Here is a 68,555-nt window from a genome sequence, read left to right as displayed (position 1 = left end):
AAAGCTTTCAAGAAGTCATGCAGCTTCAGTGATTAATTTTGATTTAGAACTCCCCTTTCACTGGACATAAAGGGGAAAGTTCTTAATTATTGGCCTGATATTGGAAACACTTGACCCACACAGCAGCTTGTTGCCATCATTCTCTCTAACATACATGTCCTGGGGAAGGACAGACAGCAAAAGGGCCCACTCAAAGGATGGTTTAGTCCTTTGCTATCATACTTCCAGAACATACTATTTAGAAAGTAACTTCCCTGTCAGGTCAAACAGAGCCTGAAAAACCAGTTTCATCATCTCCTTGGTTACTAATCTATTTGAGTGGTTCATCAAGCCAGCTCTTAATGCTGCATATTTCAAAATGTATAACTACATTTGAGTTGCTACTGGCTATCTAGTTTACTCCTCTTTTTTTTTTTTTAGAAGAATTAAGTCAGATTAAATAGGTCTTATTAAAAATTAGTCACTCACTATGAACTACAGCTCAGCAATTTAAGTGGAAGAGCATCAGTGGTTTCTATTTCAGCAGTATCTGAAGTGACAGCTGAATGACTTAAATATAGGAAGAGCAAAATTTGTTAGCCAAGTCCTGTGTTCCAAATCCTTGATTTCAGTATGGTATTTACAGTGGAGGCACACCAGTAAAAACAAGCACAACGAGTCTTCATGCAAGGCAAGAATTATGAAAGCAAAACTCAAAGGCACAAAAGAAATTCATCACCACACACACAAAAAGCAAGAAGAACAGTAAGGCTGAGATGGTTTCTGAGCAAAGGCTTGGTGACTCTTACTTCGTGGTCCACTAGTTTCTTAACATCAGAACTACAGAATAGCAGAGGAAACCTTTTCTACATCTCACAATCCCTCCACCTCCACATCCTGGCTCCTCTGCGGTGCCAGGGTAACTGTTTACACAGCCTCATGATGAACCAGCAGCTGGTTTAAGATGGCTCGAAGTCCTTCTGCTGTGTTATTTTAACCCTGAGTCAATACCCCAGTCCAACCCAGCATGCAAAGGCAAAAGGTGTTGCAGCAGGACAAGTGAAAGTACTGTGAGACAAAGTAAGTAGCCAAGGATAAAAGAAATTAAGCTGTTGGCAGCAGAGTCAGCTTAATGCCATAGTTTCATGAGCAGTTGTGTCATCCATGCTAAAGACAGACCTGTCTTTAGGCAGATTTGGGAGATCTACAGCAAAGCTGAATAACTGTATAGCCAAACACTGTAATTTCAGCAACCAGTACATGATCTCACTACCCCTCTGAGAGAGATATAAAAAAGTTATGGTCATATATATGCAGCCATTTATATCATGCAGACAACACTTTTCCCTCAGTGCCTAGTTTTGCAGCTAGGCAACTCCCAGCACTGTGAAGATTCTGCCTCCAACACTGCTCACTGTTCATTGTTGCCATAACTCAATGAACAGCAGACAAGGCTAAACTAAAACAGCCTTGCTCACAACTGGCCAGAGTCATCGTCTCCCCCTTCCTTAGTTTTTGTTTTTAAAGGAGACTGGCTAGGATACTGTGCTACGTAAGATTTGAGGAAAGTCTGCAAAGGATTAGCCAGACCTCTCCCAGAGAGCTCAGCAGCCCCACAGAAAAAACTGCCTTCTGTTCGGGTTCTAAGGAGCACACACCAGGCAAAAGATTAGGTGTGAAAGGTGACAGCAACAAAGCTCATTTTTAATAAGCATTTCAAATATGCCAGTTTCTAAAAATAATGTGCAACAGTGCAGATACAGTAAGGGAGAAAACACCATGTACTGTTTGTCAGCAAAGAAATCATTCCTGCAGAACTGGAAGTCCTTGGATGGCAAAGGCAAAACTGCAAGGCTTTTTGACCATAAAACAGATGGGCTGCTAGCACAATTACATTAGGCAGGGGGAGATCTGGAGGTGCCCCAAGATCTTTCAGACCATCATGCCTAAAAATCAATTCAAGTTTGCCCTGCTCTAGAATACATTCCAGCAAGCACAGGCTGCCACCATGATGACTACTAGAGGCAGAAAAATGAAAGACCAGAAAAGGAAGTAAAAGGCAGGGCTATGTACAAGTCACAGTGTGTTTATTCTCAAGAAAGGATTTATTCTTTTACTTAGGGGGAAGTGCTGCAGCACATCAAATGAGAGGGTGACCTAACGGAAGCTGCAAGCTTTCTTACTGTTCTGCATTGGGTTTCCTTCCTAGGAGGGCTGCTGATACCAGGAAGCAGTTTACATCTTATACGCAGCTTGTGTTGTTGCCTGGGACTTGTGCAAGTATTCCCTTCATAATATTTTCTTTTTAAACTAGAAATACTGAGATTAGTTATAAACACAGTGCATAACTCAAGGCTTTTCCTAATTTTGTTAAGTGTTTTGTATAAGCCCACATAATATGACCAAACCAAGAGTAAGGTTTTTGAAGTAATTTCAAGTTCATCAGAATGAATCTGGAGCAACACATTTCAACCTGTATTTAACTAGCATTTTATCTGTTATATATCAGACATTCTTATAGTTCCACTATCTCCCTGTAATATTTTAGCAGCAACCCAAATCACAGTGGGTAAAATGTCCCCATAAACCTGTGTGTTATCTCTCCTTATTGGAGAATGTTAAGTAAACATACTGCATTTATAAATACATTACACTCCTAGAGACTAGTTTTCATCATCTAACATATTCTAAAGGACTTCCAGAAAGAGTTTTCCATGATGCTCTGAAGAAACACTGCAGCATTAATTACATTAACACTAATAATACGGTCTGGACCTTTATCATTACTAATACTACTACTAATACACGGCTGCTTCTCTTCACAGCCAAATCATCCGCAGTGTTTCTCTTTCTACAGCCTAGAAAGTTCTTAACCACAAAACTGGATGTGAAAGCTGGCTCTTCAGAATCAGTACAGGGCAGAAATAGGCTATTTTAATTCAAAGCTGTGGGGTGTTTCTGCTTCAAAGGCATACAATACAACCCTCAGCTAACAATTACAACTGCGATGTCATTCATGCACTACTACAAAGACACCCAACACAAATGACATTTGAGTGGTAAAAATCAAAGCATGTGCTTTAAGTCTCTCAAATTCTCAGACCTTGCTGCTTCGGTCTGTCCTTCACCTTTGGCCTTCCCAGCCGTCCAACTGCCTCATCTTGCCCACCTGTTATGCCTCCAACACCTCCTCTTCCAGAGGCTTCTACCTCCCCTCGCACAGCCCGCGCCCGGCCCACGCTCCCCTTCGAGCTCCGCGGGGCTCACAGGGACCGTTTTCAGGCAGCTCCAGACAATTTCCACACAATCGCAAGTCGACGTTAGAACACGGCGCCAGGTAAAACCCGAACCACGCGCCAACCCACATCCACCTCCGACCCACACCTCCCTCTCCCTCAGAGCCGCTCCCCGTCCCACCCCGCCGGGAGGGGGGACAACCCCACGCCCTGCCGGCCCCGCTCCGGCGCTGCCCAGCCCAGAACTTACCAGAAGACCCGCCGCTCCCGCCAGGCCTCCCGCAGGCCTAGCGGGGCCAAGCGGGCACCAGCGGGGCCTGCAGCAGCCCCGGGGCCTTCCCAAGAACAGCGGCTCCCCTCGCCGCGGCTCCCGGGGACCCCCGCCTCCCCCCGCCCCCAGGGACCCACCGGCCTTCCCGCCCCACGGCGCCGACACGACCCCGCGCCGCCCACCACCCCCGAGACTCCGTAACACCCCGCCGGGCCCTGCCCGCCAAACGCCCCCCGGCAGGCCCCGGCTTCCCGGGGCTCCCCCCGCCAGCCCCCGGGCACGCCCCGCGGGCGGGCGCGCTGCCCCATCCCGGGCCGGTTGCGGGGCCAGGGACACTCACCGCGCCGCGGCCCGCCCGCCGCCCCGGCCGCCCTCGCCTCCGTCACGTGCCCGCCGGCCCAGCGCCGCAGCCGCCCGCCTATCTACCGCGCGCCGGCCCCGCCCCCGGCCCACCTCGCTCCGCCTCTCCCATTGGCCGAGAGCGGGCGCGCCCGGCCCCCCCGCCGCCCGCCCGGCGTCCCGATTGGCTCTCAGCCCCGCCACTCAACCGCCTGCCCGCCCCAAAACCCGCCCCAACGGCGCTGCCCTTCGTGGAGGGCTGCTATTGGCTGCTGGGGTTGCAGGAAGTGTCGGGTGATTGGCCGGGGGCGGGAGGCGGTTGGGAAGGGGGCGGGGACGCAACGGTCCGGCCGCTGCGGCGGCGCTGGGGGCGGGACCCCCGGCCCTGGGGGCAGGGGCTGCGGGGCGGGCTGCGGGCAGCGCCGTCCTGCCCCGTCCTGCCCCGTCCTGCTGTCCCGTCCCGTCCTGCTGCCCCGTCCTGCTGCCCTGTCCTGCCCCGTCCTGCTGCCCCTTCCCGTCCTGCTGCCCCGTCCCGTCCTGCCCCGTCCCGCCCCGTCCCGCCGCGGCCGCAGACCCTGCGGCCGGACCCCAGCGGCCCCGGGCTGCCCCCCGGCCCAGGGGAGGGTCCCCGGCTCTGCCGGTGCAGCTGGAGCTGCCGGGGGGCTCACCCGGGCGGTCCGTCTGGGGGTCTGCGCACCTTGACTCTGAACAGCAAGCTCACCTTTGCTTCTGTCCTCTCTGCCCTTAGCTCCTTGGAACAGGGTTTTCAACTTTTCCTTCCTGTCTCTCTCCTATTCAGAAAGCTCAGCGTATCTATTTTTTGCTTAATTACAAGCTGAAGTTTTAAGCAAACGGTCAAACCCGACGCGCGGCGCGTTGGGGACGTCGCGGTGCTGCTGAGGCTGCTGCTCCAAGGCCTTGTTAGTGCCCGTGCTGCCTTTCCGAAGTTGGCATCGTGTCGAGGGGAAATCGTGTGTGAGTGCTCGGCGTTGACACATCCGAACAAGTGCAGAAGCAGCGGGAAATGCAGGAATAACGGTCCCTGCTGCACTCGCTGGGAGGCAGGGGAGGTAACGGGTTTGCATGGGAGCTCACCAGGATCTGTCAGAGCAAGATTCAACTCCAGGAGGCTGTGAGTGCATGCACAGCCGTGCGGGATGGCGAGGAAAGGGGCCGTGCCAGGAGGAAACCGGTCCTGTTGCCCTGTCAGTAACACTGCTCTAAGTTGTATCTGAGCTGCTCCAGCTGAGAAAACGGTATCTGAGCTGCTCGGTTTAAAGCAAGCTCCTGTGTGGTCTGTGGGCTGCAGCCTGTTCCAGCAGATAGGAGGCATCCTGCAGGGATACCGAATCCGCTATTGCTGGGAGGGGTGGGAAGAAGGAAGAAAGAACAGAGGGTTTTGGTGTTGGGTTTTTTTTTTTGTAAACATAAATCTGTTTGGAGTTGATGCCATGAGTCAGCAACACGTCTCCCCACAGAGAAAATTCCACCGTGTTAGGACAATGCAAGCAGGGCCCTGGCGTTCAGAAATAAGGCTCAGCATAAATTAAATCAGCAAATCCCTGTTTACACTGAAATTTGGAATCCAATGCTCATGTATTTCCAGAAAGACACCAAGCTGGCTTCTAAACCTGCCTCTTGACTGAGCTACACCCAGAGTCTGAACAGATGATGCAGACAGGCAGAGAAACAGCCACAAACAACAGGCAGCACGGGAGATACCAAGTGCTTTAAATAAGAAACTAAAAACAGCACAGAGGGATACTTTTAAGGGTAACAAAGCAGTATAATTTAGCAGGCTGCCTCCCCAGTCTAGGCAAAATCCAGTTTTTCACCAAAGATCTTTCAAGCTTCTCTTTTGAAACAGGTTATCAACTCCAACATAACTTGCAGGACAGTACGATACTATTGCTGCAATCACACAAGCACCAGGAAGTCACACACACACACACATATGCCTGTCACACATGCCTCCCTTTCTCTCCCACCCTTTCCCAAAAAAGAAGACCTTCTTTCCTTTTACAACCTGCTGAATCATGGCACAGGCAGGCAGCCCTGACACCCGCTCCTGCCTGTGCTGCTTTGTCATCGAGGGGAACAGAACAGCCTAAGTTAAAAGAAAAAATAATAAATAAAAAATGCTAAAAGCACATCTTACACTGTGATTTTTGAGAAATTTGAGTTTACATACAAGGAATATAAAATCAGCATGAGAGAGATAGATCGTCCAGAAAGAAAGAAAAAAGGGGGAAAAAAAAAAAGGGGGGGGGCTGGGGAATAAAGAGAACAGAAGAACCATGCATAGAGATTTAAGTGCTCTGGCAGCTAAGAAGGTGATATTTTTAGACCAAACTACAGACCATGGCAAGGGCAGAGGTGATGAAAGAAGGAGGGATGGCAGCTACCACATGGCAAACATGACACTGTCAAAGAAAACCGTTTAGGTGTGTTCAGGCTTTGCCACAAGAGATCTGCCTCGTTCCACACTACACTGATAAACAACTGGGGATCACGCTGTTCTCTCATTGTGGCCCCGAGATGAGAGGCAATTCTCTGTTTACAAGTGAACCACGGCTTTGAATAATTGTGTTTTTGGGAACTTTTCTTGCCTTGACTGTTACCAGACAGAGAAACCTCCCGCACTTTCAGCTGGTACCTTCTCAATTCCCTGAAGAATTCCTCCTTCCTTAATCCCTGCAGGGCATTGCCACATCGCTATTGCTGTCCTGGCATTTCGAGGAGACAGGAGTAGAGCCTTTCAGACTCCTCCTCTGGAGAACTGGCAAGAAGTGAGTGGAAAACCCAGCAGGTCAGGGTTGCAGGACACGGGTGACACCAGGCTGCCAGGGAGCAGGCAGGGCGGGTCACCAGCAGGAGGACGCCGCTGACTTTTGCTCTTTCAAACTTTGAACTGCAGGAGGGAAGACAAGCTCACATCTCTGAACGGGCCAGTGTCCATGTGCCCTGGTAGGCTTTTCATGGAAAACACGTTTCTTTACAATGACATCCCTGGAGAGCAATGCTTGGGAAAAGGATGGGGAAAGATACACTGATCTTAGATGATACAGTGATCTGAAAAGATACACTGATGTTAAAAGTTACGCTGATCACTGATCTTATCCCCAGTAATGGGGAGGGTGTCTGAAGGAAATAATAAAGTCCTGTCATTTCCAAAGCTAATAAAATGTCAATGTAAAGACTGTTTTAAATTAATTTTAATAGGAGGAGGCAGATAAGTAGAGAAAGGAAAACACAAAGATAACCAGAGCAGAGCACTAGCAGGTAGATGGGATGAGACAGGGAAACACAGCACTGAGGAGGAAGAAGGTAACACATCCACCTGGTACCATTCACACAGGCTAGGAAGTGTCCCTGGGAATGGGAACTTTACAGAAAACTTCTGGGACCAGAAGGTCAGAGTTACCCAAGACAAGACAATAGGTGCAAGTTTGGTCTGCACATAAGCTAAAGAAATCCTGATGGTTTCCATGGGTTGTACAAAGATTTTGTGGCTTCCTTCGGCATTGAGCCAGTTTGCTGGGCACTGTTTGACTTACACTGTGCCCCTTTCCACCAGTTCTTTCACAGACCAGATGTAGGTTTGCTTCACAGCGGCCCTCAAATATCCCCAGAATTGTCTTCCATGAGAGTGCTGCACTTGAAGCGTTTTTGTCTGAGCATGGCTGCAATGCATGCAACAGGAGTTATTCCTAGGGAAACACAGATTACCTGTTGGATGCAAACACAGCATCCACCTCCACCTTAGGGGCCTGAGACCATCAGCAATGCCCAAAACTTATTGCAAAGCACAAAATCCTAATTTCCCACAGTTCACTGGGAGCCAGGGCATAGAGAGGGGCTGTCCAGTTCAGGGCTTGTGGTTGGTTTGTTTGTAAGCAGTTGTTTTGCCAAGGAAGTGTTTGTTTGTTTGTTTGAAAGAATATAAAAAAAAAACATTTTCACTTCTCAATAGTCAAGTTTCCAAAAATTATAAGTTTTGACAGACTGATTGGGTGCAATTAACGGCCACTGAAATTATGCTAAAACATGGAATATCACAGGGAGAAAGGAAAGAGGTAAATGAGTTTATGATTTAGGAGAGAGAAGGGCAGGACAACATCTGGACTGACTGTGAAGGAAGAAAGGCAGGAAACTTCTTCTCCTCCCACACCAACATCCGATTGCTCCAGGGCACAGCAAGGCCCCATGGCCCGGGTTCCCCAGGAGCCCCCCACTGGCACCCCACGCACCCTTTGGCTTCAGGGGACACGAACACCCCCAGCCCTGCAGGAGAAGCCAGGGATCTGGCACCAAACACAGCCCTTGGATAACTGAGCTGGCTTCCGCACCGGGCTCCCCCTGCCTCCCGCACCGCCTCCTCTTCTCTAAACAACAGGCAGAGACCGTGGTAGAGGAGCCGCATTCCTGACATGCCATGTGAACAGCACAAGGCCACCTCGCACCCCTGGCCCGTCCTAATCCCGACTTGCTGAAGTCAATAAACAGGGAATTAGCAGCACTTAACTCAGTGACCTCTCTGGACGTGCCATTCTCCTGCTTGCAGCCATCAGCTCCTGGCACTGCAAAGGCTGGATCACAGGAGACAAGTATTTCAGTTATTTTGGTGGATCTTTGTCCAGGTCTGACCAAAATACCTTCATCACTCTCTTCTTTTAAGGAAGATAGAAACCCAGATGTGGTTGGTACTCTGCACACGGGCTTTTGAGCCTTATTTTCTTACACTTCTGTACTGTTTTCACTTAAATCTTGCCTGTGGGTTTACACTGAGCCCATTTCACTTTGCATTGAGCAGCGTGCTGCTCCTGTGTCACTTCCTCCTTTGGACTCACCTGGCTGTGCCATGGAGTGGGGGCACCTGTCCTGGCTGAGAACAAATGCAGCAAAAAGACACATGGTTTGATCTCAGCTGGATTAGCAGGATTGACCTTTCTGGGAGCAAGGCAGATGTAGATGTGCTTGAACAACTTGTGAAACTGAATCTCTGACGCCCAATGTAATTGCTGATGAAGGCAGGTTTGTGCTGAAATACTTCCCTACCAGTCAGAACAGCTGTGGTGGGACAGATGTCCTGTTCAGCCATCCTTGCTATTGAGCATCACCTCCATTGAGCATCCTGGGTGGATGGCCCAGGTGGAAAACAGCTTTGTAACATCTTAGATGGCCATCAAGAGCTCTGTAAGTCATTAATGTTCAGGAGATGCTCACTTCTGAGAAACGGCTGAGAAAACTCCTCCTATCAACTGCTCCTTCCCCACCAAGATGTGTGAGACGTGAGGGGAGCACATGCCTGCAGGGAGGTTCACAGCACAGCTGCACTGTGGACACGGTGGCTGCAACAAGCCCACAAGGGTTTCATGTGCACTCACTGCATCCCTGCTGCCCACTCAGTCACAGGTTGGAGCTGCACGGCAGTGACTTTGCACATTTAGCTCCCCCTCCAAAAACAATAACAGTGCTGGAGAATCCCTGCCCAAGGGGGTGGTCCATGCAGGGGTGGTCTGTGCCTGTGGTCACTCCCAAGGAGGTTTCAGCAGGTGGAGGGGCAAGGTGTGTGCTGGGGATTTATGTCCATTTCTCAGTTAGAACTTGAATTTGTTGTTAATCCAGTGAAAATATTTCCCAATAAATGGAAATTACACAAGAGCTCCTTCCTGACACCAGCTTCTAAGCTCACAAACCCACCCAAGTCCCTGCAGAAGCTGCAGGCACCAGCAGCTCCAGTCCTTGCACATCCCCTTGGCCTGCCCAGTGGTGCTCCCTCCCGGCTGCCGTGCTGCCTGGATTCAAATCCCTGCCCCACACATGGTGCCTGTGTTTCCTTCCACTGCTTGGGATGTTCCCTGACCTCCCCGTGCCTGCTGGGAAGGTGACCTGTGCACCTAGAGACGTTCTGCCCCAAGAAGCGGCCAGAAGGTTTGTCCCAGGCTGGGATCCCTCCCTTGCAGGCAGGACATCTCCTGCTGTGCCCGGGGGCTGCAGCGCTCCCAGCTAGAGCATCACGGGCACATTTCCTGCCCTGTGGCTGCTTCTGCATCCCAGCCCCTGGCTTCCCGTTCTGATGTTTCTTATTTTCCTGCCTCAGATAGCTAGTACTCGGGAAAAACCCCTCCATGCACATTTATTCCCGAAGGACAATTACAACAGGACCGTCTTGGTAAGCTGCAATCCCCCCGTGCTTTCCTAAGGACAGCGAAGGGGCTTATAACCAGGCACAGCGGAGGGAGAGGCTCCTTCGGCTGTTTTTCCTGAGGGAAGGTGGTGCTGGACTCCCGCTGTTCACATCTGCAGCTCCCCACTGCCTTCTGGTGGCAAAAATGCATTAAATTCTCCCTCCCAGCCCGGGCTTCTCCTCCCAAGCCGGCGCCGAACACTCGTGCCGGGCTGTGGTCTGGGGCCCCGTCTCGCATCCTTCCTGGCGTTGCCTGCCCCCCCCACACCCCCCCTCCTTGCAGAGTCCCTCTGAAATTCATCCTCTTTTCTGCAGAAAAAAAGACTCCATTCTGTGCCAGAAAGGAAGGTGGAGAATTAACAAACCCTGTGTTTGTAAGGGTCTGACTCTACCTCCAGGGACGGGATGTGTCCCCAGTGTTTCTCTTTCTCACAGGAGCTCTCAGTTCCTGGCAGTCCCTTTGCCAACGGCCCCCAAAACTGTGGGCAACTCCGAGGCTCTTGCTCTGGCTGCCCAGTCTGAGCTGGTTGGGAATGGTGAATGGATTTCCGTCCCTGGTTGCTGGGAGCAAAGCAACCAGGAGTGAAGGGTTTATAGGATTTGCTGCTGCTTGTAATTGTGATAGTCATCTCCTAGGGATCTCCTTGGCAGGGGGGTTGGACTAGATGATCTTTCGAGGTCCCTTCCAACCCCTAGGATTCTAGGATTCTAGGATTCTATGATTAGCTGCTGGGTCTGGAGGTGGTCCCGTGCCTGTCTGGCCTCTGAAGGACTTTGTCACTGCTGGAGCAAAGGGCTGCCAAGCTGTGCTGTGACCAGGGATGGCAGTGAAGTTGGCACAGATGCAGCAGCAGGATGAAAAGGAGGACCATGGCCAGGCCTCCTGCAGCCCACTGTGTGGAGTTGTGTGCAGTGAGAGCGACCTTGGCAGCTCCAACCTGGGGATCTGCCAGAGTTCCCTGTGGAAATGGGCTCCATTGCCTTGTGTTGCTACGCTGACAAAGCTAAGATCATGTTCCTGTGCTGTGTGCATTCCCTCCCTCATCTAAATGTTTACAGAGGAAAACTTCCTTGTTTTGATAGTTCTTGTCAGTCTGCGTTCTTGCCTCCAAACATCTGGTAAAGGACATAAGTTGAGCACTATGGGGAGGTACTGAATGTCATGAGAGTATCTATGTTTATATTGTACCTGAGCCGGCTGCTCCTAGAAGTTCCCTGAAGTGTAGGGTAAACCCAAGGCACAGTTTCTGGTGTCCCCATTGTCTTTTAGACACCTGAAAACCCTTTGGATGGGAAGCCAAGGCTGTCCAAGGGCCCATGAGAGCTCTGCCACCCTCCCTGGCATCATCTCGAGGGCTCTGCTGTGGAGCTGCTTGTGCACGACAGAAGGAGTCAAGGGATCTTGTGAATCTGTTCCTCCTTGTATTAACACCAACATTTCTGACCATCCTCAGACCAAGGCAATAGTAGACCCTGTTCTCTAGGCTTACCTAAAAACCCAGTTTGGGCTTTGCTGCTGTTTGGTTAGGGGGGAATGAAAGGAAAAAGATGCTCAGTGTTATTTCAGAAATCAAATAACCTTTTTTTAAGGCAGATCTGGGCAAGAGCATGGGAACCAAAGCAGTGTAAGTAAGCGAGAGTCTGGAATCCATTGGCTTTTCTTTCTGTGATTAGCATGGCCCTAAGGATGTGATGTTCTCGCTAATGTCCTGAGGTTCAATTGGCCCCAGTTTTAAGAGAAGCCTCTTGCAAAGCTGGAAATTGTTAAAAAAACCTAAACACGACTGTTCTAATAATGTTTCCAGTGAAAATGGTGAGTCACAGATCGAAAGGCCCCATTGTGGCTGTGCAGCAAGCAGTGCAGTGTTCTCTGCAGGCAGAAGATGCAGAAGCTTTCTCATGTAGAAACCCAAGAGAGTGTGGAGGTGGGGGTTTATTTCAGAACTGGCTGGCTATTAAAAAATCAAACAGAAGCTAGGGATGAGAGGCCTCCTTTGATACGTGGGCTGATAGGAAAATGAAGGTAGTCTGGAGGTAGTCACAGAAAATGTCTCCTTGGTGCAAGAGTGAAAGGAATAGCTAAGGTTACACAAGTGAAACATGACAACCTTTGCTCTCATTTTCAAGTCAAACAGCTTAGAGTTAGATCTTATCACTCAAGACTTGAATTAATCATGAAGTGAGTGTTACAACTGAAAGAAATAGATCAAATTATAAAGGCAAGCTGCTACCAAGCTCAACAGGAAACTCAAAAGAGTGAGGAGGAATGAAGAGATGGGTCTGATTAAGACTAATAAAAATACCAGCTGTGCCTCAGGGAATGTTGTTGTTCTCAAACACAAATTCCAGAGTCAAAAACATGGTGCTTTAGTTTTCCATGAAGAAACCAGGCTAGGGAAGAGCTGGAATTATTTAACCCAGCTGAAGTGAGCAGACTTGCAGCTGAGCTGCCCCCTCATTTGCCTTCTTAGAAACTGGAGTGTAACTGGCTGGTGTGTATCAGACAAGCTCATTGTTTTGGGATTTCATTTCAGATTTCTAAACATTTCCCTCATTAGACTCTCTTTTTTGCAAGTGTCTGTATGTGACACTAGAATCAGTCACTGCCTTGCTTTATAAAAGCACATCATTGGCTTCCTTTGTTATTTGGGGATGTTTTAATCTAAAACTTTGTCCTCTGAACAGGTACATTTTTAATCTGACCATCAACTCAGTGACAAGGTTCTTTCCTTTTGTTCCCATTGGGCAACCCCTATCCAAGACAGAAGTGGACTGAGCTGCAAGCTTTCTGTAATCCCAGATGTAGATTTGATGCAAACTCAGAAAAATCATAAAATTAAATTTAATATGAAACCTGTTTCTCATTGTTTACTATTTTTAACTGATAACTAAACCAGGGTCTGCTTTACTGATTTTCATAGATTTTCCATATATAGAGATACACAAATGTGTGTATCTCTCTCTATAAAAATATACAAAATAAAAATCTGCATATATCTGTGTAAGAAACCCTGTATTTAGGGTTAAGACGATCACTGGTATAAGAAATGTTAAATACTGGAAGGGTTGATCATTAGAGGACTTGGGGAGGGATTTTAACTCATTTTCACTGGAGTTTAAAAAAAAGTGTTCTGCAGATAACAGCTGCCCATGTTAATCTATTGTAAATATTGAACCTCTGGAAATTATGGGTGGAGATTTTTCTGTTTGCTTTAACAATCACCTAAACACTGGTCCCTGATAAGTCCTGTACCAACAGACTGGATTGTGTATTTCTGAATAGCAACATCCTTCTCTGACAGAGGTTAAAAATGATGGAAACTAGTAGTGTCCTAATAAAACCTCCCACAAAAACTTGAATTAAGGATAGCTCTGTAAGGACCTTACTGTCTGCTTAACATCCATCCTGCTATTTATCAGACAAAATGCAAGATTTTTCCTTGCAGCACAGTCTGTTGGCATTTCTGTATAGGAAAAGATGTTCTCCTCCAGATGTTCTTTTCCTGATGGAAGTTCAAGCTGAAGTCCCTGTTCTCTTGCCCGTCTTCACCAGTACAGGTAACCAGTTTAGAAGGGATTTTAATTGCTTGGTCAGCTGTAGCCAGTTCCAGAAGCTCTCTTGTTGCTTCAGAACTATCACTTCTAGTCTTGCCTGCCCTAGAAAGTCAGGCAGATGGGCAGTTATAAACAGCAAGCAATTTGGTGATGTCAATGAATGGAAATCCTATTTGGCTGCCTTGGCCCAGGGGGCATCCTTATAGCATTGGATTATATCAACAAATGATGAGCAGTCATTGGGTTATTGCTAATTCTCTTTCTGTGGCACGTGGCTTAGTGAAAGATCTTTTAAATAGATTGTGAGCCACCAGTGCTCTTCTTGGGAAAATGCAGGAATTTGAGGTTGAGCTCCTTTAAATCTCTTTCTTGTATAATCTGCTTTTCTTTCTTTCTCCTGCTGCCAAAAGCTCAGTTGTCATACAGATACCAGAACTCTTTTGTCCACTCAAAGGGCAGAACAAATTGTTTCGTGGGATTTGCAAAGCTGCAGCAACGGCCAAAAATTGAAGAAGGGTGTTTGGGATGAGAAGACCAAGGCCGTGAGTAAAGTGCACAGGCTGTTACATGTCAGGACTGAACTGTCCAGGGCACAGCATCAGTTCAGGGTCTCTGCAGGTGATACTGAACTGTAATGGCCAGCACTTGGGTCAGGGCTTTCAAGCAGCAAAGACCACGCTCCTGTGTGCAGTGTTCAGCTCTGCTTTTTACCACCCCAGACCCTGGATCAAAGCCACTCTGCTGGTGCATAGGCAGGGGATGGGTGATGTCCTGCAGAGAGAAACCTGCACAGCTGGGAGGCACTAAGCTCTGACTTGGGCATTGAGAAAGTTCTTAATGGAAGTGGTTTCCATGCAAAGTTACTAGGCAGCATCCCAGTCCTGTGCAATGTGGAGCAGTTAGATGTATAGTTGAAAATGGGTTTCCCTAAGTGTGATGCAGCTGGCAGCAGGATCCACACCCCAGTACTCTCCATCAAATCAAAAATAGCAAGTCCACATGTTTTGCAGACAGCATGTTGAAAGCCTGATGGCTTGTGAGAAATTGTATCACTAAGAAAGCAAGTTTTCCTTAAAACAAACATTGAATGCACCTCTCTGTAAGAGGGAAGTGGAATTATGTCAGGAAACTGGAAGCAGTGAAATACTTCTTGTGTAAGGGCTACAAGACATCCTCAAATTATGGGAGGTTCTGCCTTTTTCCCCAGCAGAGCTCCAGGGTACAGGTATTACAGCTCTAACCAGAAGCCCAATAGCTGCCCAGCGTCACTTGATCAATCTTCTCCTTTCCGAGCATTATAGACACCATCCATCCATCCATCCCAATTCCAGGTTTTGGGAGCCAGATAGTCTGCAGACATCACTGAATTGCCTTTTCAGCTTCCTAGTGGTTAAAAGGAAGGGTGTGTAGGCAAGTTTGGTATTTAGCACTGTTCTGCTCATTCTATTCTTTTACACAATTGCATAATGCAACAATTTCACACCCTAAAAAAAACCCATCTGGACTTAAAGGAATTCCTTTGTCCCAGTGTAGGATTGTTCACTACTCTGTGACTGTTGAGAAGCAGTTTCTTGCCTCTTGCAAAAGCTCCCTGCTCTTGATGGGCTCATCAGCTGCTTCTTCAAGGCCTCTGGTAAGAGCAAGGTTTTCTAACTTGGAGCCCCCATCTGTCTGTCTGTCCTGGTTTCCCACAGCCCACAGCCCCTCCCTGCCTACCTCTGTGGGCCAGCACCCCCACAGCTGGAGAGGCTGAAGTTGCTCAGAAGGTGCTGGAGGGAAGACTGATGCCAGGATGGGCACCTGGTCCCTGTGTCACCTCTGGCATTGCTCTAGCCCAGCTTTGCAAGCCAGGAGTGGCAGAGGACTTGGTGTGAAAAGTCACCATAACAGCAGAGATCACTGCCCTCCTGACTGCCCCATCCCTGCACACACCACCCTGCACAGCCACACCTTCCCAGTTCAGGCAAATTCCCCCAACTCTTCCCCACACCTGGCAAGCCAAGACTCTCTCCTTTACAGGAGATTCCTATCAGGAATGCCAATCTCCCCCCTAGAAAATGTGTCCCTCCCTCAGGCCTTCTCCAGTGCCCTGCCCAGCTCCATCTCATCAGCAGGCAGGGCTGGCCAGCATTCAGCTTTCAGCTCCAAACAAGATAGAGGAGCTAAATATCTCTATTCAGTCACTCCTATAATTTAGGAAAAGGGAAGCTGCACTCCATGGCCACTCCTCAGCCTTTGATGTATTTCAATGTGTCCTGTAGCCTTGCAATTTTCCCCCCCACATCATTATAGGATAATACTACGTGTGTGTTAACATAAGAGCTGCCAAAGACGTTTGAAAGGCTTATTTGTCCCTCAGCAAGGGGAAATCCTCCCCCTCCCTGCCATATGCACTCATTGCCACAAAAATTCATGCTTCCTTGAGCTGGGCAGAAGTGCAGTTGCCTTTCTGGCATTGTTCTTTTCTATTTGCTATTTCTGACCCTCTCCTGAAAAGATCACAGGAAAACTGGCTGAACACGTGGAAAGGAGTTTCCTCGTGACAGCAGCAGAAGGAAAGATGGATTTAATCTGCCTGTTTGAATATTTTTACCAGATGTTGGCTGTAAAAGAAGGGGTGTTATTCGTGATACATTCATCTGCACCTATCAATTAAAGAGATGAGTTAGGAGGAATGTTGGCAATTATTTTATACTCATGTGCTCTCTAGTCAGATTTAATATGCAATACAGATGAAACACACCAAAATCCTTTAGAAGAAAGCTTAAAAAAAACAAACCCTCCATATTATCCTTGACTAAATAGTATATATATTCATTTCTGTAATTTCCTCAAAGACTCAACTTTCCATCTTGCTTTTATAAAATGGCTTTGAATGTTTTCCTCAATTTATCTTTAAAGTGAAGCCTCTCACCTTTATGGAGCTGGGATTCAAGCAGAGAGTTAAGGCAGCCCAGAGATTAGTTTGGCTCTCAGACATTTTGCTGTAATTAATAATTTGAGAACATTCACTTCAGAGATAGAAATCTCAGGAATATTGAGCTGACACATCTCCAGTATTTATTGAGTTTGTACTCCAGCAGTTGTTTCACATGATGCCAGCTTGGATGCTGCTGGCAAAACCAACTACCTGCTATTTTACTGTCTGAAAAGAGGAGTCTCTGTATAGATGCACGTTTTAGGAAGACATGGTAATTTTGTCATGCAGAGTTTTTATGTTTATAGCAAAATGCAGAACCCAGGACACATTTCAAAACTGCCAGGAGATCTGAGCCAGCCTGTGTCCTGCTGGGAGCTCTGGTGGGAACCTCAGAGCAGAATGGCCTGCAGCTGTCCTCGCTTGCTAGGAACAACCACATGTGGTCTTTGTAAGGATTGAAATGGTGAATTCGACTTTTTAGCTTGCTCTTCCCCTTCCAGTTGTAAAACAAGAATTCCTGGAAAATCTCACATGATTATGTCTGATTTAACAAGGCTCTGAAGGCATGGGAGGTCAGGAAGGTTTTGTCACGAGCCCCACTGTCCCAGCTGTTAGTTGAACAGACTGAGATGATGGGGGCTGAGTTCTTTCATTTTCTTGAACATTTTTTTGTTCTGTGCAGCTTTTAATTCTTTTGAACCAAAAAGCCTCTCTTCTTCTTCTTCTTCTTTTTTTTTTTTTTTCCATCTAGCTTTTAGAAAGGCACTAACTGTTCTCACCAGCAGTTCCACAGTCACGGGTTTGGGTGTGCTCAGTGGCTGCAAAAGAGTTGAAAAGGAAAGGAAGCACAAGCACCAAAGAGATTAAAAAGCACTTCCATATTTTTACAATCCGTTTGGAAGGACAAGGTGCTTCCATGCTCCACAACTGAAAGGTAAGTTGCTCAACTGCAACATGTTCACTCTTCCTCTAACAGAAAGCTCTCAGCCCATTGTGCTCTCATGCAATACTTTTCTGTGGGGATGTTATTGCCTGGAGTGTTGCTGGGCTCAGTGCTGCTGGCTTTTCCTTGCCCCACTGCTCTTGGGGAATAAGAGGTACTACGGATTCTGTGGCTGCTTAAAGGCTTCGGTGTTGCTTATTTTTCTTCCCAAGATTATTTTTAATCCTGACTGGTATTGCAATCCAGCTCACATTGCAGTCTTGCAGTGGTAATTAGGGGGCAGAAAGGATTGATGGCTGCAGGAAGAGGTTGCAGAAACAACCACGGGCACAGATAAATGCCTGTAGTGGTGACTCAGTGGGATGTACGAGTCGTTTGGACCGTGCCAGGTCCAGTCGCCCTGCAATGCAGGACCATGTCCCCACGGTGTCACCTGGAGAGCAGACCACATGCTGGGGAGTGGGAGCGAGGGCCAGCATTCCACCAGCTCCCGCCCAGCAAATCCATCCCAAGGTGAGCTCGGGACCACAGAGCTTGTCTTTTCTCAGGAGGAAATTCAGCCGTGTCAGACCCGGAGGGTGAGGTTTTGCAATGCGCTCGTTCCAGCGTCATCGCAGGCAGATGATGACAGCGCTGACGCCTTGTCCTCATCTCCCCACCCCAGCTGCCCCTCCTGCCTCTCCCCTCCCGTGGAGCCCAGGGATGCAGCGGCTGTGCAGCAAGCTGGGCTTGCCGGGCTGCCAGCAACCAGGTCCCTTTGCCTGCAGACCAGAGAGGTTTCTGTTCCATCAGCAGCGTGATCCGATCACCGTGCGGTCCCGCAGTCGTTAGATCAGATGCAAACGGCAGGAAGGTAGTGGAGACCAGGGTGGCGAGGGGAACCACATCTGCCAGCCAGAGCCTGCTGGGGCATCCCCTTCACAGGGATGCTGGCGGCCACCGTGGCCTGCAAGATTCTGAGGCTGTACACCAGTGACAGTCCCATCATCAAAAGGCTTCTGGTGCTGGGAAGAGGGGACTTGTGTCTGCTCCTTGCAAACACCAAGTGAAGATGGAAAATATGGCAAGTTCTGATGGTGACAAACAGGGGCAAGGAAAGGAAAACCTTCAAGGAGGTAAAGACAGCTTGAAAAATTATGTTTATGGGGGAGGAGGGAGGTGGGGAGAAACATCTGTGTTTGTTTATTCATTCATGTTTCTACTAGTCTCTATTATGCTTAGACTACACTGGATGATATTAGAAGTATTTTGCATCTAATGATGATCTGGGGACTAGGAATGCTGTGTGGCCACCTTTACAGCTCCTCCTGTCCCAGGTTTCCTTATACATATTTGACACTTTTTAATGCAGGTTACCCTGGATCTTTTTTGCTTGGTTGTTTTGCTTTAGATTTTCTTTTGCAAGCAGGCTGAAATCAGATAGAAGCAGAGGGAAATCCAATGTTATTAAGCACTGTGAGACCTCATCCCTTTTTGAGCTGACACAGGGAAGTCCTTCATTTCTTTGACAGCTAAATAGGAGAAAACGAAACATCATGTTCCTCGTATTTCTGAACAGTCGCTGGAATGAAAAGGGATCAATTCTGACATGAAAAAATTAATTTTACAGCTGGTGCCTGAAAAATCATGGTGTCTGTGTTTGATATTTGGAGAAATAATAAGCTGGGACATTGTCACAGCCTCTCCGGGTGCCTTTGCCCGTTATAGAGAGGCAGAAAAGCAGAACCAGTTTATTGCTTCTTAGAAAGCCTATCAAGGATATGAGGCATACAATGTAATTTCTGTAAACTGCTTTAATCTGATCTTATTTTCTATAACAGGGACGTTTAACAATCACTTTGTTGTAACCCAATTTTCTTTTTCCCTGGTCTGAAGGGAAAATTGTTCAACTGAAGGGAGAGGACGGAAACAAAGCTGGCAGTCTCAGCAGCTCACAGCCATGCCAGCTTTGCTCTCTTAGGAATTAGCCAAGTGGGTCTCTCCTGGCATGAGAAAACATAATTTCCCTTTTGCTATGTCATGATGAATTCTGCAGTTTTTTACCCACACAATTCTCTCTGGTGTTTACAATGAGAGAAGCCTTAATGTACAGCTCCCAGCTTTTTCAGTGAGAGGTCTGGCTCTGGAACCCTCTTGGTGTCCAGCAGTCATTCTGCAGGACTCATCCCCAAATAAAGCATCACTGTGAAAGGCAGATCTACACGTGTTATACTCTGTCACATCCTGTCTTACCATTGCAGAGGGTTTTTAACCTGGGAGCTTTATTTGACGCTGTTTCAGCTGCACTCTGTGCCCAATGTGTGCTTCTTAGGGGGCCTGTAGTGACAGGACAAGGGATAATGGATTAAAACTGGAAGAGGGGAGATTTAGGTTAGACCTTAGGAGGAAATTCTTCACTATGAGGGTGGTGAGGCACTAGAACAGGTTGTCCAGGGAAGTTGTGGATGCCACCCTCCCTGGAGGTGTTTAAAGCCAGGTTGGATGGAGCTCTGAGCAACCTGGTCTAGTGAGAGGTGTCTCTGCCCATGCAGGAGGGCTGGATCTAGATGATCTTTAAGGTCCCTTCCAACCCAAATCATTCTCTGATTCCCAGAGTCCCTGCAGGCAGTGCCACGTCCCATCAAACGCTGCCTGTCCTGATGCTCCAGTGGTGCAGAACAGCCCGGGCTGTGGTTCCTCATGCAACATCAGCAAGAGGGACGTGCCTTGCCCTTCATGAGAAGCAATTGCAAACCAGATGCCCCAGGTGGAGTAAATTAGTGGGCTGTTGGAGTTTGTCCCCCCATTCAGCTCCTAGTTCTCCTCTCTTATCTCTCACATGGTAGTACTCTGCTGGCTTTCTCATTTACTCATAACTCATTCCTGGAAGAGGGAGGGTGGGAACGGAAATAGTCCATTAGACCTCTCTCTGCTGATTTACTTTTACATGCTGCACATAATAGCCAAGCCAGACTCCTTCTGATTTTAGACACCCCATACAGATCTTCCCTGTTCCATTAGAGCCAGCCTGTGCTGCCTGCTGCCACCGCTGACTGCCACATCAGCAAGGATTAAACCTGGACACAGGACCTTCTGATCAGGAAATCAGATTTTCTAGGGTCTGGAAGAGTCAATATGTTGGATCAGATTCATCTGCTGGCTGCCGTGACAGTCCTGGGAGTCCTGGAGCAAGGTAGGAACCATTGGACGCACATGCACAAATACTTGCTGGGTCAGTCTACTGAACCTCCACTGATTTCCTTTCTCTTCCATACTTCCTTTCTGCTGTTGCACTGGCACTTCCCAGCTGTGGACTGATGGCTTGTCTGGGTTTTGAAATTTACTCAACAAAACGAGTGCCAGGGAAGCCCTTCCTCTGAACTGACTTACCTCCTCAGTTCAGAAATGTGTTGGTAGATCTCCTCTGCAAACATGTATAATTTCTTTATTTGAGAAAAAGGCTTACAGAGCTGAGGTTCATGTAGACATTAGCATACAAAGAGCATGGCAGCAGAAAGGTGGAAGAACAGGCTGTGGCGAGTGACAGAACATCTCCCAGCTGTGGTTTCACATTGCATGACAATTTAATTCAGTGTCTGGGTAGCTTGTCTGTGGCACAGGATGTGAGAGGATATACCTGCTGGTGGTACCTGAGTGCATACTGCTCACGTCACTGCTGCACCAGGTCATTCCTTTTCCTTGTCTGAAACTTAACCTGGGATTTTTCTTCATCTTTTATGTGGGGGTGCAAGGTTAGGGGGTGCAGAACTTTTGTCCTTTCCTCTGGCAGTCTCCTGGCCCCACCATGCCCAGCCAGAGGACTGACCATTTCTATTTTCCTCTCTTGCTGCAGCCTACTTCATCCTCCAGGTGATCTATGCCAGGAGAGTGTTTGGTGTTTCTCCTCCAAAGATCTCAGGCCCACCTGAATTTGAGAGGATCTTTCGAGCACAGTAAGAAACTTCTCTTACAAGATGTTCTCCAGATCTCATGTCTAGCAGCACTGCCGCTCCCCTTCCTTGCCATTTATTTCCTGAGACAACACTTACTCACCTCCCTCAGGGTTAAGTTAATGGGCTGAAGAGTCAGCATCAAGACTGTTGGCTCCTGAGCTCTAAACACACCAGCCATTGCTGATAGAAAACACACAGAAGTCTCTGCTGTAGAGTGCAGGGCTGCTGAAGACATAATGCATGTGCATGCCTGAGTCTTGGGCTGGTTTTAGCCAAGTGGTGTCAAAGCCTTGGGCAGCTTCAACCCTGCTCAGAACCCCACTTGCTGCGAAGGACAAGCTGTCAGAGAGACCTCAGGTGAGGCTGGTACAGGGACAGCCACAATCCAGCCCCTCTGCTGTGACTTCTGTGCTAGGGCTGCAGTGGGGAGGGAAGCAGAGAGGGAGAAAGTTTCCACTTTTGCTGTAGTGGAGCACTGAAAAAAAAGTAATCAACTGGGCAGCAGGAGCAGGATCCCCCCAGCCACGCTCTTCTCTGCTCTTTTGCCAGCCTAGACTCAGCCTCATCCAGCATCTCTTGGTCCCACCACTTTGTCTTCAGGGGCACAGGGCATGGTATGCAAGCAACCCAAAGACCTAAGTGCTCCCTCCCACTCCTGCATGATGTGCAAGCTGCTCTGGCCTTTTCTGCTTAAGATGGACTTCATCCTCAGCATGTCTGCAGCCAGCTGGGACAGAACGTCCTTGTGGCTTTGGGGTTTTACCACAGGGTTTAAGCTGCAGCACTTGTGAAGGGGCAGTGGAGGTGGTTCAAGGAGCCTTTCTGTGGCCAGTCTGACCTGGACATCTTTTACTTAATTTCTTGTGCGTTGGAGACTCCGTTCCTTCCACCTTTTAGTTCCTGAGAATAAAGGTGGGATGGGAACTGTGGGAAAGGTGAAAGCCTGGAACTTTGTATGGTGACATCAGGTCTAAAAGGCAGGAGCCTCCAGCCTCTGGAAACTGCTGGGGGAAGCAAAAAAGGAAAATCTTCCCCTTGTTTATGACCTCCCTCTCTCCTGATAGGGTGAACTCCTCTGAGTATTTTCCCCTTTTCCTGGCAGTTCTGTGGCAGGCTGGACTCTTCTTCCATCAAGGTGAGAGCAGCTCGTTACGTGTTTTGTCACTGGATCTGGCTCAGTCCTCAGATCCTGCTCACCTTCCAAACAATAATTAAGTCAGTAATTCTGTCTCTGACGGGAGGGTAGAGCCAGAGGACACAGAGCCTCTGTTCATTCACTTTGGGCTACCTGCTTGGCCCAAAGTAGTTCTGAAAAGCCTTTGGAGGTGGTCACTGTGATCTCCCTCACCTGCAGGTCTGGCTGCAGCCTTGGGCCTGCTCTATCTCTACACCCGCTACTGCTACTTTATGGGATACAAGGCATCGTCCTCAGAAAGGTAAATGCCCCTGCCAGCCTGCAGTACATCGTATCTCCTGGGGGTTTGCATGTGGGGACAGAATGTGCTTCAGGGAAGCTCAGGACTCCCACTGGCTGCTTCGGGATCCCTGCACGACTCAGCCTTGGCGCTGAGTGGGCAGAAGGTGAGCAGGGCCAGAGTCAGGGCTGGGGCCAGAGACACAGACATGGGGCAAGGCTGGAGCTGCCCTGAGCCCTCATGGGTGTGTGTGTCCTCCCTCAAGGTGACAGCAGGGCACAGAACCCCACACAGGGGATGGGGGACAGCCAGAGGCTGCCTTTCCACCTCCCCTTCTCCAGGGAGGAAGGGACTGTTTCCAGGTGAGAGCAGTGATGCTTGGGCTCAGCAGGATCCCTCTCTCCCACCAGGCTCACCCCGATATACTTCAGCAGTGGAATTCTCTGGATTCTCCTTGCAGCATCAGTCCTGGGCATCTCACATTTCTTCCTCTCTCACTATGTGGGGCTGAACATCCTCCAGCTCCTCACAGCGTGACCTGCTCCTCTGTCCCTCATCAGTGTCCTTGCCTTCAAGTCCTGCTCCCCCCGCCCAGGGTAACAGACTGGCTGTACCTAACACAGCACAAGTAACAAATCCACCCTCACTTGAGTTTTTAACACCTCCCTCCCCATTGCCCAGCACCAGCACAAACTGCTGAGTTCTTCAGGAGATATTTTTCCCCCACGACACTCTTTGTGCTGAGTGCTCTGTATCTGGCAGCTCTGTCTCACCTGATGTGGTCCAAAACAAGAAGATTAGGAAAACTGGACACATAAAAGCAAAAGAGTCTCAGCCTGAGCTTCCCAGTGAGCTGCCCCTGGGAATCACCATGTGTTCCCCCTTTCCCACAGCTCTGCCTTCAGCCCAGGCACCAAACACAGCTTCATGCTGTTTTTCTAAGGCGCACACCTAAGAAAGGCATTTTTTGGAAACCAGGTGAGGGCTGAGGCATAACAAAAGATGTGAGGGATAAACAGGAGCAGCCACCAATATGTGTGAAAGTCTGTTAGTGCCCTGGTAATGGTTGTTAGCCGTTGCCCCTGGGTGATAGGATAAATCAGACTGCACAAACTCACAACCACTGCTGCACGTAGAACTTTGGGTGCTGCTGAGCAACAACATGCACAAATAAAAAGGCACCGAGCTTGTTGTGCTGGGTGTCTTCTGTGACTCTGCAATTAGCAGAGATTAAAAACAGGAGTGTTTGGCACAAGATGGCTGCCTCAATTTCCCCTCCTTGCAGGACAGCACAGCCCATGACCCTACATCCCATGGCAGGAGAGCTCTGAGTGGGGAGAAGCTGACTTTCAGAGCTTCTCCAGACTGGAGGCTGAGCTGCTCAGCACCAAACAAACAATGGTCCCCACGGGGTCGTTTGGCTGGGCTCAGCCTCCCCCCTCTGGGCTTGGCAGGAAGGGCTGGATTTTGATGGGAGCCCAGTGCTCACAACGTGGATGTTTTTGGCCATCAGTCTGCTCATGTTAGGGACACAGCTCAGAAAACACCAGCAGTGCTGTGTGTCATTGTCACAGAGGGGACTTCAAGCCAAACCCAGAGAGTGAAAATAACTGCATTCACATGCTGCCAGTCTGACCACATTTTCAAGCCTGCTGTCCTCCCCTCCCTTCCCAAGCAGTTTGTATATCTAGACTGTAAGAACAAAAGGCAGAGTTTTTTATGGAAGTGATTAATATTTCACATTGTTTCATTTCCTTCCCTGCATTTTAATTAGGCTTATTCAGCAAAGCCCCCAGTCTCTTTCCCTTTCAGGCTCTTCTGCCTTGGAGTTGTGCTGCCTCGTTAAAATTGGCAAACACTGCAGGGGAAGGCTTAAATCCAAACAAAAATAGCTATACAGCACTTGTCTCTGCAAAGTTTTCAGTGCAGTGGGGCCCTATCCTCACAGGAACCACCAGATGTCACAGCAAGATAAACAATAACAAGATAACATTTTTCCTAGCAGCTTTGGTACTAAATTTTGGAAAAGGCTGAGTGTCATTTAACTCTGGCTGTGCCTTAGCAAGGCCAGGCAAGAAGAGACATGCCACCTGTCCCCAGTGAGATTTTACTTAGCCTTTACATTAACACATCCCACCATCTCCTGGAGTTGATCCTCAGTCCTCACCTTTTTACCAGCATAACCAGTCCCCTCCCAGAGCTTTTATACATAAGGACCAGCCCTGGCTGCCCGAGCAGGTTCTGGTTCCGTGTCAAAAACCCGCTCTCTCCAGTTGGTCCAAGCTGGTGCTCACCAGTTCTGCTGACACAACCTCCATCTTTTACCCTGCAACCAGTTTTCTAACCAGGCTGTGTCAGCCCGGAGCCACCGCCCACCTCAGCCCCACTTTTGCTGCAGCTTTGTGTGTGGCAGGGATGCAGAACGACTCGGAGGAGTGAAGTTATTTAGCAGGGGGGCTGTGGCAAATTCTCCCCCTGGATGCACGGAAGACCATTAGAAGTCCTGGTGCAGCACAGCCAGGCTCTGGCCCCGGCTGCTCTGCCTTGGCAAAGCTGCCCAGCACAGCATCCCCTCCCAACGACAGCCAGAGGGGCCGTTTCAGGTGCCTCTGGAAGCAGGAAAGCTCCTCCCCTCCACCCAGGGATGCCGTCATTGCTACTTCATCACTGTCAGCAAAGAAAATGACTTCGCACCGGACCATGGCTCAACGACGCAGTCGATGGTTTTAGGATTTTACCCGACTCCAAGTGCAGCCACCGCAGGCGCCGCGTGAAACCACGCAGCCCACCCGCACCGCTGCAGAGAGGCTGAGGAAACAGGTTTGGGCTGGCAGGTGTGTGCCGGGGGGACAGGGTCTGCCCCGTGCCACCCCAGAGTGACTCCCTGCGGGGTCACCATCCCCGTCCCAGCCCCAGCGGCACGCACCGCCCGCAGCCCCGCAGCTGCTGCACGGCCGGGACCGCAGCGGCCCCTTGGGAGCCGCGGTGAAGTCGGACTGACTTGAGAAGCCAGTTCTTCTCCCCCCACCTGGAGATGTGCGTCCTGGCTTAATTTTCTTCTGGCTCGGCGAGCTAAGCCGGCCCGGGGAGGGCCGGGAGAGGGGCCGCAGCGGGGCCGGGGGGCTGCGCCCGCAGCTAGAGGGGCCAGAGGAGCTCGGGACGGGCTTCAGCCCATCGGCACGTCCCCAGGCACGTCCCCAAGCCCTTCCCCGCACGCTCCGGCCGCCGCTCCGGCCCGGGCTCCCATCGGGAGAGGGCGCCGGTGCCACGCGGCTGGGGCCGCCGGCCGGGGGAGCGGAGGGGCTTGCAGGGTCCAGCTGCAGGGAGATCCCGTGAGCGTGTCCCCACCCTAGCCAGGCTCCTACAAGGCTTTTGTACCGTGCTGCAGAAGTTTTTTGCTTCTTTTTATCTTGAAAACTTCAGGAGCAGCCAGGTGTGCTCTCCCACCCGTCATGCGACGGCCCGCGGAGGGTCAGTGCACGGACAGGGCTGGTGTGCAGGCAGCAGCGGGTTTACACGCAGCCCTCGGCACCAAAATGATGTGCCCTGGGACCAGAGAAAAAGTGCCACCGATGCACCCGATCCTGAGGAAGGGCAAGCCGGTGGTCCCTCGGTGGGACTGATGGAGCACACTCTGGAACTTGCCCAGGAAGCAGCACTGCTAACTTTCTTTGGGGGTGTGTTGTGGAGGGGAAGGGCCTGTGGGGCTGGGAGAGGAGGGTGCAGCTGGTGGCCCTGGCGTTGTGGCAATGGCGTGTCACCCAGGTTTCCATAGCACCCGCATCCATAACTCGGGGCCAAGAGGAGGGAAAGAAGTAGGTCAGACTGGGCTAACAATACCCAGACGTGTCAGTCTACAGCTCTGCCTGATCCAGGAAAAGGGGTGAAACAAAGGGGAAAAGGACAGGGAAGATGAAAAAAAAAGGAAAACACAAAGTGTTCATAGTTTGTGCAATGCATTTATTTCCCTGAGGAAAAAAAAAGGACTTTTAAAGCCACCTTTGTTTATCAGTACTCAGAGTCTGAGACTAGCACCCACCTCCTGCCCATCTGACAACAGACTCCAAGGGAATTCAAATGCTAATTTGGAGTCAGACTGCTCAATGGGTCTTTATTTCTGCAGCAGCTCCTGGAGCAGAGCTCTGGGGAACCAGCCCCTGGAGCTGGAGGATGCAAGTCTCCAGACCAGTACTGTGGGACGCTTTCCTTTCCCCTCCCGGTTCCTCATCCTGATTTGGTTACCTTCTTGTCTTAGTTTTACTTGTTTATATTTAAAGTGACTTTATATTCAAGTGACTTGAAGGGCAAAGGAAAAGAAAAGCCTTCACACTGGAGTTGCGTAACTGGAAGAACTGCAGTAGTGACCCATTTTATGTGCTGAGTCTGCAGAGGCCCCGCTGTCAACATCACAGCCTTTCGGTGCTTGCCTGGTGCAGCACGGTCATTTGGAATGATCTATCCAGCCATGCCAAAACTAAGCAGAAGAGTATGGGCAGCAAGGCACAGAACCCTCTTAATCCGAGTAAACACAGGGATACAGAGATCCATGGGGTGCATAACAGAGCAACACCAGAGGAAGGAGTGCTCTGTGGTGTCAATGCAAGAGCCCAACCCTCGCTGGAGAGACTGAGATGGACTGAAGAGCTTGACTGTGGCTGCCCCGTCTCATACCTGCAGTCTGAGAACATTGTGTCTGGCTTGAACTGTTGCAGAAGAGATGAGGCCATGGATGGAGGTGCAGGGTGTTCCAGAGAGGCCTGGGAGAGCTGGCCCCTGGCCTACAGGCCACTCACTTTACATTACCACAGGCCTCAGCCCTGTGCAGTAAAAAACATTCCTGGGTTAGATAGTGGGATAAAATCTAAGCAACAACAAAGCTATCTGCCACTTTGTATGTTAGCAGGTCAAAAAGAGGAAGTCAGGGAAATCCACACTCTGAGGTTACAATTTGCCTCTTAATCAGTTTTACACCTTCCAGTAATTATCACTTGTAAGTGGTAAGAGAGCACCAAGAATTAATCTTCCCCCTGGTGAGGGCAGAGCCACAGTATATACAAGCTGGACAGTCCATTTTGGGAATGCCCTCCCTCCAAAGGAAAACTTAGATATTTGCTGTGGTAGGTTAGGAAACAAGGCTGTCTCATTCCAGCCCTCCCTGATGCTGTGCCTGAATCTCTTCAGGGATTTCTAGTGCCCAAGAGCTAAAGATAAAAGTTAGGTAGGCAGAGCATTCAGGACTCACAGACCGCTACTGGAGGGAGAGAATAAGAGGATCTGTGCCAGCAGCATGTGCATCACCTGCGTTGCCTTCACACTGCGCTACTTGGCAAGAGAAAGCTGGGTGATGCCAAACAGCTAAGGCAACTTACCTGCAAGGAGCGGAAGTTGGGGATCATCATGTCAGCAAGGATGAAACCAGTGAGCTGCTGCAGTCTCTGCTGCTGAGCCTGCTGCGGGTGAGTGGCTAAACAGGCTCCATTTCATGAGCACAGGTGGCTAGAGTAACACCAGCTCAGGCCAAGTGTTACCTGTCCTGACACAGGCACCACAGCACACCCTCCCAGGACTGGACTCTGTCAGTAAAGTACTCACAGCTTTACAGCTCGTTCTCCCTCAGGGAGGGACTTAAGGAAATGCAGACAAGGCTTGTTGCAAAGGATGCAAATGGACACTTGCCCATCTACTGCCTGGTTGGTGCAAGGCTGAACTGCCAAAGAGCTGTAAATGTTCTGCCTGAATGAAGAAACCTGGGAGAGCAGCCTGATGAGCTCAGAACAGCAGTGCATGGCCAGATGGCTTCTGGATCAGAGCTGACTCATGCCCACCTAGATCAGGCTGGCAAAACATGCAGATTAGTAAACTGGGAGAGGGCACCTACTGCTGGAACTGCACTCACAGCCAGGTGGTTAGCTGTATCTGTAAAAAGCAGAAGGTATTCTGCCACCTACCATCATGATAATGCTGCAAAACTGCAATGGTGACAGGCCTGAGTTAGACTAATGAACAGAAGAGCCTCAGGGAGCTGAACTGTCAACTGAGCCCTGAGATGCCACCACCAAGGGAGCAGAACAGAGGCAATTCTGCCAGTGACAAAGGATGGTGAGCATAAGCTGTGGATAAACTGGCAGTATAAAGGGAAGGGCAGAAGGTTCAGAGAGTGCAGCATTGGCCTCAGAGAGAAGGAAGGACTTGGGTATCTATCTGCTTTTCACTAAAGCCATGTCTATTGACCTCTCTCTCCAATTGGTTTCCAGACCAGCTTGGCTTCTTAGTGAACTAAATATTAGGAAAGCTGGGGGACAGGAGGTCCTGCCCAGCCTCTGCTGCAGACCACGATTTTTATAGTAATGAATAAACAAACAAACAAAAAAAAGGGTGAAAAGGAAGAAAATAAGGGTGAAGTGTAACCAAAAAGCCTCTTAAATTGCCCAAAGCAAAAGTGAGAGGGAGGCTGCATTAGCAAAGCTGTGAATTGGCAGTATTAGCAGAGGATGAATGTGGTCATGTTATCTAATATGGTAGAACACACTTCATGCCTATTTACTAGCATTCTTTACGTGGTATTTGTCACTGCATCACAGCTAGAGGCTATTTCTAAAGCCATGGGTAGCAACAGAAAGGTTATTATTTAATTCTAGGGCTTTTGACTGGAGGTTACATATACAGAGAAACCTACGAAGCGTTGGTAGCAGGAGACTTCCACACATTGCGCATTTTCAGACCTCAGGTGATAAAGCAAGTCAGCTGCTAGGACTATTTGTTGAGACTTAATCAGGTTTGCAGATTATCTCTAAGATCCTTAACAAGACATGCTTATATGCAAACACAGGAAAAACACATAACTGAGAAATGAAAGATGAAGCTTATGATGGAGGCAGAAGAGCAAACGGATACAATCTAGCTGGGAAAGCAAGAGGGAAGGCACATACAGCCATGGGGTCAGGCAGAGGGATAATGAGCTCTGTCATTTTTTCAAACCATGTATTTAAACTCTGATCACTGTTCTCTTCTCCCTGAAATGGAAACTGCTGACCCATAAGAGAATTATTGGTGATTATTTTTTGCATTGCAATAGTATCTCCAAAACCTACTCAGAGATCAGCATCTCCCTCACTTCCAGACAGGCAAAGTGTCTCCACACAGGCTAACATGCCTTGGACACCCTGAACCAGAGATGCAGATTTTCACCATTATTTTCTTGGCCAGGGAAGAAACTTAAGATAACAGAGATGGTACCAAACAGAAATGTCCTGATGAGGCAGCAGGCTTCAAGGCTCAGCTTAGACTGCAACCCCCCCAGGCTGGCTTGAAGGAGGTGAAATTTTTCTTCTGGGAATGCAAGTGGGAAAATTAAAGCAGCTCCTCTTCCCAGCAGTCTGTGTGGCAGGTGTGCCTTTGCCCTTTGCAGGAGTGGGCCAGGGCAATTCTGCAGCAGAACAAAGCCTTTTTAGAGAAGAACAAGTACCTGAAGCTGCAGCCCAAGTTGCTGACAAACATGGTGCAGTCCAGCTGTGTCTGCTAGAGAGGAAAGCACAGGGGTTGGGCTGGCACCATGGAACTAAAAAGTCAGGCAAGCTGATGATGTTCGAAAGCTAGCAGCAATCAGGGACACAAGACCTGGAGGTTTGCATGTGTAAAATACATACATAGTCGTTTCCTTGCTCAAGAAACCTAATAAAATCCAGCACCAGATGTTTTCAGCAGGATTTTTATCCCTTATGTCATTCTTTGAAAGTGCTCACACACCATGGGACTGCTCTGACTTGCAAAAGCACTTTGCAGAGATGGCTTCTCAGGAAGAGAGGTGTTGCTGATAATAATAACTCTACTTAAATTGTTAATTGTTTTCATATTTCAAACACTACATATATGTTGGCTAATTAAAACTCTTCTGGTAACTACTGCTGTCTTTGCCTCTGCTGTTCAGTCACATCCCTCCCCTAGAAGTGGCTGTATCCAACTTCCTGTTGTATGTCTCAGGTTTCAAGACAGGCAGGTATTTTGCCTACACTTAATAGCAGTTACATGTTTGCAAAACAGTCCTGTGACCTTTCTTGTAACACTGGACGAATATGCATCCAGCAGAACTTATTCCTGGTGTGAACACAGGATGATTCTCACTTCCTAAGGGACCTCTAAGGAGAAAACTTATGTCAGAATGCTGTTTGACTACAATAAACATATGATCAAGAAAATCTGGGGCATACCAGGCTTTATCACTGAAAATTAGATAGCAAGAAACCAGCCAGTACAGTCCACTTCAAAGTCATGAAGTCACATGAATCGTGATGCATAAACAACAGAGAACTCCTTTTCCCTCATTATCCAAATTCAGTAATGGGCACTAAAACGACTAATCAGACTAATAAAATGACACACAGTAAATGTACCCCAGTCTGTGGTTATTAATATGCGTTAAAAGAAAAAAAAAATTATCATTAACTCCCTGTTAGAAATGCAAAAGCTTCAACAGGGATTAGCAAAGAGATTCACTTCCCACTAACCACTCAGATCAGAAACAAAGCTGTGAATAGATGCCACACCTCCTCGGTCCTAAGGTCACCAGTTATCTGTTCAATCGCACTGGCTCCCTTACAGCTATTTTAATCTAAAGTTGTTTTAGCTAATGGTTCGTTGTAACAATATTTTGCGGAGCAGATTGGTCAAGGCCAAGGGACTGCAGGGCGCAGAGGCGATGTGAAAGGGGCCGTTCCTATCGCCCCTCCAGGGCATCTAGGAATCTCCGGCCGGAGATCCAGCAAAGAAACCTGCCCGCATCTCAGCCCAGACAGTCACTCTGAAGGCAGGATCTGGAAAGGTCGGGCTTGGCAGATTTTCAGCCGCTGCTGTTACTCTCCGCATTGTTAGCATTTCCGCGCCAGGGCCTGCAAACAGCGTTATTTAGAGACTGCGCGGCAGCCCGAGGAAGGCCTTCCCCGCAGCCCAGGCCGCGGCCTGCCCTGCCACCACCTCGGCGTGGGGCCTCCCGCAGGCCGCGGCTCGCCCTGCCCGGCGCCCCGCTCCTTCCCCCGCCGCCTCCGGGGCTGGCAGCGCGGCCTGACCCCCTCTCGCCTCCCGCAGGGCGCCCCGCGGCCTGCTCCGCGCGGGGCAGGCCCGACTAGGCCGCTGGGCGCCCGCCCGCCAGGACAGGCCCGCGCCCCGCCGTTCCCCCCCCCCCCCGCCGCGGCGGGAGGCGGAGCTCAGCCCACCTGACGGCGGCGGGCTCTGCTGCAGCGCACGGAGGCGCCGATCCCCGCTGGCCGCCGGGCCCCGCGGCCGCCGCCCGCCGTGAGCCGGGGCGCCGGGAGGGTGGGGAGGGCGGGGAGGGAGCGCGAGCAGCGCGGCGGGCGGGGAGGGACAAAGCCGCCGCCATCTTTGGGGCAGAAAAACGGGCGAGGCGGGACCTGGGTCGGGTGGAGGGCGAGTGGCGGGACGAGCCCGTCCCGGTGCGCTGCCCGGGGCGCAGGGGCCCGGGGCCGGGGCCCGGGCCCGGGCAGGCCGCGCTCCTCGCCCCCCCTGCCCCCCCCCGCGGCCGCCGGACGTGACTGGCGGGTTTAACTTGTCGCGCTGCCATTGGCTGGCGGCGCCTGACGTCAGCGCGCTGCGCGAGCGGCGGCTATTTATAGGGGCGGAGGGGCTGCGCAGGAGGAGCGAGCAGGCGGGTCGGGCCCGGGCAGGCCGGCGGTGTCTATCGCGCCTCATCCCCCCGCCAGCGGGGAAAAACACACCGAAAAGCCCCGATCCGCCTCCTCCGGAGCGCCCCTTCGGCGGCCGCTGAGCTTTTGTTTCCGTTTGCGCAGCGTCCGAGCGCTCCCGCTGAGCTTTGTTTTCTACCGGCCCTTGCGGGGAAGGCGCGGCCAAGATGGACCCTTGTCACACCGAGGAGACCGAGGGCGAGATCCCAGGCCTGGGTAAGGCCCGGCGGCGCGGGGGGGGGGGCGGTGGCGAGAGGGGAAGGGGGGGTGGGGCGGTGCAGCCGGGCCGCAGCGGGTGGGGGAGGGGCGGCCGTTCCCGCCCTATCCGGGGCCTCGGCCGCGCTGGCCCCCCCGGTCTCGGCGGCAGGGCCCCGCACCGCGCTGCCGGCGCGGCCCCGGGCGAGGGCGGCCCCGGTGGCCGAGGCCCGGGCCGGGTGCGGCCTGGCGGCGCGGCCGCGTGCGCCGCTCCCCTCCCCCCGCCGCGTGCGTCGTGGCGGTGCGGGCCGTGGCGGGGCCGGCGCGGGGGCCGAGCCGCCGTGGCGGGGAGCGGCGCTGGGGCTGTTGTGCTGCCGGCTCCGGCGCCGGCCGTTGCCTCCTCGGCCGCTGCCTGCCGGTAGCGTAGGGAGGGGGTTGCGGGGGGGGGACGGATGGAATTTGTGCACTCGCGGGGGGAGGGGGAAGGTCGTAAACAAGGTTTTACATCAGTTTGTTACAGGTGTAACCTTTGCGACTGCGGTAACGCCTGCCCTTAAGTAGCGTAAATCGTGAGAACAGCCACTCAATAAAAGAGAAGTTGAAAGTAGAGGTTTCTGGACGCCATAACAGCCTCGTCTTAAAATGGTGAACTATGGCAGTTATTGCAAAACAACCCGGCCTCGGCGCCTGCTGTCGTCGTCGCTGGCTTGTCCGCTGCTGATAACCGGTTAACTCCTCCATCAGTAGAGCCACTTACTAGTCAATATTCTTTAAGTCTTTATTAAACGGCAGAGAATATACACGAAGTACGTTATCAAAGCACCTCACACTTGTTCAGTTTAACTATACAAAAAATTCTACTAAAACCCACACAGGAGATACAAGCAAAAAAGCCTCAGGCCGTATTTTGTGCTTTACTCTTGCCTTAAAAAAATATAGAGGTTTAGTTAAAAGTAAAGACTACAAGGACACACAGGTTGTTAGGTTTAATTCCTGAACCTCAGGGACTTGTCGTTTAAATTAATTTCCATGTTCTTAAGAAGTCAGGAAAGACTTGACCTGTGAAAACAAGAAGCATATATATTTAACGCATTAAAGGAGAAGCTAAATCATTAGGCTTTTTCATTTCTTGGGGAACAAATAGCTTGTTACTGTACAGCCTGCAGTGCTGTTCTGCCCCTACATGTAATTTATCACCTGAAATACTTTTTAGCTTCTGGAATACCTTGCAGAATGCTACTTAAATATTTTTTTTTTCTTCATCACTGGCAGCTCTGTCTTAGGAGGAGAAGGGTTTTCTGAAAACTAAGCCAAAGACCTGGTAGCACTTTCAGGGTCGTGTTGTACTCCCTACAGCTAAAACCAGAGCTGACCTTTCCATATGCTGAGTGGTGAAGGGAGGTCAGTGGAGACAACACGGGGCACCTTGCAGTGGGGCAAGTTACAAGAAAGATAGCGTGTACAAATGTAGTCTGGTTCATGTCTGTTAAATGCTGGTTTCCATGAGGTTATAACTTAATGACATACACCTCTACAACTGAAGACTCTGCTCCCCTTCTTGTTTTGTACAGAGCTGTTTCGTTGTGAGAATTAGCAGTGGCTTGAAGGAGTCACTTGAATTGCTGACCCAGTACAAGGTGCAGAAAATAAGTTTATATGGTTTGATGGGAGGGCACGTCTTTCCATCTTGTAAGAACAGTCTTGGTTCAAGTGTCCTAGTGGGAGAAATCAGCTCTACTTCAAGGGTTGGGGATGATCACTACATCTTTAAATATTAGGATGTTGTGGTTTTGTTTTTGTTTGTTTGGGGTTTTGTTTGTTTGGGTTTTTTTTTTTTTCTGTGGGCTGGGCATACTGCACATGGCTCCAGCAGATGAACTTCAGCATTTAATTCCCAAGTCTGGCTTTTCCTTGGAATTGGCAAACACCATTTTGACTCAAGTGACTTGTTTATTATTGCCTTGTTCCCTCCCTCCAAACTCTACTTAAAAGTGTCACTTAATGCATTTAGAACTATGTACAAGGTTCAGTTATGTCTGCATTTGTGGGATGTGTTGTGCTCTGTCCAGGAAAAGCCTAGATCCCTAGAATGCAAGGGGGGTATAAATAGTACAGAGTTGACTGCAGGATTTTTCTAAGGACATCATGGCTGACATGAATTGGACAGTATCATTCTGTGAACTATTTAGTGAACAGCGTGGCAGTGCAGACATGGCAGAGTAGTCTGACTGCTCCAGCTGCTGTGTACTTTCACCCCCTGTGATTACCTCTCTTTACAGTTTTCCCTTGAATTTTGAGGATGAGGGGTTAATTTTAAGTAAAGATAAAAGCCTTTTCTGCAGCCATGTAGCTTCTTAAGTCTGTGAAGGAAACCTCCCCAAACAAGCATTTCATCACAATTTTGCAGAATGTAAATTAGTAACATAGTATGACTGCAGAAGAAAAGCAGATATAAGGAAACAGTATTTACCTTATCAATCAGGTACTCCTGTTTAATCTTATCATTCTTAAAATCTTCATTAACATCCAAAACTAGAATGGGAATCTCTTTAAGGTTCTCAAAATCAACTCTGTTAAATAGAATAACATAAAGGGAGAAAAAGGGTATGAAGTAGTGTATAAAACAGTCCACCTTTTCAGTTGCTTTCCAAACCATCCAAAGGGTGCAGAGTTGCACAGATCACCATAAGCACCTGAGATGTTAATGTTGATGCCCATGACTTAAATGTACAGCCCAAGTCAAAGTCTGTCCTTCGTCGCTCTTGTATAACCCAGTACAAGATTTTATCACCGTAACTAGTGTATTTCCCAAGTCTGGCATCTTAATACCTATTTTTATTGTACAAGTAGGCAGAAGTTTATGCTTCTTACCTTAATTTCCTTTGCATAATTTTTAAATGGAATTGGTTATCAGAAATGTGATTTTGATGAGGGGGTAATTTTTTTATAGTAACACTTGCCTTGTTTCCCCCTCCCCTTTCTAGTTAACTGCTAATCCATTTACTAAGATGCAGTTTTAAAGCTTCCTTTCATGGGGATGACCTCTTTAACAGGTTATAAGACATCAGGGTATTTCAAATAACTTGGAGATAAGCAAAACCATCTTGGCTACAGGTTAGGAGCAAATGAGAGCAGTAGTTTTTGTCTTTTCCTGTGTGTGAAAAGCATTTTTAAAATACACTAATCGTATTTAACAACATCCTTGTATTTGCAAGCTTAAGTGTTCCTATGAAAAATACAGGAAATGCTTGCTTACAAGTTTGGAATGAGTATATTATGTAAACATTCCCAAAATTCCTCAATATGCAGTGCCTTCTTGTCTTCTAAGTACTTAAGTCATGCTACATGAAACCTAGCAAACAAATGTGACTGATAATGTACTTTTCCTGGAATTGTTACCCTTTCCATTCAGTAGCATATTTCAGGGGAAAATCTAGAGTCTACTTTCACATTTAGAGATTCCTTAGACAGGGAAGCTAGTAACACTCTTTAAGGAATTTGAGGAGAAGGTATGTAGAGATCACTTAGTCACTGACTGGGTTTCTTGTGTCTAATAATGTCTGCTAAAAGGCACTTTCTGATTATTTATTTTGAGGCTAGGATTAATATTTAAACCTTGCTGAAATACAGTCATCCTAGTTTAAAGGTAGTTGGGACTTTGCCCTCCCTTATACTGGAACTGGAAGCTGCTTAGTAGGTAGCTTATGTGACTGCCTCGGAACACCACTGCAGCTCTCTCCTCTTCCTGTGTACTGTCAGTTCACAACATTGATGTCCTTGCTGGAGTTGGATACACAGTTGAAGCTAATGCTTAACAAAGGCTGTAAATTAGATTTAGTTCCATCTCTTGGCAATTTTTATTTCCCTGCCAAGGTATGACCTTCCCTCTGCGTCTAAGTCTAGTCATCTCTGTGCCAAGAAACCCAGAATGGGTCTAAAGATAAGTTCTTCCAACTCTGCGTGAGGGAAGCTAGTCTTAAGCTTTATCCTAATCAACTTTACCATAAGGTAGGAAAGAGCCTTGTCTGTAAGTTGAAACTGGCTACAGAAAATGGGTTCATACCTCATAGTCCTTTCATGAAGCCAGGTTTCATGTTTATAGTGGAGGTTTTCCAAATACTCAAGCTCAATTCCTTGTTCTTCTTCTCTTCCTCTCATCTGTAGCCTCTCCATGCATTTCTGAAAAAATTAAATACAAGCCTGGACATTGATAATGTTTTGAAGGCTCAGTCTGCTAAACAGCTCACATAGTCCTTTTCTCAGAAGGACTAATGCTAGACATGAGTGCACATTAATTTTAAGTGCTTGGCTGAATATAAGTTAGTTCTAGAATAACTTATTTACAGATAGAAAAAACTCGACACACTTCAGATAAATGTCAGTGTGTCTTCAACTCGGGACTGTATGGGAAGGGACATCAGTCTTGATTGAGAAGTTCACTTTCAGCCTTAGATCCTTGCTGGGAATGGTGGGTGCTAGCAACTAACTGACATCAGACTACTAGGTCAGAAGGGAGGGCATTTAATTTGGTCTCTAAATGAAATCCGAATTCATGTCAGTCTTCCTACAATTGGGGTGGGGGGCTAATTCAGTGTTAGTCACTGCAGTATTATGTCATGAATACTTAGGTACCCTCTTGTGCTCCTGGAAACAGAAATTGGAGCTGAAGATTGTGAACATACCTGAGGGGTAGTTCTTAGGTAGATCATGCCATCCAGTTCTATATCCGATTCAAACTGATTCAAAAGCCATGTGTGCCAGTCCTGATAAATGGCCCACTCTGTTTCATTAATGTTTCCAGATTCAAACAGGTTAGAAGCAAATACATATCTGCAATGAAAGACATTGGTCATTTGTGACATGAGACTTAAGCGAACTACTAGACCACTTCTCATTAGACTCAGAATCATGGTACTGAAAAAATAGCTGCCCACTCTTGTATCTGTACAATACTCTTGCAGAATCAGCCCTGCTTCTTGCAGATCCTAGTTTTAATATCAAGTGTTTATCCAGCACCATGACTTTAAGCATAAAATCTGGAACTTTTAATTTGAACTTGTGAGAGTAATTACCTGTCACTGTACACAGATCTCTCAAAAAATTGCACTGGATGTTCTGCTTCCTGTAGCTTGGCTGAGACAGGTTTTAACTGAGCTCTCACTCTGCTCAAGCAAGCATAAGTCTGAAATGTATAAGCCCATCTTGAGGGTTTATCATAGAGCATTTGAAGTAGATTTCCTCCACTCTTCTGAGATGTTGAAAGTTCCTAGTGAATAAGAGAGAAAATTTAATAGCAGCATATCTACAGGATTTTCTTCTACATTGAAGCAAGAATTGTTGGCCTTGTGGGGTTTTTTTGTTGTTTGTTTGTTTTGTTTTGTTTTAAATGCTTAGGTACAGGAATAAAGGGTGAACTGATGATCTCCATGGGAGCTTCTTTAGAATAGGTGGTTCACTGAGTTTCAGACTTAAATGTGATTCCTGTGGAGCAGGGGTTATTTGTAATACGCATCCAGTAGTCTCTTCCTTTACAAGTTTTGAGTGTCTGACCAGCTCATGTGATGGTGAGGGTGACTGTGGATGCTGCAGGCTCAGTATAGCTGAATTTTGGGATGGCTCCCTGGCTAATCACAGCAGCTTCTTCTGTTTCTCATCATCCCCCCCAAGCTTCCCAGATCCCGCGCACACACCTGGTATTCATCCTCAGCTGTCTGGATGTTGCACCACTTGGCGATGGGCTCAGGGATGATCTCCCACTCATCGCTGTGTTGCTCTAGGAGCTTGACAAATGTTGACTTCCCTGCAGCTGGGTAACATTGGAAAAGTTAACGGAGGGTGTGGATTAGGCTGGATTTACTGACAAAGAGTGGCAATTGTGAGGTTTTTTGCGGAGGCGGTAAACAGTGTCGCTGCAGCGTTTAAAGTGCGCGAGACCCCGGGCAGGATTTTTGGGGTGCAGGGAGCAGGGCTGGGCCCTGGGGAAGGGCTGGCGGGGCTTGCCCGCACGGTGTCGTGCCCCTTCGGCGAAAACAACTCTAATCTGCAGCGGCAGCAGGCCGGGCCCGGCTCGGGCCGCCGATAAGGCGGCGGAGGCAGCGCCGCCATTTTAGGAGCAGGCTGAGGCGGGGGGGCTGCCGCGCGTGCGCGGCGCGAGCTGGCGCCGGCGGGCGGGTGACGCAGTTGCGGGCCGGGCGCGCGGGCGGCGGCGCGCGCCAGGGCCCCGCGCTGCGGGTGGGGGGCGGGCTGAGGGGCTGCGCGGGGCCGCGCCCCTGAAGCGCGGGCGCCCGGGAAGGGCGGCGGGGCTCCCCTGCCCCGGGCCGCCGCGTTAATTCCTGAGTATCGCCGGGAGCGGGTCTGGGCCCCGCTGCTCCCTCAGCGAGATCCCCCCCGCTCCCGTAGAGGCGGGCGGGAGAGGCAGCCCCTGCCCCGGTGTCTCCCCCGCCACCTCCGGGCGCTCCCCCCCCCTCCCCGGGTCCCCGCCCTTCCCTCTCCCGCCGCCGCGCTTACCGATGTTTCCCTCGATGGAAACCTTCCGGAGGCGCTTCTGAAAGCTGGAGTCGAGGGAACCGGCGGGGCCGCAGCAGTGCCGCTTGGCGGGGGTGGACATGGCGCCGAGCGGCGGCAAACGGCGCTCCCGCCTGCTCCCGCGCACTTTAAGTCTCCCGCCAGGCGGGGCGGGAGGGCCGCCCCTCCCCGGGAGGAGGCGGAGGCGCTGCCCCCTCCCCCGCCGCGCCCGCAGCGCTCCTGAAATGGTGGGCGAGTCAAATGGAGTGAGCTGCGTTGTTTTGAGGAAGTTAATGCCAGACGGTTCCACTTACTGATTTGATTTGCATTAACGTAAACGAGGTCTCCGAGTTTTTATGTCTCCATTTGCAGACGTAAACTTGAGCATCTTTTCTTCCCCCCCTTCTTCCCAAAAAGCCTCCAGCTTTGGGGGGAGGTAGGTAGTGCTCCGGGTTGGTACCTAGTGTTGAACATCTCAGGTAGTGCGCGGGGGATGAAGCCATGCAGCTGTGCCGGCAGTGAAGTGGCTCAGCCAGGGGCCGCCCGTGTTCCTGACTGGAAGGGAGCCACGCGTGGGTGGATGCGGGGTTTGATGCTCCTTTGAGCAGCTTTACGCGTTGACTCCACTGCCTGGGGCAGTGTTGGCATGCCTGGGACTCTGCAGTTTCATAACTCCTGGCATGGGTTCTGCAGCACCTGTGTGGGCAAGTTGAGACATGTTTTTTTCCAGGGTAAAGGGGATGGAGGATTCCTAGCGGATAGTTTTTATGGGTGCAGCTTTCCTAAAGTTGTGTGACCACAGTTGCTCCCTGTTGCCTCTATAATAATGAGATTCAGGGTGAAATCTAGCTAGGTCTGGTGTGTTTGGAGGAGATGGGAGGGAGTTTTATTTTCCTTTCTTTTATGATAATTGTGACCCATGTCTCTTCTTTCCCCATCTCCTACAAACACACCAGGCTTCAGTGACCGAAGCGAGCAGATTGTTTCACGTGGGGTAGCGTCAGCATTTGAAGCTGGTAAGTGCCAGTTCCCGCACACCTCCTTGTTCAGCCAGACTCCTCGCTCGGTGCGGGGGGCGAGTGTCGGTAGCGGGGACCGGCCCCTTCTCCCCCTCCCCGCGCGCACTCGCGGCCCCGGGCGGGGGGGGAGGGGGGAGCAGCGCGCGGCTCCGGGGCATGCGCAGTGCGGAGAGAGGCGCGCGCAGGCACGCCCCGCGCGGCGGGCTTTGTTCAGCGGGGCAGGCAGGCGGCGCATGCGCAGCAGCCGGCGGGAGCGGGGGCGGTAGGGACAGAGTAGCGAGGACGCATGCGCGGCCGGGCGGGCGCGTGTCCGGGGCGGAGCCGTGGGGCGGAGCATGCGCGGCCCGCGGGGCTGGGGCCCGCCGGGTGCTGCCGCGCATGCGCCTCCCGCCGCGCCCGCCACGCCGCAGCCCCTCGGCGGCCGCGCAGCCCGCGCTCCTCGGCGGCCGCTCGCCACACGCCGCTCTCCTGCCGGCCGCGGCTGCTGGGCGCGTCGGCGGCTCCTGCGAGTCGTAGGGCCTAGCAGGGCAGGGTCTGGAGGCTGGGGTTCTTTGTGCGGCGGAAGGCCCGGCCCAGCGGAAGCGGGAGCACCCGCCGCCATTTCCTAGCGCGCTCTCGCCACAGGCTCGCCAGCTCGCTGCCGCCTGACTGGGACTAGGCGCTCTCCGGACAGCGGATCAGGCTCGGAGCCCTAGAACCTAGAACCGCCGCGGAGCCCCACCATGTGTGCGTGCGGGGATGGGGCTGGGCGCGGGCCGGGGGGCGGGCCAGGCGTGCGCCGGGCGGGAGCGGCTCCGTGTGTGTGAGGCGGGCAGCGGTCCGAGGTAGAGGAGGCTCGGGGGTGGGCGGGCGCAGGCTGCGGGGCCGCCGGGCGCTCTGAGGGGGTGCGGGTGGCGGCCGTGCTGTGCGGCATCTCAGAGGGCTTGCTTTCATCTCCTCCAGCAACCACAGAAGCCGAGACGGAGCAGAGCCTCACCCCCAACGTGATGCTGAACACGGAGAGCAGCGAGGGATACGTGGTGAAAGTCAGGGGGCTGCCTTGGTCCTGCTCCACCGAGGAGGTGCAGCGGTTTTTCTCCGGTAAGCAGAACTGTGAGGGGAGAGGGGTCTGGGCTCCCACCAATTCTGTGTTCCCCCTGGGAACACCATCAGTGGCAGTGCTGCTGTGAGCAGTTCCAGAGAGCATTCAGGGCACTTCAGTAGCTAGCAACATTTGTAATGTGACAAGTGCCTCAGCCAAGGTGCAGTGTGGAAAGATGTGCTTCTGCTAGCAGGAGCTGGATACAGAGGAGCTTAGATGGGGAGTTGCTGGGATAGCCACAACTACCTAAGCTGCTTCAGCAACTAGGAGAGAGAAACTTCATGCTTCAGGTTAAACTAAATCAGTGTAGCTCCTGGCCCTCTTGCGTTGTTCAGTGTATCGTATCCTTCCACCAAATTGTTAGCATCACTGGTGATAAATACACACATTCTTCAGTGACTGGAGATCTTAAAGCTGCTTCAGGAGTTGAGCACATGAGACTTTTTTCTGATTTAGTTCGTTACACTTATATTGATATTACTCCTTATTTCACTTCATGGTGATGAAAGTGTAAGTCAGTTATAGCTCGACTTGAGGCAGCAAAATTTTTAAAATACATAAAATTTATCCGTAATGTTTTGCTAATCTTCAGACTTGGAGGGTTGTTTTATTTTAGTCTTTTAGTTTATTGTGAAAATTATGACACAAATGCTACTGTTTTTACCTTCTTAACGTAACCTGAGAGATGTAATTTTTTTTTCCTTTTAGAATATCTGACACTTTTAAAGTCACAATGTTCCAGTAATAATTAAATTAAGTCTGTCCTTCCTCTTCCATTTTCAGATTGCAAAATTCTAAATGGGGCTTTGGGTATCCGTTTCATCTACACCAGAGAGGGCAGACCAAGTGGAGAAGCATTTGCTGAACTTGAATCGGAGGAGGATGTGAAATTGGCACTGAAAAAAGACAGAGAAACAATGGGACACAGATATGTTGAAGGTTTGACTCAGTTGGTCTAGTAACTGACTAAACGTGTTTGTGCTTGCTGGGTTTTTGGTTAATTGCTTTTCTGTCCCTTCAAAATGCATGTGAAGGGACAAATGGACTTTTTTTTATCATGAGTTGGCTAGTTTCAAGGCAAATTACTTTTAAAACTCTTGTGTATTCCGGAATGCATTAATTCTAAGTGCCTTTTACAGTTTTCAAGTCAAACAACGTTGAAATGGATTGGGTTCTGAAGCACACTGGTCCCAACAGCCCTGATACAGCTAATGATGGTTTTGTACGTCTTAGAGGACTCCCTTTTGGCTGTAGCAAAGAAGAAATTGTACAGTTCTTTTCAGGTATGTGGGATAAAAGTCGTAGCAGTAGCACTATTGGTCTATGGTAAATGAAAAACAAAACCCACCTTGGATTGCCCAGTAGTACATCCAACAGGATACCGATGGGTATTAAAAAGCCATTCTTCATTAGTTACCTGGTTTTGAGGCATCAATTCCTGAAGTACTTGTTTATTAAGTAATCAAGGGACGTCCAAGCTGCTCTAGTTTATATCTAGCGGGACATGTTTTTCCAAGTAAGGAGGATAGCAGAAAAAAAGTATCTTACTTTCAAAATTAGGAGTGAACAATTAAGATGGGAGGATATTTCCACCCACAGTCTTGGCTGGTTCATCCTGTTCAGTGGAGGATGTAGAAGACCCTTACTGCTGCAAGGAGCATGACGTGAGGAGGGCATGTAATGTGCCCATCACTTCTTAGAAATGGAGATTTAGTTTCAAATAAGATTCCAGGAAACAAAACAAAATCCCCAAACCTGCTGAACTCTACCCAAGTACAGATTTTTCCCGTCCCCACTTGCCTTCCTAGAGGGGAAAAGAAAACCCAACTACTTGATGTTGTCTAGCTTGACGTTTTTATGGATGAAGAGATAATGTCTTTTATTGACTCATTCTCACTTTTTTGCAGCTGTTGTATATTTTAGGATCTGGAATACTACTGTAAATGCCTAAGAATGAAATCTGTTGATTTATCTAGGATTTCACTTGGTAGTATTTTCAAAGTAGTAGATTTTTAACTGTGAGTGTTAAAATTAGCTGGAATGTTTTGCTATAACAAGATACCATTAAGCTTACTGTTTTACTTTTAAGTACAGTAGAAATACTTCCAATTTTACAGCTTCAAAACTTGTTTCTTGTTTTCTGGATCAGTAATATGTTGTGAACAAGAGCAGTTCTTAAGCATGCGCATTTTAACTTTTTTCTTACGTGGTTGAGTGATTCAGGCTTGAAAAACTGTTAATGTGCTTAATATACAGAATGTGCCTCTTCTCTTCAGAAACTAATACTTCTGAAATTACCCTCATGATTTTTTCTTACTTAAGCACTCCTAAAGATAAAAAAAATTGCTGAAACTTGATATCTAAATGTTTTACCTGAGTTGGCTTTTAGTAAACATACTTTTCACGTAAAAAGCTGTGTAACTTGCTGTGTTCAAATTGAAATTCTCTTTAAAAGCTCATCTTAAATGCTGTCACAGAATTGAAGAGGTTTGTAATAATATGTGGACTTCTTAATGCACCCTGTATTCGATGCTTTGTCTGAGGTGTTGTCCATGACACTCAGAACATTTCTGTGCTCTGCAGGGTGGGTTAAGAACATTAACTGAATGGTATGTGATCGTGGATCTTTTTGTTGACATGCTTTTTCTTCTGGTGTTCTAGAATCAACATACCATTCACTTAAAAGTGTTAAAAATTCTGGTGTATTTAAAGCTTTAAGAAAAACTCATGACTGGGCTTGTGATGTTAATATTGCCCCCCTACTGGGGTTATTTGTCCTTGGGTTGAAGGGTTGGAAATCGTGCCAAATGGGATAACATTGCCGGTGGACTTCCAGGGGAGGAGTACGGGGGAGGCCTTCGTGCAGTTTGCTTCACAGGAAATAGCTGAAAAGGCTCTAAAGAAACACAAGGAAAGAATAGGGCACAGGTGGGGATGGATGGTTGGTTGGCTATGTCACTTTTCTTATGGTAAACAATTAAATCCATATTCTCTCTTCTGCAAGTGTTAATGTATGAATAGGAATAGCGTTTTGGTCTCTGAGTGACAAGTAAAGATTCTGCTCCTGTGCGTATGGCACAGACTGTTTGGATCTCCCCAAAGTGAAAGATAAAATTGGTGTAAGTTTGACAAGTGCTTTGGAAACTTGGTGATGCTGGAGGAGTGCAAAACTGATAGCTTCAAAGCAACAAAGTTGAGAGACTATGGCTTTAACTTTTCAAATAGCACCGATTACGCCTTTAGCTCTACAGACATGCACAGTACTCTGATTACCATAAGAAAATGTGATACTTTCTAAACTTGTTTTATAAGTTGAAATGTAACAAATTTTCTTACTGTATTAATCTTCAATGTAATAAGCATAGCTTTCAAGAAATTGTCACAAAGGGTTTTTATTCTATTTTACTTGTGACTATTTTTCATTGAAGCATGCACTTCTTGCCTATGCTGAATCACTCAAGCGTAGGCTGGGTTCACTAGTACATGCAGAGCTTTTTATAGCATCCTGATGGGTTAAAATCTTGGTGGAGATCAGGTTTTTAACCCTCTGACACTGCCACATGAGCAAACCAGTGCTGAGTTGAGTGGACGGTCAGTCCCTCCTACATTTTTTTTGACTAACACTTTAAATTGGGGGGGAGGAGGGTGGGGAATCAATGTTGCTCCCCCACCCTTAAGGTTGGGATACTGTTAAGTATGAGGAGCATGGAAACCCTTCAGTAATTGTAATTTCTTGAAAATATACTGATTTGAAAGTAACATAGTGCTTAAAATAGTATGTCATTGCCTACATAATGTAAAGAAACCTGGCTTAAAGTACGCTGCCAGTTTCGAGGCTATGACTGAATGGCTTGTTTTAATGTCAAGTTGTGAGGTGTTTGTGTAAGGAGTTAAAGACTGACTTCTTTCTGTGGAAACCCTTTTAGGTACATTGAGATCTTCAAGAGTAGTCGAGCAGAAGTGCGCACTCACTACGACCCTCCACGCAAGCTGCTGGCAATGCAGAGACCTGGTCCTTACGACAGACCCGGTCTTACGCGAGGATATAACAGTCTTGGTAGAGGAAGTAGCTTGGAGAGAATGAGGCGTGGAGCTTATGGAGGAGGTAAGTGTGTGGAGTCCAAGAGAGAGCTGCTCATCTGAGAAGCAGCAACACTTGGATCTGGGTAGTGTCTGCTCTGGTTTTTAACAACTGGTTTGTATGTGTCCTTGGCTTCATTTCTTCTAGAAGAGAAGTTGAACTGTCTCATACTAGTTGTCTGCAGTGTGTTCATGTGTACTTGGATCTTTTTGTGGTTGAAATGAACATGTTGTCCAATCTATTTATAGGTTATGGAGGTTATGATGACTACAATGGGTATAATGATGGCTATGGTTTTGGTTCTGATAGATTTGGAAGAGGTAAGATTGCTCTAATAGGAATTGTAACTGCCCTTTCGACACGTCTCAAAAGAAACTAAAATACATCTGAAAGACCTAGAATGGACTCTTTTCTCTGCAGGAATGTCGGACCACAGATACGGCGACGGGACGTCCACCTTCCAGAGCACAACTGGCCACTGTGTCCACATGAGAGGTCTGCCTTACAGAGCTACGGAGAACGACATCTATAACGTGAGTTCCAAACCTGCCTTTCCCCCAAGTGCATGGCTTTGGGAGGCTGTGGTGGCTGTTGGACCTGTTAGGTGCACGGCAGTTAACAAGTATTCCTTTAGAGTAAACAGTTCGCTGCAGAACTGAGCTGCTGCAGAGCTGAGCTGCTGCGTCGGTGCGTTTTAATCTGTGTGACTCTCTTGCATGTAGTTCTTCTCACCTCTGAACCCTGTAAGAGTACACATCGAAATTGGACCAGATGGCAGAGTAACTGGAGAGGCAGACGTTGAATTTGCTACCCATGAGGATGCAGTGGCTGCCATGTCCAAAGACAAAGCAAATATGCGTAAGTACAGCTTTGGAATCTGTGGCTTGAGGAAAAGCACAGCAGATCTGCTGGAACTGGGATGCCCAAAGTTTTATTGCAGCCTTGCTTGCAGTGAGGCAAACTGCATGGGTCTGGTGTGAAATGCTCTCATGGCAAAATTTTCTTCTTCCAGAACACAGATACGTAGAACTCTTCTTGAATTCTACAGCAGGAGGAACTGGTGGTGCCTATGGCAGTCAAATGATGGGAGCAATGGGTATGTGTAAACAGTCTACTGCACTTCTAAGCAAGCACTTGCTACTTAACGAAGCTGGCTAATTTTATACAGCTCCTGCTTATTCTATGCCTGGCATAAAAACTGAAATTCAACATTCTGTCTTAATCACACAGTCAAGGAATCGGAAGGGGTAGTCCAAGATTGGAACACTAGCACATTGGCAGGTATATAAACCTTTTGGGAATACGTTCAAACAATTAATAGGTTGAATAAGCTGTGGTGCTGAATGTGTTGTGTGTGGTGGGGAGAGTGGCTCCTGGGAATGTGATTGTGTGGGAGTGAAGTGGGAGATGCCCATCCTTCTGTACCCCTTCCCTCTCCCCTTTTTTTTTTCTTTTGAAGACCAGAACATAGTCTGGTGTTGGAGGATGTATCTGTCCCTGCCATGCAAGCCTGATCTTGGTGGTGGGGGAAAATCTGTTTGGAATTTGGATAAACTGTCTGAATTGCTCTAGCAAAGGGCAAACTTCTTGGAATATCTAAAATGTGTGTTTGCAACCCAAGTCTAAATGACTGCCATGGTTGTGTATGTAAAGCAGATACCCTTCTTGATACCTGACTTGCCTGGTTTCTTGGAGATTAAGGTGGTGGTTGGTTTTTGGGGGGTTTCTTTATCGAGGGTGATGGGGTGGGGGTGTGTGTGTGTATAGATACACCGGTGCTTTGATGGTATTTTGATTACAAAATGTTTGAAGACTAATGCTGTGTTACTTTTTTAAGTTGTTGTGGGAGTATAGAGAAGGGGAAAGGTGAAGAGCAATAGTTAGTAAGCTTAAGTAGAGGTCTTGTGTAGTACTGCTGTGATGCACAAGCAGTCTTGGAACAGCCTTTAGTCTTTGTGAGAACTATCTGCAAACCAGTAACTGCAGTTGATGAGTGGGTGAAGGGCTGCGTACTGCCATGGGCAGCAGTCCTGTGTGAGGTCACTTAAAGCCAAGTTTAAGTCTCCTGAGGTGTGTATTTCATAAAATGGCAGATTGATCCCACTGGGTAGTCCCTAGAAACTGCAAGAGTGAGCCTTCGGATTCTAAAGCACTTGCTGTAATTCTGTCAGTTCTTGTTGCTGCTTGATTATAGGAAAATTTAGAAACCTGATCACTTTGAGCTTGTTACCTGGTATATTTGGGGAGTAAGTTGCCTAGGTGAGAGACAGCTAGTGCCAGAGTACAGGGGCTGTTGGTCAGGTGAGGGTTGGGTTGGTTGATAACAAGTGGACTTTTGACAGGCAAGTTCTTAACATTTTTATTCTTAACTTAAAAGGAAGCCAATCCAGTTATGGTGGTCCAGCTAACCAGCAGTTGAGTGGGGGTTATGGAGGAGGATATGGTGGTCAAAGCAGCATGAGTGGATATGGTAAGAGCATTTCTTCAGCGGTTTCTAGATGGGCCAAGGGCGGCTGGCTTAGCATGCCCCGAGGTGCTGTGTGCTGCTAATGGAGGGCTGTGGTTCAGATGGGCAGCACAAGCCCTGAAAAGTTGAAAGGCTTGACTGTTGTAAATTTTAAATCTAATGGAGAATCAAAGGGGAATAGATTCAAAGTGGGAACTTGGAGCTGGGTGGTGGGGAGGAAATGTGGGAAATTATTTGGAAAGGGGGAGGAAATTCCAGTCTCCAAACTTGCCTCACTCTGCCTTGTCAGTAGGGAAGCTGGAGACAAACCTAGTTTAAATACCTGAGTACAAACTGGGGGAAGGTGTGTGGGAGGCAGGGTGCTCTGCCTCCACTGAGCAGTGACGCTGCCTTCAGAGGGGGGGGGACAAGACAGAGCTGGCTCTTTCATTGAACAATCACTGAACTTCTTTTTGGGTACGGCGCTGTAAACTGACACTTTGCAGTATTGGGCACAGTAGATGGTGTTTACGCGGTGGCCCAGCAAGGACAGGCGTTGGGGGAATGCTGCTACGAGTCGGCCTGAGCCAGCTGTGAACCCGCTGTCGGTTTTCCCCCTCAGACCCCGGGAGCCAGGGCGCCATGAACAGCAGTTACTACAGCAGCGGGAACCGCGCCTCCATGGGAGTGAACGGCATGGGAGGCATGTCCAACATGTCCAACATGAGTGGTGGCTGGGGAATGTAACCAATCGCTGACTTTTGGTCAAATCTTTTTTTAAAAAACAAACAAACAAACAAAAAAAACATAAAAACAAAACAAAACAAAAAACTAAGTTTAACAGTTTTGCAATACAAGCTTGTGATTTATGCTTTACTGTAAGTGAATTCAGGATTGTTATTTTAAAACCTTTCAGGTTCAGTATTTTTGAACATACAGAAATGAACATTCATCTAGGATGTAATAACCAAGTTGAGTAAAGACTGTAACTGTTAAACAATTTTGAGCGTTTCTCAAGTTAGTTTTGTTGTAGGAGTGTATTTAAGCAGTAAGCGTATTTAGGTTAAAGCTGTTTGAATTACGTTAAATGTTGCTCTTATACCATATTACATCCAACACTGTTTTGAATACATGTTGAAAGAGACATGCTTTTTTGTAAAGAAACAATATAGGAGCTGTGTCTGAAAAATCAAAGTGAACATTTGGCATGTTAGTTCTAGTTTCTTTCTTTTAATATCCTGTAAGGCACGTTAAAGCTTTTTTTTTAAGTTAATGGGGGAAACGTGTTGAGACGCAATACGGCTACTTTAGGATTTTGGTCTTGGTGTTCGTATAAAATTCTGAGGCCTTGATTTAATCTTTCATTGTATTGTGATTTCCTTTTTAGGTGTATTGCGCTAAGTGAAACTTGTTAAATAAATCTTCCTTTTAAAAACTGGAACTCATTCCTTCTTGACCTTCAACTTCTGGGGTGTAGCTACACCTGCAGAAGTGTCACTGATTGTAGTACTCTAATGTGTGTCTGCCCTGGGCATTGTGACTGCTCCTAACAAGCATTCTCACTTGTATAATGTTAAAGTGACAATTATTTCTCAGCTAAGGGGGTTAGTGAAGAAAACCAGCACTGCTGGAGTGCTGAGGGTGTGTTGATTCAAAGTGCCACAAGGCTGACCAGAGTTATCTGGCCAACGGGGTCTGAGGGGTAATTCTGTACTTCCTTGTGGGCAGCAGTGATGGATGTTGCAGCTTAGTGCAACCATGTGTCAATAAATTCACCTTGTCAAACATCATGCTTAAAGATGTGGTTTTATAAGCATCTTAGTTAAAACTTGAGCACTGGGAGCTGTTGCCCTGAAATAATGTGGAAACAGCTTCCATACATTTGGCATAATGGATTTATTTGCCCTTTCTAATAAACCATTCTGCCCTAAGGCTTAGAAATATGAGGACCCTTTCTACAATGAAGGAAACCCCACTGCATTTTGCAGCAGTGGTGCTAGAAAGGGTTAAAGCCTGAGTGCTTTGTGTGGTATTAAAAACTGCTTCATTAGCTGGGTGGTGGCTGCAGTCACACACCAGGGCTGGGGACAGACTCCTGTCCCTGCTGAGCTTCCAGCAGGGCTGTTGGCACAGGGATCTTGCTGGGGTTTGTGCTCTTTGAATGAAGCCTTTGAAATAAATCGTGTCTGTGCACAACCAAGTGCTCACTGTGGTGCCTTCACCTGGGGGGTCATCACACTGGGGTGACGTGACACCTCATTGCCCTGACACAGCAGAGCTAGTGCTGCCTTAACACCTCTGGAACTGTCCTGCTTCAGCCCCCAGCATGGCCTTGGGCTCAAGAGAAAAGTCATTTAGTAAGAGATGGGCAGCATTGCCTTGCTGATTAAAGCAGCTAATCTAGGTGACAGCCCAAGGCCTGTCACAGCAAGCTGGAGTCACTTCCCACTTGGGGAAGTAGGGAAGCAGTTCTCTGCAGAGCACTGGCATTGGCACTTTGGGAGAATCCTGTGAGGGTGTGTGTGTTGGTCTGTTTCTCTGGCTGTGTTGACGTGCAGGTTTGTACAAGAACACTGGTCTGGGATCTATGACTGGGAGCTGTTAATCATCAGAACTCCAGTCTCATCAGTTTTTGCAAAAGGCTTTATTGTGTAACTACTGTACTGTGGTCACAGCGACTTTCAGAACAAGTACAAGGTGTAGTTTTTGACTCAGCAGTGAACTGAAGGCACATTCATTGTCACTCCTCATAAAGCTTTTCCTATAGACAATTCATAAAGTGACTTTTCTTCTCTGTACTTAGAGCAAATACAAAACTGTACACAAGCCAGTGAAACACAGGAGCACCTACAGTGACAATACAGAGGAACTGAAGTGAATGTGCAGACAGACAGGGAAGGCTAGAGGGATCAAATAAATGTAGAAATGCCATATACAAATTTTAATACAAATATCTATAAAAATCAGAAAAGTGAATTTGCATTTTAGTTTCAAACATAACTTCAGAGGAGATTACAGTTAATTTTATTAATTATTCCAGTTAGAGAAACATCAGCTTGCATAATCCCTACAAATTACTATACACAGCTCTATTTTACAGTGGCAAATATCAGAGACCAGACACTGCTGCACAGACGATGCCTGGCACTTGGAATTTAAAAAATAATGGCTACTTTCCCAGTGTTAAAGTGGTCCAGTCGAGGTGACAAAAGCCTTAGGAGGAATTAGAGGAGCACCGCTGAAGAAGCAGAGTGTGGCAAGTGTCGCAAACCCGGACGGGCTTTGGGTAGGATGGCAGTGCCAGCTCGTTGCTGGAACACGAGTTGCAGAAGATGTCCCCACAGTTTCTGCAGTGATGCTGCAAACAGAGACTTAGAATAAGCACAGCTGCCTAAAAACAGGATCACGAGGAATAAATCTGATCTTATAAAAGCTTTTGGAAGTGTGCTGACATCATCCTCCACTTCCCAAGAGGCCCAGCCCTCCCAGCAGCGGTTCCTCCTGCGCAGACCGATCACTGCACAGCCTGGCTCCCCTCCAGGCCCGGCCCCGGGAGCCCCTGCTGCTGTTCCGCAGCTCTGGCACAGCCGGCCTGGATCACCAGGCAGCCACAGGGAAGCAGGCCCAGGCCCAGCTCTTCACTGGGGTGATCTGGTGCCTGATCTGCCAGGCCCCTGTGCAGGCTGAGCTGCCCCAAACCACAGGCCCTGGCAGCAGCCCCCTGGCAGTGAAAGGCACCCTGGCTGTCAGCACCCAGCCGTCATCACACGTGGTTCAACAGGGAAGGGAGGTGAAGCACAGCACGAGAGAACACAACAGCCCAGAGCAGGTCCCTACCAAGGAAAGGGCCCAAGCAGAACAACATTATTTTTAGGATGGGAAATACCAACTTCCTTCTCTATGTAGTTATCATGCCAACAAGATCTGGAATCTGAAGTAGTGTCAACCTTCCCTAGCAAATTAGGCAACAGCACAATGTTTGTTTTCCATGACTAGAGGATAAAAACAACCCACTGAACAACATTACCTTCCTTCTTGAGATGGAGAATTCCTTTTCACATTGCTTGCAGTGCGTTGCTTCATCATCCTTCAGCCAGGTATGGCCCTAGAAAATGATAATGAAAACCTCATTGTACATATAAGTCAATTTATGAAATAAAATTCCAAGGCAGCTTACCAGCACTGTTGGTACTTTTCAAAAGCCATCTTTTAAAGTAGAATAACTCTGGTGAGATTTGAAGGTGTTAAATGAAATGCATATTTAGTCAGAACACCCATGGAATGCAGAGTACCTTCAGTGCTTTATTTACTTCTTTAATATCTTCCATCTTCAACTTTGATCTGGAAAAAAAAAAAATCCCTCTGCATGAGTTTGCATTTGGTTGTGTTAAATTTTAGCTGCCATTCCACTGTCCAGTCATTGAATCAAAACTAATTCTTGTCACAGCTCTGAACCACTCCGTCTCACCAGGAAGCTTTGTCCCCTTTTCAGTATATTCAGAAGAATGTGGGAGAAGCACAATTCCACTGTAAGAACTAAGCACTTACTGGATTGTTTCCTATCTGAGCCATCTTACTCATGCAAGGATTTTCCCTTACTTTTATTTCATGGCTGTTTAGTTTCCTATATATAGTAACTTTCTCCTAAACTTCTCATGTTTATTGATTTTTATAACTGGATGTATTTTAAAATTATTTGTATTAGTTTGACGTTACATTCTCCAGGTTAAGTCTCTTACTAGGAGTTCAGTTCCTGAAACTTACTGGCTGAGATGAAGTCCCATTTCTTGAAGAGCTTGCTCCTGCTCCTCACAGACTTTCTCTAACTGCTGCTTCTCATCTTGCAGTTTTCTCAGTTCCTACAAAATTAAGCATAACATCGAGGGTTTTTTTGTGTCCTAAGTTTGATTTGTAATGTAGATCTGACAGTCCATCCAAACTACCCAAGCTCACAAGAACAAGCTCTTTTACAAAGCTACCTATTTCTAAGGCTTGACTTTTAGAATTAAACAGGTGAACTGCCCAGAGATTCTTGCAGAACACAAGCAAAACAATAATTTAACATTATCTAACAGGAAGAGAGGAGGATTTTCAGGCTTTAAACATCCTTGAGCATGGCTAGAGTGCAGCAGTCCTGTGCCCACACATGAACATATAGACAGATGCTGGTGTACAATTGTGCCTTCAAAATCTAAACTGCTCCACACACAGGAGCAAATTCTCTTTAGGTTAAGGAGAATATTCATGCTTAAAAAGTAAAATGCATTCAGTTGTTTTGAATGCTTGAAAACATGTTCTTATTACATTCAGTTGAAAGATCTCACACTGTCACTAGAAGCTCTGAACATGCCACTTCCTACATGAGCAGGGATATCTCACCATGGGACAGCTGTTGAGCTGCTGTCCCCAGCTATCTCACCTCAGCTCAGCTGCTGACTTGAGGGATGGCTCAGACACGGCACAGCTAAGGCACGGAAGAGAGAAACCCCCTCAGCCACCTCTAGCTGAGCTGTTCTCATTGCCTCACAGGCAGACTTGTGTTATGTCAACCAAGCTTTTGAAACCACCCAGAGGAGAGAGGTCCAGAAGAAATACCCCACTACAGACACAAACACTGCACTGGTTCTAAGCCAGCTTAAATCCTGAACACTGGGCACGTTTGCACTGGGTGTACCTTTTTCAGTCCTTCCATTTGTTGCAATTCTGTTTTAAGAAGAGTGGCAGCATCCTTTTCTTGGTGCAGTTCTCTTTGCAAAGTCTGTCTCTGTTCCTTTTCAGATTTTAACTCCTTTTCCAGAGTTGAGCTGTTAAAAAATAATTCACCCTAAGAAACCCTATAGCAGAAATATATCCTATAGCACTTAAGGAAAGCACCAGTATCAGAAGAGAAAACCTTGTCCAAAAGAGGGCAAAGCCAGAGTGGTGTTCTGGGAAAGGAAAGAACAGGGATGTTATGGCAACAGACATCAAGAACTGTATTAGCATTTTTAGGTCACAGCATTAAAAAAAAAATAGGCGTTGAAAAAAAATGCTGGAAAAAGCATTTAAAAATCCTCACACTAACTGCTCTCTATACAGAAGTGCTGCACTTTCCACATTCTCACATACTGCTGTCAATACTTGCTGAACCCAATATAATTAAAACCTACCCCTCTTTAGACGTTAGCACAAAAGGAGTAGAAAGCACTTCTTAGAGGAATGGCAGAAGGGAAGGAAAAAAAACACCTGATGAGATGAAATACCATTTGCTATCCAGCTGGGACATCTGCTGCCGACAAGTGTCGAGCCTGCCGGCGAGCTCTTGCTTCATCTTGTTGCATCTTTCTTCTGCAGCCTGCCTTGCCTTTTCTGCATGCTGCAACCTACAAAGTTAGGAACAGGTACATCAGCTGTCAATGCACCTACTCCTTGCCTACACCCTCTCATTCTGTTATTTAGATTTACCCTACAGATCTTAATACAAGACTGAACTGAAAACGCTAGTGGAGGAAAACACTACACTTCTGAAAGCAACTGTTTCTGCAAAAACAAACCCCAAAAGCAAGAGTCATACTTGCTCTTAAGCTAAAGCCAACATGTTTTTTAACAGACTGCCTAAGGAAAGAGCTATGGTTTTCAAATGGGACAATGATGGGCATGTTTTCCTGGGGAAAGAGAACAGGGAAGCACCTAGGGTGATTGGGAGGAGAAAGGAAAGAGTATCATGCTGGCGCACGTGCCCAAGTGTCTGCAAGAGGTGTAGGGAAGGTCATCCTGTAAGGCTTTCAGTTGGAAACTTTCTACTGACCTCAGTGTTGTCTTTTTGAGCTTGTAATTATTACCTCTCTTCCATTTGTTTCATAGAGGACATCATCTCATTTGTTTTTCCTTCAAAAGAGGATATTGCTTCTGTTTTCTGTTGTAATGAACACTCTGCATTCTGTAGGAATAAGTGAATAGATATTTCAGGTGAGGTACTTTAGTTTTCTAAAGCACAAAGTGTTAGTGTTTAATGGAAGTCTGCCACTACATGAGGAACACTGAGTTTGTTACAAGCCATGCCTGGCTCTGAGAGGAATGTACAAACAAAAATGTTGACAATGCCAGGGCAGACTCAGCTTAGTTAGTTAAGAGCTCAGAAAGAAAAACTTAACTGTAATAAGCTCTCACCTATGAGGTCAGATACAAGCAAAAAATATTCTCTCTAGAAACAAGCTTGAAGAAAGAAATCACCACATTAAACTGACAGGGTGAGAGTATCAACTATATTGCTGTTATGATTTGAATGTAACAGCTGCACTCAGTGGGCATGGAACCAGGAAACCACAGAAAACCCAAACAAAATAAATATTGCTTTTGAAAGGCAAGGAACACCTCAGCACTGGGGTTTCACTGGCCACTGCTTGCAAGCTGCTGTGCATCGGTGAAGGAGGCAAAGGCCTGGATAAAACCTGGTCAGGCATCAGGAAACAATCCATAAAAACTGAGAGAAATCCCCTCTGGACTTCTGGCACCAGGTATGGGAGGGGCAGAATAGTTAAACTCCCTTGTGATTAATGGAGAGAAGCTCTGTGTATTTTGTGTGAACATTGCTGTTCCATCACTTCCCTATAAAAATGTCTATCAGTGTATTTTTTGTCCAGCTGCTCTTTCTGTTCTCCACTCTACATACCTGGGATTTGTGGAACATCTGCAAGTTAATAGCCTTCACTTCTTCTAACTGTTGGCGAAGTGCAACTAAAGTGTCTTGTTTTTCATGAGTATCCTTTTCCAGAAGTTTCATGGCAATTTCCATTTCTGTTTTCATTCCAATTTGTAGCTCCAATTCTTTCTCTAGTTCCTTACAAAGAGATTTCCTAGTTACTGCTATGTAGTCTTATGTCAGGGATAAGTGTTTCCAAAACCCAAATAATCTTTACACAAACTATGCATTACTGTGATAACACTGAACTATGATTTTACAGAAGAGTTAGGGCTCAAATAATACATTGAGTTAGCAAGACCACAATGCTATTTCAGCTCTACAGATCAGAGCAAGGGTGCAGATCTGCTGGAATAAAGTGTAGAGCTCAGTGTGTAACTTAGCATCCTATCAAATGAAGCGTTTCTCCTGGCAGCTGGAGTTGGGTTGAATTACATCTTAAGTCTCTGTTATCGTAACACTGGGAGGTTCTTAAACAGGGAAAGACCTTTTATTTTCAGCATTCCAAAAGCTCCAATCTCCAGTTCTTTGCAGCCACTGTTAAGAACCACTGTCCAGCATCTTGCTTTGCAGTTCCCTTATGAATTCTGAATAGCTGCAGGACGTGCACAGCTTACATTTTATATTTCTAACACTACTTTAATGTAGGCAGAATCTTGTATCTTTCATTTCCTACAGTTAAGTTTCCTTACCAGCCTAATTTTTTTTTCTTCTTTCAGCTGCTTCCAAACATCACTGTACATTTCATCAAGACCCTGTCGTGACTGCTTGTAAGTATCCAATTCTACTTTTGTATCCTCTTTTGTTACCTACAAGAAACATCAGACAAAAAAAGCACACAAGATAACAAAGCTGTGTATTTACAGTATGCCTTAAGGTCCTGTGTGTATCACAATATTTTAATGTCCTATTTCAAGTAAAATCCTACTGTTTTACAATTAATAAGCTGGCAAACATTAATAACCTGACATTTAAAAAAAAACAGAGTCAAAATAACAAGAAACCATTCTAATACTTCAAAGACTTTCTCCCTCTGCTAGTATATGTTGAAGTGGGGGGTAAAGAACAGCAAAATTTACTGTGTCCAACTGTGGAGCCTCCAACATAAGAAGCACATGGAGCTCTTGAAGAAAGTCCAGATAAGGGCAATAAAGATGATCCAAGGGCTGGAGCACCTCTCCTATGAAGACAGGCTGAGAGAGTTGGGGCTGTTCAGCCTGGAGAAGAGAAGGCTCCAGGTAGATGTCATAGCTGCTTTCCAGTGCCTGAAGGGGCTCCAGGAAAGCTGGGGAGGGACTTTTTACAAGCACTTGTAGTGAGAGGATGAGGGGTAATGGATTAAAACTGGAAAAGGGGAGATGCATGTTAGACATTAGGAAGAAACTCTTCAGTGTGAGGGGGTGAGACACTAGAACAGGTTGCCCAGGGAAGCTGTGGCTGCCCCATCCCTGGAAGTGTTGAAGGGCAGGTTGGATGTGGCTTGGAGCAACCTGGTCTGGTGGGAGGTGTCCCTGCCCATGCAGGGGGGTTGGAACTAGTTGATCTTTAAGGTCCCTTCCAACCCAAACCATTCTGTGGTTCTATGAAAATCTAAGCCCTGTGCATCCTATACACAACACCAGTGATCTACACAGTAACATGCTGAACTGTGCTTAGTGTTCCAGTTGAAAGTACTTTTGAGAGCACTAATAACTACAGTTGATCAAAAGAGACCACTTATGTTAAAGATCCTCATCATCTCTGACCAGGTTCCCCACCTCTACACTTTTTTCACTCCGTTCACGAATTAGTTCATTCTGTTGTTTTAGCTGCTGCTGCTCTTCCTGAAGTGATCCAATTCGGTCAGTTGCTGCTGCAAGCTGTTTACAAAGAGAACATTATCTACATTTAATCACTGTGCAAACATGCATCCTCTGCAGGAATTCTAAAGTTAGTAGCTCAGCCTTTGTAGCAGGTGTGCTGCCCATTCCCCTTTCAGCCCTTTAGTTCTCCCCAGGAGCTGCCTGACCCTCCTGCTTCCATGCTCACTGCACAGCCCTAATTAATAAATCCACCAACATTTGTTCATTTGACTTCTGCTTGATACCCTCATCAATGGTTTTTAAATATTAACTGTGCAAAGAAATGCAACCCAGTGTAAAAAGGCTAAAACCCACCACAGATCTGTGATTTGCAGTATTCATTCTGGTATGAACCAGGAGTCATCCAGCAAGTCAGGGCCGAGATTCACTGGTGGAACCTTAATGCATTTTCAGTGGGGATACCCCAAGAAGTAGTGGAAATTGTACTACATAGATACACTCTGAACTCATATATATAATTATATATAGTATATAAACAGTAAAACACCACCACCACAACAAAAATAAAGAAAACACAGTCATGCCTGCTGCTGGATTCTACCTCAGTTCCCACCTAGGAAAAGTTTCCTAATTGAAGTGTGATTCTTCTCTTTTTCCAAGTTTTGTTTAACTCCCATGACAAGTACACACACACATGTGCAGATGCAAGAGGGACAAGTCATATTTGTTACAGTGGTATGATTATTTTGGGTGGAGACACCATTGCAAGATAAAAAACCGGATTAAGGAAACCTGTCTAACAAATAGGTGCCCAAAAGCATTTTAACAGCTAATGTCATGTAGAAGTTTTCCACAGAGGTTTCCCAATGTGCCACTCATGCCAGTCCCACCAATCCCTCATACTTCATTAGTATCAACTCAAATATTAGATCTAATTCTTAGGGACTTTTGCCTCTGATACAAAACAGCTACAAGAAATATTTAACAGACCAGACACCAACCTCTTCCTGGAGTTTTGAATTGGTCTTTTCCAAACAGTCTATTTTGTTCTGAAGATCTGCAACTGTGCAACTGCAGCAAAGAAAGGAGATGCATTAAAGCAATATATGAAGTGCCAGTGTTCAACATTTTATTCCTATTCTCAACCAGACTTTTACCATCTTGCATTTGTTAACAGTAAAATCCTTTATGAGCTGGCAAAAAATGCAGACGAAGGACAATTGTCTCTCTTAAGCTCTGAGAGGTCCATACATTTCCCTTCAGTTCATAGCTCAGTTCTGGCTTAAATTTTGTAGTCTTACACCTCTCTGATATTCAGGAGGGAAACTGAGGCCTGCTTTTCCCACTGAGCAACCTATGGGGGAAGAATAGGGACTTCCAGAAAAAGTAGCTCCAAAATCTTCTGTTCATCAGTAATAAGTCAATTATTATTGTTTTCTGTATTGCATAAGCCATCAGAAGAGTAAAACTGCAAAAATGAAACTAAGATTTGGGCAAATAATCAGAAAAGGCATTTCAGTATCAGATAAAAATCTACAAGACTGACAGCAGAGACATTCAAACTCATACTGGAAAAGCTAAACAGGACAAGTGTTTGCACATTAGAATAGATTAAAACCCCACCTTAGATGTCGGTTAAGTTCTTCCACATAATGCTTCTGGTCCAGAACAGCTGTAATCCCTCCATCTCTAGTTGTAAAAGAGAATGGATTGATTGAGAAGAAGCTCCTTCATTCACAAATGCTACTTTGTATAAGGGTTTTCGACAAAGACCTGCAAACTGAGCTGAAACCTTTTCTCCTTTTCTTGTAAAAATACTTGTGCCTGAGCTAGACCAGAAGTACAAGGCAAATGAAGCAACCAAACACTAAAGTGCTCTGAAGTGCAGGAAGCACACAAACTGTGAAGTCCCCTCCAACCACTACAGGTCTTCTAGCTGCAGTGATGCAGTCTGCAATTCACCTAACGTTTCACTCAAGGGTGCTTTTTTTCCTTAATAACTGATCTCTCCCACAAAGACAGGTACTTATTTGACAGCATTTCTGAAACAGTGCTTAAAAGCAAAGCAGTGATTTTGTAGTGGGTCACCTGGTAGATCATGTTTCCTAGAACACAGTAACAAGACAACCTAAAATTTTAGGTGCTTTTAATTTGGTCCCAGCTCAAGACACAAACTCTTCACACTTTACTGTTGTTAAAACTACTACTGGGCTCAGCCTTTGAAATTAGTACTTTTGTTTAGCTAATAAAATCTATTTTGGATTATCTTTTTTTGATGATTAAAAAGTTTAGGATCTCTAGCACTCGTGCTCCCACAGACAGTCTGACAGGTTTGTTCTACACAACATGTGAACATTTAGAACCACTGAGTCACCATACATACTGTTTGCCATCACTGTCCTGCGTTTCCTTAAGGTATAAGGAAAAATCAATCACTCCAACCTGAAAAATAGATTCAAGGCTTTAACACACCTTGACAGTGCAATTCTGGGGAGCAGCAGGCATTGCTTTGTATTTGGAAAACAGTAAACAGCTGAAGTTTAAGGTTAGAAAGAGAGGCAATACCCCTATTCTTCCCAGCTGAAGCAAATGTATAAGCTACTGTTTGTTGCAAAACCATTGAAATAACCACACTCTGTGTGCTCAGTTTCCAGCTGTTACTAGTTTTGAAAGCATTTCCATAAACTGCTACTTAAAGAGATGGATACTAATGTACTTTTTTTTCCTGATTCAAAGTGAGAAAGATGACAAGATTCCTCACGTGACATTCCTGTTCCCTTGCCCCCCCCCAAAAAAAAAAACCAGAAAAAGAAAAAATAACTCACATTTTCTAAACCCAAACACAGTATCTTATAGATATATGACATTTAAGTAATAAAGACATTAATAGTTAGCCATGTTCATAATTTGTAGAATGTCAACATTATTTTCTGCAACATTATCTTTTAAAGGACAAAATGGTCAATAAGAACAAAATTATAGCAATGTGTACTTTTAATTCAGAGAGAGGGTCAGACTTCTGCAATGCTATTGTCAAACTTTACCTATTTCAAAAGTAAAACAGAGGGACTGAAAGGGAACATGGTCTCAAATTGCAAGATACTCTCAGTAAGTTAAGCAGAGATTCATGTAAGGCATTTATTTGTTTGGCCTACAAATATCTCAGAACATTCCTTATACTCCTGGGCTGTTTCACCAGAGCAGCAGAGGGATGTGACACCATTGTCCTCCACATACCAAAGCCAAAAGGAAACAACTATTCCCTCTCAAAACAAAAGCTCCTACCAGTCCCTGGAAGATTGATCTTGACAACGCATCTCTCGTTAATTAGCGTCATTCATCCAATTTTTGATTGATCATAAGACATTCAAATGTCTGCTTATGAAACCAAGAGCAAACCCAGGCTGCACACCACATTAGAGAACTCTAGACCCATCTCAGTAAAGTATTTCTGGATGTGCTTAATTCTACTGGAATCTTATACAGGCTGATCTTATTTAAGCTTTAATCTTCACCTGGGAGTCCAAGTCTTCTCCTTTCAAGCAAAGGTTTGCATCAATAACATTCAGTCCAACCAGCAGACCCACAATGACTGCTCCTTCCTCCTCCATCATCAATGCATCAGGCTCATAAAATTCACTAGAAGAAATATTATAAGGCATCACTGCACACCATAACAATTATAATGATGCTTCCATCACTGAAATCATATAAATAGTGTTGTGATCCTCATAAAGCTCCCTCTTTGCTAATTTATTGCACAAGGTGGAAGGAAGAACTCTCACAGAAAATACTCATTTATCTGTAGGTTCACTGCAAAAATAATTAACAACTTGCTCCTCTGCAGGTTGCAAGAAAAAGCTTAAATTTAAACTGGTCAATTAATGGCTTCTTACTACAGCAAAACGAGGTTTCAGTGACTCAGTGAACACAATCTACATATATCTGTGCTCTTACCTTAATAGGTGCTTATGGTCCAAGAGAACTTTGAGATAATCTGCCAGTTTCTTTTGCATGAGTGCCAGATAGAGCCAAGCCCTTCCTCTTCCTACAGCAGTCCTACATGGAAAAGTTGCAAGGTTTGGTAAAGACAAAACAGATTATTAACTAGATTTATACAATTAAATTCTCCCTTTCCAAAGTGTTCTCTCCAGAGCACAGAAGTATTTGAGTAAATTCCATTGCTTCAGTGAACAGAAAGTATATTGTAAAACCTTCCTAAACTGGAAAGACATGCATATTTTCTACTACCACCATAAACCAACTACTGATGCATCCTAGCATCAAAACTAGTATCTTTTCAACATCCTGAATTATTCAAATGAAATAGTACTAGCACATGCACAGAATTAGAAAAAGCCACAAAAGTGAGGGAAAGAAGAGGAAAGAAAATGTCTCTGAAGACTCTACAGCTATTTTAGCAACCTGACAGACATTTCAAAATGCTGTTTTTTAATCTAACAGCATCATTTGACTCAGAAGCCCAGAGTATTCTGTGATGTCCTCCTCAGCTCTTGGAGAAGTCAGTGCCTTCTACATACCCTACTTTTCTCCCTGGGGAAAAAAACTCATTAATGAAGGGGAGAGACCACACAAAGAATTCTTTTTCCCAACATGACAGGAGAAATGCACGACCCCCAAGAAACAACTTACTTCAACTCTGGCAGGTTTTTAACACTAGTTGCTATATCCGATGCTTCAGGGCAAAGTTTTTCCACTAGCTCCAAAGGACCAAAAAATGATTTGTTCTGTCCAATAAATGTCTTCTTCACTAAAGGGGGTATACAGAGAAGTCTGTGAGGAGAAGTGACAGCCTTCCAACTCCAGAATCACAAATTTTACTCTACATTTTACTTTGCCTTACCAGCTCCTAGGATGTGAACAAAGAGGGGGCATTACAATACCCTGACAGTTTAGGAGGCACGAAATACAGGGTGTAAAACAACACGGTTGCACCTGCAATACTGATGAGGATCAGGGGGTGTACGCGATTAATACCGGTGCGATGCAGGAGTCAAACTGCGGACACAGGGCGGCAGGACCCTGCGGGGCAGCACGCACCTTTCAGCCCGTGCTTCAGGCAGTGCTCCAGCACCACGAAGAACTGCTGCAGGGGCGGGAAGTCGGAATCCAGGGTCCGGCCCAGGCTCAGGGCCGACTGGATCAGGGTTTTGATACTGAGCTTCATCATGTTCATCAGGTTGGCGCGCTCCTCCATGGCGTGGCACCGCGCACCTGCCGCGACACACACACACACACGGGTGGAGACAGAAGAGCTGTTTTTAGAGACGCGCTCCCGAGCCCTGACAACGCTGGCAGCGGAGGGGCCGCCCCGCCTGGGCCTCCGCCTTGTGGAGCCGCACGGCCTGCGGGGCGCCGGGTGCGGGGCACGGCGCGGGCCAACCCCGCAGCACGCGTGCCGTGGGATCACGAAGCGACGGCCGGGGCGGGGGGGGGGGGGGGAGCAGCGAGACCTCTGCCCCGGCCCTGCCGCCCCCAGCCCCGCCATCCCGGGGGGCCCCGCCATCCCGGGGGGCCCCGCCGCGGCCCCGGGGTCCTACCTGCGGGGCAGGGCCTGGCGGGCCCCCCGGGCTGCGCAGCCCCGCGTTACCGCGGCAACCGCACCCCCCGCTCCCGCCGCCTCTCGCGAGAGCGCGCGCGGCCCGGCGGGCGGCGCAGCCCCCGGCGCCATGTTCGGCAGAGGGGCTGAGGGAGCAGCCCCGGGCCCGGCGGGCCGGGAGCGCCTGAGCCGCCGCCTGAGGGTCCTGCCGCCGCCTCTGGAGCAAACACGGTCACGTAACCCCTTGCAGAAATAGCAGTTGCAGAAGACCAAGGGACCAGGTAGCCCCTCTGTCAGTTCCGTGTCAGTCACAAGATTGTTAAGTAACAAAGTTACTCCTAACACCATAGAAAAAGTCTTTGGGTATTCATTTTCATCATTACCTTCCTTTTAGTGCACGTAACGTTAAGGATTAAAACCGAGCAAAGGTTAGTGTATCAGCAGAGCAAAAGCACAGGGTCGCTAATAAAGTGTATCTGAAGAATCACAAGGCACACAAAGTCCTACCAGGGGCCTGTTGTATCGATGACTGCAGTAAATGTAGTGGATGCCTCAAAATCCCATATAATGTCTTGAGATGAGACTGAGGGTTAACAGGGCTGTCATATTTTGGATTTTTATGTCAATATTGTCAGGTTACACACCAGGAACAGAAAGCTGACTGCAGAAACAGAAAATCAGATACTTTCTTTGGCTATTGGGGTATTTCAGTAACAATGCCAACTTACTTTGATAGTTTATTGAATTTTTAATTTGTACTTTATCAGGAATACTTTGCTTGTAAGTCTTGCTAAAGATATGCGTATTATCCACAAGACTTAATAAAAAAGAAAAGCCAATGAAATGTTCTTTAAGAACCAGAGTTTAAATGGTGCCTTAATAAGGGTTTGTATTAAGTTAAATAATTACTTTAACAGTACTTTTAGACTTGCAAATTTACACAGTCGGGTACATCTTTTGCAAAACTCTGCACAAGTTGGTACATGCAAAATAGACAAGGTATTAGACACAACCAAAGCCAAGCCAGGAGGATTAGGAATCAGGTTAGCTAAGTGCAAAAGATAACAAACATCATGCTGCAATCTTTAAGAATGCAGTCACACTGTCTTTGTTCAACAGATTCATTTTAACATCTTTTTGAAGCCTCATGCCTTGTTTACTGTAATTATTCATCTCCCTTTGAAGTCAGAAAACACTGAAGCACAAAGAAAAGCTAACAGCTCTCCATCTCTTGGTCTTTAAGACTGCAAGACTTTCTTGATTTGTGTTCTTCAGATTTGTAGCTCGTGGCCTTCTCTGCAAGGCAGGATATAGATTCTTCAATAGCAGACACTGGTTTTAGGATGTGCCTTTCTCTATGTCCAACTGACTGCACAGGGTGCAACACAGTTTACAGGTGATTAACAGAGCTGAAGTAGCAGGTAAAGGTTACAAAAATCTCTAGAAAAAGACGGCAGCAGGGAACGAGTACTGGTTTTCCACAAGTGGTCTTACAGGTCTCAGCTTATTTCTTAAAAATATATGAATTTATAAGTGCCTGGTCAGAGGTAACAGTGAAAAGGCAGAATAGGTGATTGACTGCCTGTTCACATTTCTCATCTAAGTTATTAACAGATTTTTCTTATGGAATTTTCCATAAAGCTCATTATCTGAATACTTTGAACCATTTGGGAAGGCAGAGTTGTATTCCCTTACCTTACAGATAAGAAACTGAAAGATTATGGTAAAAGTTCCATCAAGTTTGGGAGCTTCATTTCAGGCAAGAGAACATTTTATTTCCCACCCCTTGCCAAATGCTGTGTGTTGTTTTGAATTACATTTATTCACAGCATTCTTCCAAATGCAACTGACAAACCCTTTGTCAGGTTAGGTCCCAGGTGCTCAAGATGAGCATCCAGGAAACAAATATGTGAAGTTTAGTGTGAGACTTTGACGTGCAGGGAAACACAAGCATCTAGTTTTTTTCAGGACAGAATTAACCTTAAACTGACTATGCAACACTGAGGAAATTTTACAAAAATCTAGAAGACCATCAACAGTAACTTATTTCACCATGCAATCACAATTCATCCCACAGAACTCCAGCTTGAATTAATGTCATTAAAACCAAGAAGGTCAGCACCCCTTAGCAAAACTGAGCTTCATTGCTCCAAAATGCTGAAGCTCTCCGAGAGCCTGGGGTACAGGACTCCAGGCCCAATTACTGCTACATTTCAACAGTCTTGTTTCCATGTTACGAGTATCACTAAGATTTAATTTCTATATGAATTCAACTAAAAGCCCTTTAAATTCAGTTCCAAGAGACCTGTTCCACAAATCTGTATGAATATTGATGTTGAATAAAGCAAGCTGTGGTTAAAGAGAAGGCATTTTGAGCATAGTTAAAAAGTAATTTATAATGAATATAAATCTTGCTTCACTTGTCCCCTCTCTGACATGAAGGAGAAGGGCAGTACAGTTCCTCCCCTGAACCTGCCCACCTAGGAAGAACGAATTGTCTGGATCATTTATCATCAGCCAGGCTGCTGCTGAGGTGAACTTTAAGGGAGAAAAGCAATCAAATTAAAGCCTACTGCAGAAGACTAGTCAATTTCCCCATATACATTAAGATTTTAGGATTCTTCTGAGTATAATAGATTTTGTTAAGTTCTCCATCTCTTTTATTTGTATAATTTTGCTTATTTAAAAACCCGCAGCATCAGACTTAAAATCATCAATTCAAAGCAATAATCACGCATCACTGACACTCATCAACAGCACTTACGGGAGCAAACTTATTTGTGCACCATAAAAGCAAGCGTACTAAATAAACATGACCATACTTGTTTTTGCTGTGCTGTCAGTGCTGACTGGTTTGGGTATGAGTCCTACCAAAGATGCAGACTTCAGAGCGTTGCCATAGCCCAGCGCCAAGTTTTCCGAGGCTTTCTTGGCCAGCGACAAGATGGGAGCAGACCACCTCCCTTCCTCCGTTTTCTCTTTTCCCTCGCTTTTCAACTCCGTGGCAGCAGGAATCTGTTTTTTGTCAATGATCTCAAAGTCTTCCTGTATTTCCGCGGCAGATGTGGTGCAGCTCTCCGCTGCAGCCATCTTTGACGGGTCATATGACACCAGCCATGAGCAATCGAGCCGGCAGCCCCTGCCTGTCTGTCTGTCTGTCTGTCTGTCTGTCTGCCTGTCTGTCTGCCTGTCTCTCTCCCTGTCTCTCTTCCTGCCTCTCTTCCCGTCGCCCTCAGGCTGGAAGGCAGGTACTCAGGAGCCAGCTGGACGATTTCAGAGCAGCTACACGCATAAGCAGGTCGACACGCCCAGCTTCTCCAGAACTGAGGAGTTCTCTTAATAAGTGCTTCCCCCTCTCGGGGGTGGAAGACCAACGGAGAGTTTACTTTTTAACAAGTTACGAAACTAGCAGAAATACACTTTACAGGTTTTCGTTGCTATCTTCTCACCCAAACATAGTTTTCAATTAGAAAATGTATAGTATCTTTTGAAATCCCATTTTTTTTGCAGTTAAGTTGTGACAACCTAATGAGATCTTCATTGCTCTGCCTGTAATTCAAGTCATCGTGACTTGATTAAACTGGTGGCTTGGTATGACAGGCTGCCCTGGGAGGGTGTGGCGTCTTCATCTCTGGAGATATACAAAACTTGCCTGGATGCAGTTGTGTGTAAAGTGCTCTAGGTTATCCTACTTCAGTGGGAGAGCTGGACTAGATGATCTCTAGAGTTCCCTTCCAACTCTTAACAATTCTGTGATTCTGTGACTGTGACAGTTTCCCTCTTGTGAAAAGTGTTTGCTTGCATTACTGACATTACAAATTAACTGTAGTCAATAAGGCTACTTCATTAATATATTTGGGCTGTGTTTGATAGAAAAGATGAAGGGGAACTGAAATTACCATGGTATGAAAATTTGACCTTACTGGATGTCTGAAATACTGATGTAGCTTACTAATGCATGGCTTATGATCCAGTTTGCCGTTCAGCAATTGTATCTGCCTGAGATACATCACTCATTCAGTCATGAGATATTAGATGCTACATACTAGCTTTTGTTTTGCTACTAGAGTGAAATTTTTTGCTTTGTTTAGAAGTGTGAGGAGGGAAAGGGAGAGTTGAAGATCAATTTCAGTGGTCTTGCAGCAAAATAAATCTTCAGGTCTCTATCTTACTTGTTCTCTTAATATAAGCTATTTTAAGATTTATTCTGTCCTCTTGGCGCCTCAGACACTGACAATTTATCAGCTTGTGTTCCACAAAGCACATGGAAGTTCTATTTTTGCTGAGATTTCAGACATCAGCAGCCTCTTATTCATCCATGATTCATATGAACTAAGTATGTAGGCTTTGAGCCTCTTGGGTTAGAGAGACAAGTTTTACTCCACCTTGTGGACTCCAGCAGCATTTATCTAATGTGTTTATCTAATCGCTTTGTAGGTTGCTATTTTGCAGCTGACTATACAAATGTATCTATTTGCTTGACTTGACTAAGACTTGACTGTGAAAATAACAGCAAGCCAAAACTCCTATTTACCGCTCGTTATGTTGCTCCCATAAGGTCATGATGGCCTGTACAGCCTTGAAATTATCTGCTTCGTAAAAATATTAAGTGGAACTGGCCCATAGTCTGTCACAATCTTTCCTCATGTTACTATAAAACAAACATTTGATAATTTAATTTCAGGTGTCTGCTGAGTTCAAACAGAAAACATACTGTGCCTAAGAGGGTCACTATTTAAAAAAAATAAAATACTATTTTAAAATTTTTTTTGCTACACAGCCATAAGGTTTAATCAGGCTTTGCTTTTAACTAAGCAAGAAGTCTTGTAACATTGTACATGTATTAATTATATATATACATATATTGTATACATGTGTATATAAAACCATATATACATATATTATATACATATATTAATGTATATTAATAACCCACCTGGATGCGTTCTTGTGTGATGTGCTCTAGGTGACCCTGCTCTAGCAGGGGGGGTTGGACTAGTTGATCTTTCGAGGTCCCTTCCAACCCCTAAGATTCTATGATTCTATGATTCTATGAATGTATATAAATATCTGAAGGGTGGGTGTCAAGAAGGAGGGGTCCATCTCTTTTCAGTTGTGCCCTGTGATAGGATGAGACACAATGGATGCAAACCACAGGACAGGAAGTTCCACCTCAACATGAGGAAAATCTTCTTTACTATGGGGGTTATAGGATGTGTTTCTGTGTGACCTGCCCTAGATTCTCTGGTGGTCCTGCTCTGGCAGGGGGGTTGGACTCCATGATCTCCAGAGGTCCTTTCCAACCCCTGACATTCTATGATTCTGTGATTGTAAGCAAGCCCTAAGTTAGGGGTTTGTTTTGTTTACAAAGTACAATTTCCTAAGGACTAGGAGGGTGCAGTTTATACAGGATACAGCTTTAAGCACATTATATATATAAAAAAAAAAAGTAAAAAAAGAAGAAAAAAGAGTGGTGTGTGACTTTGGTTTCAATTCACAAATTTATCAGAAAGTGGCACTACGCATGAATAACACTATTCACTTTTAGCTCTGAGAGTGGGGTTGTTTTTATTTCTCTCTTCTGCAGATGGTGATATTTCACCTCTATCATCTCTTTGCAGACCACTAGTCCAGCTCTTGCTACTCATGTGAAGATGAGCAGTCTTTTCTTTTGAAAGCCCATAACGTGGCTTGTCACTTGTCTAGGTATG

The 68,555-nt window shown here is 47.0% G+C and overlaps 5 protein-coding genes and 1 long non-coding RNA gene across 19 annotated transcripts in view; 2 read left to right on the top strand and 4 right to left on the bottom strand.

Annotated features, from left to right (window-relative positions):
* CANX (calnexin) overlaps nt 1–3,897 on the bottom strand; it is a 19,642-nt gene extending 15,745 nt beyond the window's left edge. The window contains exon 1 of the mRNA XM_051631059.1: nt 3,827–3,897. The gene's annotated coding sequence lies outside the window, so the exon portion shown is untranslated. The remainder of the gene's footprint in view (nt 1–3,826) is intronic.
* A 16,483-nt stretch (nt 3,898–20,380) lies between these two features.
* On the top strand, nt 20,381–23,965 carry LOC127390277 (leukotriene C4 synthase-like). Its single transcript, XM_051631618.1, has 5 exons — nt 20,381–20,605; nt 21,266–21,365; nt 22,430–22,500; nt 22,720–22,801; nt 23,191–23,965. Exons 1-5 carry the CDS (start codon nt 20,548–20,550, stop codon nt 23,315–23,317), a joined length of 438 nt encoding a protein of 145 aa, XP_051487578.1. The 5' UTR covers nt 20,381–20,547; the 3' UTR covers nt 23,318–23,965.
* Nucleotides 23,966–26,723: 2,758 nt separating this feature from the next.
* LOC127390278 (uncharacterized) lies at nt 26,724–32,084 on the bottom strand. The gene is made up of 2 exons (XR_007890826.1): nt 31,990–32,084; nt 26,724–31,665 (listed from the first exon to the last, which is right to left on the bottom strand). It is a non-coding gene; the product is annotated as an uncharacterized LOC127390278 (long non-coding RNA).
* On the top strand, nt 31,992–49,242 carry HNRNPH1 (heterogeneous nuclear ribonucleoprotein H1). Of its 12 annotated transcripts, none has more exons than XM_051631605.1 (15): nt 31,992–32,068; nt 32,581–32,691; nt 40,131–40,190; nt 41,136–41,273; nt 42,058–42,213; nt 42,414–42,557; nt 44,064–44,202; nt 45,201–45,379; nt 45,604–45,675; nt 45,755–45,888; nt 46,078–46,213; nt 46,368–46,451; nt 46,586–46,636; nt 47,733–47,825; nt 48,424–49,242. In XM_051631605.1, the coding sequence occupies exons 2-15, from the start codon at nt 32,643–32,645 to the stop codon at nt 48,546–48,548; spliced, it is 1,560 nt and encodes a 519-aa protein (XP_051487565.1). In that variant the 5' UTR covers nt 31,992–32,068; nt 32,581–32,642; the 3' UTR covers nt 48,549–49,242. The 12 variants fall into 12 exon arrangements, with proteins under 12 accessions (XP_051487565.1, XP_051487564.1, XP_051487572.1 ...); XM_051631606.1 differs by lacking the exon at nt 31,992–32,068 and adding an exon at nt 32,448–32,464; XM_051631604.1 differs by lacking the exon at nt 31,992–32,068 and having other exon boundaries at nt 32,413–32,691.
* LOC127390276 (deoxycytidine kinase 2) lies at nt 33,435–39,285 on the bottom strand. Its single transcript, XM_051631617.1, has 7 exons — nt 39,178–39,285; nt 38,361–38,476; nt 37,743–37,936; nt 37,353–37,500; nt 36,734–36,849; nt 35,141–35,240; nt 33,435–33,729 (listed from the first exon to the last, which is right to left on the bottom strand). Exons 1-7 carry the CDS (start codon nt 39,275–39,277, stop codon nt 33,706–33,708), a joined length of 798 nt encoding a protein of 265 aa, XP_051487577.1. The 5' UTR covers nt 39,278–39,285; the 3' UTR covers nt 33,435–33,705.
* Nucleotides 49,243–50,428: 1,186 nt separating the features above from the next.
* On the bottom strand, nt 50,429–66,144 carry RUFY1 (RUN and FYVE domain containing 1). 3 transcript variants are annotated; one of them, XM_051631103.1, is made up of 18 exons: nt 65,667–66,144; nt 62,346–62,519; nt 61,938–62,055; nt 61,242–61,343; nt 60,800–60,923; nt 59,668–59,726; nt 58,908–58,973; nt 58,286–58,355; nt 57,240–57,341; nt 56,175–56,291; nt 55,453–55,620; nt 54,623–54,720; nt 54,044–54,163; nt 53,476–53,605; nt 52,566–52,660; nt 52,094–52,142; nt 51,829–51,906; nt 50,429–51,159 (listed from the first exon to the last, which is right to left on the bottom strand). In XM_051631103.1, exons 1-18 carry the CDS (start codon nt 65,932–65,934, stop codon nt 51,016–51,018), a joined length of 2,082 nt encoding a protein of 693 aa, XP_051487063.1. In that variant the 5' UTR covers nt 65,935–66,144; the 3' UTR covers nt 50,429–51,015. The 3 variants fall into 3 exon arrangements, with proteins under 3 accessions (XP_051487063.1, XP_051487065.1, XP_051487064.1); XM_051631105.1 differs by having other exon boundaries at nt 65,716–65,797; XM_051631104.1 differs by lacking the exon at nt 65,667–66,144 and adding an exon at nt 62,846–63,002.
* Between the last annotated feature and the right edge of the window lie 2,411 nt (nt 66,145–68,555).

This window comes from Apus apus, chromosome 13 (assembly GCF_020740795.1).
Source record: "Apus apus isolate bApuApu2 chromosome 13, bApuApu2.pri.cur, whole genome shotgun sequence".
Taxonomy (NCBI): Eukaryota; Metazoa; Chordata; class Aves; order Apodiformes; family Apodidae; genus Apus; species Apus apus.
This window is presented reverse-complemented; position numbering and strand designations above follow the sequence as displayed.

Bases quoted from the DNA above. Each gene is read 5' to 3' on its own strand.
- LOC127390277 (XM_051631618.1), top strand. From the start codon at position 20,548: ATGTTGGATCAGATTCATCTGCTGGCTGCCGTGACAGTCCTGGGAGTC. The intron at 20,606-21,265 runs GTAGGAACCATT...CTCTTGCTGCAG, and splicing joins CCTGGGAGTCCTGGAGCAAG to CCTACTTCATCCTCCAGGTG. The intron at 21,366-22,429 runs GTAAGAAACTTC...CTCTCCTGATAG, and splicing joins GAGAGGATCTTTCGAGCACA to GGTGAACTCCTCTGAGTATT.
- HNRNPH1 (XM_051631605.1), top strand. From the start codon at position 32,643: ATGGACCCTTGTCACACCGAGGAGACCGAGGGCGAGATCCCAGGCCTG. The intron at 42,558-44,063 runs GTATGTGGGATA...CTTGGGTTGAAG, and splicing joins AATTGTACAGTTCTTTTCAG to GGTTGGAAATCGTGCCAAAT. The intron at 45,889-46,077 runs GTGAGTTCCAAA...TCTTGCATGTAG, and splicing joins CGGAGAACGACATCTATAAC to TTCTTCTCACCTCTGAACCC.
- LOC127390276 (XM_051631617.1), bottom strand. From the start codon at position 39,277: ATGTCCACCCCCGCCAAGCGGCACTGCTGCGGCCCCGCCGGTTCCCTC. The intron at 37,937-38,360 runs GTGTGTGCGCGG...CTTATTCACTAG, and splicing joins CAGCTGAGGATGAATACCAG to GAACTTTCAACATCTCAGAA. The intron at 33,730-35,140 runs GTAAATACTGTT...TTGTTTTCACAG, and splicing joins AGGAGTACCTGATTGATAAG to GTCAAGTCTTTCCTGACTTC.
- RUFY1 (XM_051631103.1), bottom strand. From the start codon at position 65,934: ATGGCTGCAGCGGAGAGCTGCACCACATCTGCCGCGGAAATACAGGAA. The intron at 57,342-58,285 runs GTTGGTGTCTGG...CTTTGTAAACAG, and splicing joins ATTCAAAACTCCAGGAAGAG to CTTGCAGCAGCAACTGACCG. The intron at 51,907-52,093 runs GTACTCTGCATT...ATCATTTTCTAG, and splicing joins AAGTAAATAAAGCACTGAAG to GGCCATACCTGGCTGAAGGA.